Consider the following 58034-nt stretch of genomic DNA (forward strand, 5'->3'; position numbering starts at 1 on the left):
TTGTTCAGTTGTGTCTAGAAGTGGCACATTGCACTCACCTTTTTAGGATCCTCCTTTCCACTCCTCATCTGTGTGGAGTGATGAGTGTGGCTGCGGTCGCTGTCTGCTCCGTGTGTGTTTGCGTGCGCTGCGGGTGGTGCAGCTTTGTAGTTTACTGAAGTCGTGCTGGGACACCCGAGTGGATTCATGTATAGGGCGCTCTGGATTGCGGGGCGTGCAGTCGTTTTTTGATGGGGTTGGAGGCTTAAAAGTGCGCCCTTTAGTCTGGAAAATATGGTAAACGCATACGCGACGTGAGCAGATCTGACCAGAGTTTTGCGTCTTGGACAGTGTAGGCGGAAACGTTATGGCAGAGCATATTCAACTTTTCCACTCTCGAGGTATGGTTTCAGATTTTTGCATTTTTAAGCCCCCAAAACGCCGTCACCATTTAAACAAAAGGCACATCTGATAAGCAGTTATTTGGAATTTAGAGCTAAGTTCCATATTAGGAATAAAAATAAACACTGGGATCATGTAGAGCTGGCAATATTAACACTTTAAGACCAAAATGATGAGGCTCCCTGCAGCATTTACAAAAAGAGGAGTGACAATTTTTCTATACAAAGTGAACTGGAACCAGAGTCGATGGAGCTGGAAGCATCCCCATGCTCAGATTCCAGATCATGGCATTAAACTTATCTGACAAGCATGCAACGCCACCAGAGCAAGTTACGTGTCAGATCTGTGGAGAGGCGACTCTACACTCAGTCAAAATCTATGTCTTTCATTGTATTTTTATCTTTTGAAACACCTGTAATTGAATAAATGCAACACTGAGACATTAGGGAAAGAAACAGCATCTCCATGGAGATGAGTAGAAAAATTACTGCAGCTATGAATGGACATTGACAGGCAACCTCTCTGATTTGCTTTAAAGGAAAATATAATTAACATGGTTCATCAAAAATAACGTAGATAAACTCTCTTTGTTCTGAAATGTACCACTAACCATTAAATACCTCATACACTCAAGGCGCACGGTTCATAGAAATGGGTTTGTATAAGAGCAGCTAATTATGACCATTCAATAGACATTAAAGTACATTCAAATCAGTGCTGTGTTTTGTCCTAAATACTGCTGTTCCTTTATTGCTGTAATTGTAACTGCTCAAACACAAATGGCTGTAGCTGCGTTTTTATTCAATAGCAATCAACATATTCAAGGTTGCTGTTTGTGCCCTCTGACATTTCAGGGATCTGCTCAAAGTTTAATGAAAAAAATCATGATTCTTTACAAAGTCTTTATGAAAAAGAATGTACATTATGATAAAAATGTTCAGTATGATAAGGTTTAGTAGAAGAAAATATAGCTTCAATTAAACAACTTCCACATAATGCAATGTTTCCTGTGTTTAAGGTGTTTATATGATGAGGGTCTGAACAGAAGATGCAAAAGTGGCATCGCGTTTTTACTTTTTATTCCGTGTTTAAACAAGTGTTTTCGGGAGGAAATCTGTGTGCATACGGTGACACAAAAGTGTATGGAATTCGATCGGGTATACATGCTGGGCGGCTAGGTGGTGATGTATGTGACATAAACACGTACACAACGTGAGCAGATCTGACCAGAGTTTTATGTCTTGGGCAGTGTAGACGGAAATGCTACGGCGGAGTGTAATCAGCTTTTCCACTCTGAAGGGTGGTTTCAGATTTTAGCATTTTTAAGTCCCAAAAATGCCAACACCGTGTACACAAAAAGCACTTCCAATCAAACATTTTGTAGTTTTTACCCGCAAGCGTTCTCATGTAAACAGGCCCTAAAGCAACACTGTGTAACTTTCTGGAGATGGCATGGCATGTCACTTGCATGATTCCATGGAAACGTCATGGAAAAGTCAAAAACATACTTTGGAACATTCTCTGTGGAGACAGATGAATTGAGTTTTATGCCATAATGTTTGATGTTATTCCCAAATTAACATAAATTCCATGGAAACCAGCAGGAGCAGACCCTCCTCCAGGCCTCGCCAGGCCAAACACACTGCACGTGTTTTCTCACAAAACCACAGCTCTGCGTCAGTGGTCACACTGTGAGCTCCAGTAAGATGTATGCGGCAGCTCGGCCTCCGTAATTGTCAATGGGAAAGATGATCAGACTGAAGGCAGAGAGTTTAGCCCCTTCTAACAGGTCTGGAGTGAAAATAAGAGGGTTGTATTTACCCTGTGTACAGGCTGACCCCAGAAAATGCTGGATTTCCTGGTAAAACACCTTGTGCTGGTGGTAATTGCACATTATAAACATCATATACTTTCTATTCTGGTGCACATACATGTCCACACTCGCATCAAGCGTCAGAGGTAAGTTGCTCAGTGTGTGCAGTGCGGCGCTCCCCACTCACTTTAATGCATTCTAAGATACGCTGTGTTTTTACGCGTGCGTAGTGTGAAATACAGATGCAGTGTGCCCTAAGAAGAATCATATTTGTGGAAGTGGGAGCCCACTCAGACTAAGAGGACACATTAAACATTAAATGAATTCAATAAACATGCTTTATATTAGACTTTTTTTTTCTGTCAAAAAATTACATGGGCTGGTGGGGCTTTGAATATATGTACATTTTGTTCTTTTTAATGTTATATTGATTTTTCCTTTTGCCTGTTCTACTGTATGGCACCAAGGAGACAAGCAAGTGATGCCAGCCAAGTTACAGATCAGATCTGTAACAAAATGACACCCCTCACTGTACGTTTTGCAAGGTATTTTTTAGCAGTATAATTTTAGCAGTTTATTACCATATTGACATTTAATTCCTTGATGAACACAAGCTCACAACGGACTCTTCAGTTGCTACACAGTGAAGCATTAATCTTCTATTCTTTTCTTCTTGAGGTTGTTTATTATTATTCTCTGGGGCCCAAGACGATGGCACTATCAGAAATAAGACAATGCCACTTATGTCCACCGGAGACAGCAGACAGACAGCAGCGTGACTGAGAAGGTAAACAAAGGAATCACCCAAATCTCAAGTTTCTGCAGTGAATCAACAAGGGACACACACACACACAACAGGGACCCAAGACAGTTAACTTCAACTGTGGTGGCAATGAAGACCTTAAAAAGAGTAATTTCCTGCAAGAAACACAACCAGACCAAAGATGATAAAAGTGAGATTAAAAAATTATTGGATTTACTTAAAATTTATTTTAGTCTTATTAGACTCTTGTGAGATTTAATTCATGTTATAATGTTGTTACGTCTTCAAAAACGGACCTGGAGTTGTGTTTTGTCTCATTCACATATGTTTTGGTATCCCTTCTTTGTGATTCTGTCTAGATCTCCAAAGCCTAAACTGCCCTTTCCACCTTGTGATGTCATAAAGTGGAAGGTTTTTTGTTTATCACGCAGGCAACTTGGACTCAAATGCAACACAAAAAAACAGCCACATGCAAAGTCTAGTTCAGTACAAGAGAAAGTGTCCTTCAATAGGTAAAGCTGAATGACAAACCAGGCTGATAAACAACAAAGGAATATATGATTGTGTGAACTAAAATACCCTCCAAAACTGGGAAATATTCTAAGTAGAAAATGGGCTGGCAATAAACTCAGAAACAGGTACTACAAACAGGGAATAACGCAGAATTGCACAATATCCAAACAGCAGAATTCAGATTCAGAGTTTCAGATAAAGAGCTTGAGTGTCTCTCTTGACTGATCAACAATCTAGCAAAGTGGGAGTCTATGTACCCTGCGTTCAATTATGTTTCTGAATTGGTTTTCTAAGGAAGTTGCCTAGCGACACACGTAACACCTCCGTGGTGGAAAAAGTAGACTGAGCAAGGATTCTGAGTCAGAATCCAAGAGGGTTATATCCACTGTGACGTGGAAATATGAACGGTTTTCATTGTGTTTGGACACTTTGGTGGTTTAAATGACAATTTCAGTCACTTGTTTTACTGCAATACCTTACCTTGTCCGTATCACTATGGGTTTGGTAGTCAATGTTGTGGTGAGGCAAATATTGAACAAATACTTGATTTAATGGGTGTTAACATCTAACGGAAGAAAAATCATAACATAAAATGAAGTGCAATTTCCAAAAATGAAATGAAATTAAAGTGGCAGCGTTTTCATAAGATGAGGGAATAGTCATAATGATAATCCACATAGTTCGACACGCGAAACATAATAATACGCTTCAAGCTCGGATGTGACGTCAAATCCTAGGTCCAAGTGGGAGTTGGAAGCTAATTGAACTCAGGGTTAGACTACACTGGGATGATTAGGGAATGAGTGGCAGGTGTAGGAAAACAAGGGAGGTAGCAAAAGGAGGACCGGAACAGAAAATGGAGTTGGACTGAAGGCAAGGCAAGTATATTTGTAAAGCACAATTTGTACACAAAGTAATTCACAAAGTGCTTTACAGAATAAGAAATACATTAAAATTACAATAAAAACAAATCAAAACATAAATAGTCATTATAAAATTAAAGATTAAAATTTAAAAAGAGAGAGACATTAATTATATAAATTAGGGAGAAGAGTGCAGAATGAAAACCTTTCAGTCAGATGCAAAGTTAAACAGAAATGTTTTGAGCCTGGACTGTGGAAAACATGTGAATAAAAGGCAAAACTGTGACACACTGAGCAATTTTTGAATTTTTTTTGCTTTTTTGTGCTTGGTTTTTAACATCATATCGTAGGCTAAGGAGCTAGTTAAGGCACAAGCTATGGACCTGATGCTACTGGCTTTTTACACTAAATGTGGCACAGCAAATGTTTCAGAAAACCTTCCAGAAGAAATACTTTGAGGGAATGACCCATTTCATCACTGACCGAAACAACAGTGTGGAAGCCTTTTCTCTGGACACGGCACGATTAAAACACCATTTACAAAGTTTAGTAGCAAAAAAAGTCGGTGTTTACTTCCACTTAAGCACTGAAGCTGATTAATCAGGATATAAGTGTCAAATTCCTCTCTGGCTCAACACCCCTTCACTCTGATTGGTCTCTTTATCAGATTAAAGTAAAGTACAGTATAATAATTACAACTCATTAGGCTCTTTGAGTGTACAAATGCGTGTAACTGCTGCATACAGTCAGTTCAATTCACTTGATTTCTATAGCACATTTCATTACCAAAGATTGTTTAAACATGCAGCACATAGAGAAATAAAAATATCTACAATTTAAAGCAATAAAATCATAATAACAACAACAAGAGAATAAAAACAGATAAATAAAACAGTGAAATAATCCCATAAGAATAAACAAATAAGCAGTTCTTATGTAACTTATATAACAATTGTGAAGCACTTCGGTCAGCTGAAGTTATTTTAAATGTGCTATATAAATTAAATTAAATTGAACTGAATTGAACAATTAACATTAAACAGCTTTATCTTATATTAATACAGTTACAAGTGGTTTTACAAATACACAAAAAAAAAAAAAAAAAAATCTGATGTATAACTTGGCACAGTTTGGTCTCCATGAAGATAGATACTGCAAAACATTTCAGAAAAAGCAATAACACCTCCATGGAGAAAGGCATTTGATGGACTCTCTGTCAGAAAAGTTACACAATGCAACTTTAACAGTGATTTAGACCTGTTTTCTAGAGTTTAGATTCATGCTTGTTAGACCTGGTTGTTTGGTTCTGCATTTACATATGCACCTTATAATAACATAATACATATTGATTTAATATAAATTCAATTAGTTTTAAATGTAACTTTTCTGGTGGAGTGTATGTGTGTATGTCACCTGCTTGTCTTATGGAGCCTGTATTGCTTTGCCTTGAATGTTCATGTTCATGTGTTTTTATCTGGTCAGCGTTTAACTCATTACAGTCTGCAAACATTATATTCAGTCTCATGTCATAAATAAAACATATTCAGTATGTAGAACAGGGATGTCCAAACTTTTTTCATCAAGGGCCACATATCTAAACACAGATGAGGCAGAGGGCCAATCGAAGGCAGTAGACTGGTGCTCAGTACATTGAATAATTGAAATATGTGCATGTTTAACACGTTAGAATGAGCTATCAGTCTTTATTCATACTAAGATTCTTAAAACCACACACTAAATATTCAATATTAGCTTTATTAAGGTAGATTTTCAAAAAACAATGCAACAACAATGCAAGGTAATTTGGGCCAATTCACCTGGAAACCTGAGGGTCAAGAAAAATTTGTCTGAGGGCCGCATTTGGCTCACGGGCCATAGTTTGGACATGCCTGATGTAGAACAATCAAATCACATACTAGGTAAATCACAGACCAGGTGTAGGCAGAGGCTAAAGCTTATTGTGTCTACCCTTATTTCCAACCACAGCACATTAATGGACTTTGATTGACTGATTTGTTTTTATTTCGAGTTTGAGCCAAGAGAGAAATAATAATCATGTCTACTACATATTAGGGGTGTAACGATATCCAAGTCTCACGATACGATATTGTCATGTTATGAACCTCACGGTACGATATTTATTGCGATATCGTGGGAAAGCTCACAATATGGCATGGAGGCTCACAATTAGGGATGTAACGATATCCAAATCTCTCGGTACAATGTTTTCATGATATACATCTCACGGTACGGTATTTATTGCAATATTTTGTGGAAAATTGAATATGCTACCTTTTCCTCTTAAAATGCCTTGACAAGGCTTAATACAATGAACGAAGACTTAAAAGTGATTAGAACTGTGATTTCTTCTTATAGTCTACACTGAAATGGAGCAAAGGATCATGGTCTACGTAGTTCCCTCTCTCTATTACTGCAACATAACCCTTAATTTAAGCAAAGAGACTTGTAATTCGATATATTGTGATGGTCCACGATATTATTGTGAGAACTTTGACGATAAGATATCACAATATTTCGATATTTCACAAATACACACAGATACACACAAATACACACAGATACACACAAATACACACAGATACACACAGGGTTTTCCTGGTGGTTCTCACAGTTTTTGTTTTAAATGTACCCTTTCCCTCCCTTAATTCACAGTTTTTGGATATTTAAAGGCAATATATTTTTGTTTGCTTTATACAAAACCAAAGCAGTGTAGAATTTCACTAAATTTAAAAAAAAACATTGATTTTAGTATTTTGTAGTTTGTATGATCCAGCCCTGCAGTCTGAACACAGCCTAAGAGAAGTTACTCATTTAGGGATTACTAGTCTGTCGTGACCTTCATTATTTTAGTTTGCACAGAGTAAATGAGCACATTTCAAAGATCACCTAACCTTTCTGTGAAGTCCAGTCTGTGTCTTAACCTTTTCAAAATCTCCCATACATGTCTATTTTCGTGTGCCATGTTCAAGTATATATTCTTTTTTTTTTTTTTACGTTTACTTTACGTTTTGTTCACAACCAAGGCAAGAGATTTTTGATCTATTCATACTTGACAGTAGCATCAAGCTGGGAAAGTTCTTCATGCATCTCTATTGGTGGAATGTACACCAGTTACCATGGCGACACAATGCACACATTAGCAAACACAGCAAAAAACGTGTCTAAAATAGAGTGACCAGACAGCCCTATTTACCCGAGGCAGCTCCAGTTTTGAGCCCTGTGTCCCCTAATTTATCCAAAACCAGTGTTTGTGCCAGTTTTATACAAGAAATGTGCCAGGTGTCCATATTTTTGACCAATTTGATCTCTGTCAACAGTAAAGAGAGGCATAAACTGTCATTTATTTATATAAATACAGAAAAGCTGCTTAAAAACGACCAAAACACAAAGAAAATGTGACTATACTGACTCATATTAATGCCGAGTGCAGAACAATTTTCCTTAATTACGCACTTGTTTCACAATTTTATTATTGCCAACCAATCCAAACGAGGAATGTCCCAGGTTTTTGTTTTGAAAATCTGATCACCCTAGTCTAAAAACAACAACAACAAAAATACAAAATAGATTTAAACAGCGCATTTTCATGAGCCTGTGATCAATTCGAGCATTCATGGTCCTGTAAGGTGTTTCATTTTCAACAAAAAATGCTGAGAGTGACAAACTTTGGCAAATGAGCGCTAACTTGTGAGTGTAATTTTATGTGTGAAAGACGTGTTTAAGAGGAAAAGTCATCTGTTATAGTTACAACCAAGTCAGCTCTTATGGTCAGACTGTGTTAATCCACAGATATACTAGTTGTACTTTTTGCCTTTTTTTCCACTAGAGATTGGCAATTCCAGGGCTGAAATATCCAAATGATTCTCCTGAAGGTGAATGGAGTTTAAAAACATAGCAGAGCACTTCCTGTATCCTGTACTGAGAGAAAAACTAAGCCTAAATACGCAGGGTTTGTGTGTAAAACGTGTGTGAATGAAACAAAACACAACTCCGGGTATGTTTTTTGATGAGGAAACAACATTATAGATCAGAGAATAGAGTAATATGAGCCTTTTAAAAGACAAATTGTTCAGCACTGGCTTTTGACTGACACCACCTCATTAAGTAAAATCCAAAATAACCAACAGAAATGCAAGAAATGAAACATATAGATGAAAGCACCATTAAACCCCTTAAAAAAGTGCTCTTCAGTTTTATTCTTGTAACATACATTTTCCAGGACAGAACAGAAGCGCACTTGAGCCCAAACATCCTGTTTGACTATTGGATGCCGTATAATGAGCTGACACTTCTCCTAGTTAGGTCGTGGTTTAGTCCTGATGTAGATCTGGTCCTAGTCTTGGTTTAGTCCTGGTTTAGTCCTGGCTTAGTTCTGGTATATTAGTCATTTAGCCATAGTTATGTCATGACTCATATGTTGAAAGCTTTGGCACTTGTTCTAGTTTAATCCTGGCTTGATTCCAGTTTAGAGCTGATGTAGACTTGGTCCTCGCCCTGCTTTAGTCCTGGTCTAGTCCAGGTTTAGTTCTGGTATTAGTCATTTATGTAGTTATAATCTGTCTAGCTGCTGAACATGTTGTATGAATGAACTTGCACATGATTTCAGTTTGGTTTAGTCTTGGTCCTAGTTCTGGTTTAATCTGGTCCAGGTTTAGAACTTTGAACACACACACTCTTGATTTGGTCCTAGTCCTGGTTTAGTTCTGGTCTAGTCTGGGTTTAGCTGTGGTATTATTAGTCTGTTTTTACATAGTTATGCAGTGACTCATATGTGTTCTCTGACACTTGTTCCAGTTTGGTCCTAGTTTAGTCCTTATGTAGACTTAGTTTTAGTCCTGGTTTAGTCTAGTCTGATCTTATTTCCAGTATTACTCACTTTGTATGGAGTTATGCATGCAGTGACTCATATGTTGAATTGTTTGACACTTCTCTGACTGTTCTATTTTAGCCCTGACTTATAGGGCCTGATCCTGTCCAGGTCGGGCTTTACTTCACTGCTGGAGGCTTAAGTGGGACAGTATAAGTACAAAGGTGACGGCATCGGAACCAATCTGTGACTGCTGTGGCATTTAAAATCACTGTCAGTGTGAGTAATGTCTACAATCTTTGCCTCATTACAGGCAGCAAAGCGGAGTGTGGGGAAAAGTTATATATGTGACAAAAAAACAGCTCTGGAACCCCATTGTCATATAAATGTTTCTGATGTTACTGCTTTGTGCACAGACATGATTAAACCCTTAACGCATGGGGAGGTTACTGCATGACCTGCATTTGCCCCGCACAAGTGACTGATATGTGGCATGAGCACACATAGCAGTGCTCATGTGCATTATTTGTTTCTTGAGCTGCTGTACTGACCGCTGCTGCCAAGAGAGCAGCACATCTGAGACATGCGTCAGCTCCACTGTCACAGCCCCGAGCTCAATGAATGCACGCGCTGATCCCTGTCAGAGTCCAGCCACGAGAATGTGAGGAAATTGACATTGCAGCATTAGGACTGCAGACAGAGGGGGCAGTGCTCTGCTGCGGGGGGCCATCCGGACAGTGCACAAACTTCCTGCATGGCACATGATGTTAGGAATGTTACGCAATTATCTGTTAAGCATTTATCATCCTAATATACTTCCAAATAAAAGAAGCCCTGAGCATGTTACATGTTGTTTTTCAGTGCAGTAGTTTGATATTTATTTTTTATGATTCTGGCAGTTTATCGAACATGCCACACCACGCCCTCAGTCTGCTCCACCTGGTATTCAGGCACGGCACACCTCTTGTTTACAGCTCCATGCCCCCAAGCTTGCACACAGTTGGTCCTAGTACTGGTTTAGTCCTGGTCTAGTCTGGATTTAGTTCTGGTTAGTTTGTTTTCTACATGGTTATATCGTGACTTATACATACCGAAAGCTCTGATATGTGTTCTAAAATTTGGTCCTGGTTTCATCGTGGTTTAGTCTAGAGCCCGACCAATATGGATTTTGTTGTGGCCGATATGAAACCGATATAATGGGAGTTGGAGCTGCCGATAGCTGATATAATCGGCGATATATTTAGTGATGTAAAAATTCACTGTAAATCTTGAATTGTTTAAAAACTTAGGTTTGGCTCTAGTGGATTCTAAATTGGGTTTATTTAGGCAACATTTATTGTTATTCTGAGTCTTTACGTCATATTTACATACAGTAGATTGGCCTAATGGCATTTTTGCATCACATTCTAGCTACTAGTGATGGGTATTCCAGTTTTTTTTTTTTGAGAACCGGCTCTTTTGGCTCGGCTCACTAAAGCAGCTGGCTGTTTCGGCTCCCAAGCGACTCTTAAGATTGTTTTGTAGCAAGCAGGACTAAACCAGAACTGAACCAGGACTAAAACAGATTTAAACCATGTGTAAAACAGGACTAAACCAGAACCAGGATTGAGTGTCGGGACTCGGTCTCTCCCTCACTCGAGCCCAAGATTAGTCCTGGTAGGGGTGGGCGATATCTCGATATTTTTAATATATCGAGATTTTTTAAAAACTCGATATGAATTCTGACATATTGTATATATCGATATAATGCTTATATTCAATTTTGATTTCGCCGCTTTGCTTGTTTGTCTTCTCTGTCGCTGCCCGCGCGCCCTCGCCTCCCTGATTTTGTTCACTCGTGTCTCCTTCACTCGTCACTATCGCCGTGAACGCCGAAAGTTGCTGCCAGTGAAAAGCTTCTAGCGCCACGAAACCTTTCCACCATTTACAGACAAAACCATCAGCAGCACATCCTCATATTCCACCGAGTCGCGTCCTTTAATCCAAAAGAAGTTGAACCGCAAGAGCGGTGCGCTGTTTATGCAAATTAGCCATGCGCTTTTTAAGTTTCGTTTCTGTAAAACATAAACAAGTCTGCGCAAAGCTGCAAAATAAAAAAAATATAAAAAAAATAAATAAATAATAAAAAAAAAAAACATAAAATAAAATGATAACACTATAATCTCAAACGGGCTGATGTGGCTCTTGAGTCGTTATGCTATATATCTTGTAAAGTTTAGTAATGTAAATTCTATTTATGCAGAAGATTTTAATGAATAATCTGTTGCAGTGTCACTTGTACAAAAGTGTTTGGAAACGTTGGGTTTGATCTGCAGTGGATTGTGGGAAACGTCAGAGCTCCTTACTGCTGCATAGGAACATGAATCTGTTAAAATAAGGAACATCCTGAACTTCTTCTGTTAAAAGAGTTCACGGTTATGATTATGGTCTGGATAACAGAGTTAATGCAAAGATGAGCTTGAGTTGAGTTGTTTTATTTATGAATGAAACAAAGGAAATATGTTTTATTTCTTTTATTTGACAGTTAAATTATTATTTATGTAATTAGGGTTTTTTGTAATCTTAAATGTTCCTATATGAACTGCCGACCTCTTACACTTTAATTTTTTTTAAAAAGGACCTTGTGGAATTTGGCATATTTTTGTTTTTGCAGTTTTCCGTTTTAGGGGGTTATTTTTTCCTGTACAGATATCGAGATATATATCGTATATCGAGATATAGCAAAATATATCGAGATATATTTTTTGATCCATATCGCCCAGCCCTAAGTCCTGGTTTATTAATTTTATGCTGAACTGCAGCCAAATATGCACTTTTTTTTATCCTATGCACACGCAGATTTCTGAAAGTTTCGTTTTCAGCCGCTGCTGCTGTCAAACTACGGGTCTACATGCGGCTTGAAGAGAAAAAACGGCTCCCAATAAGAAGCATGCTCCCGTTGTGCGCTTCAAAGAGCCGCTTCGATCGCGACCGACCCATAACTCCTAGCTAGTAAAGAAACTATCGCTATTAGCCTTTAGCCGTAAAAACGTGCGCGCCGCGGTAATTAATTATATGCATAAATGTGGATCATTCACATGTCTATTCACAGCTCATTTACATATCAATGCTGGTCCAGTAGCAAATATACGGCCAATATAGTCACTTTACAATAGGCCAATAGAAAACAACCTGTTTATGTGCGGGAGCTACAGCAGCTAATCGCTAATAACAAATAGTCAAAACTAGCTTCAAAGTCGATGTATTTCCAACACTCACCGCTCACACAGGCTCCTCCTCACATCACAAGTCTGCACTAATAAAAGTCCTTTTAATCCAGACTCAAACTGATTGTCTGTAAAAAGAAAATAATCTCAGTGTTGCGCACGGCTGCGGGTGTAAACAAGAACACGTGAGTGAAGTGACGTCACTCTGGTGGTGTGTTCAGGGACAGTACAGACACAGACAAATTACAGCGCAGATAAATACTGATGTGGAGCCACATATTAGGACATTTATCTGTCTGTAAATTGGATTAAATGAACAAAATGTAGAGAGTCAAAGCTTTATAACGAGGTATAACATGCCCACGTGAAATATCGGCCCATATCAGCAAGCATATCGGCCGATAGCCGATATGTCTCCAGGTGCCCATATCGGCCAATAATATCGGCCAGCCGATATATCAGTCGGGCTCTAGTTTAGTCCTGATGTAGACTTGGTCCTAGTTCTGGTTAAGTCCTGGTTTAGTCCTGGTTCAATCCTGATTTATTTCCGCTCTTAGTGTATAGACAGTTATAAAGTGATTCATATGTTCAATTCTCCTAGAACATCCTGTTATTGTGATGGTACTCAACATCTGCAATTAGAATAAATGGGACTCATGAGCCGGTCCAGACACTCGAGTGTTCAGTCGATGACACAGACTCACTCTTCACAGGTGAAGATCACGCGGAGAAGAACACAAGAACACAGCTGTCATTTTATACCACTAACACAGAGGAAACGTGGATAGAGCATATACGAGGCGCTGAGAAATAACAGGTTTAGAAAGGCCTGAAAAAAGGAAAGAAAAGAGTGAGTACTTCTATAAATAGCAATAGATAGAAAATATATAGGTGCTCTGTGTAACTTTATTTCTTAGTGGAAATTAGTCACCTCCTTGGAGATATATTTGGGACATAGTAACAAACAGGATTTATTTTAGTATTGTATTATTATTAGTAGTATTATTGTTAGTTTTAATCTTTTTTAAAATTTTATCTTTGCTGAGATTTTTATACTAAAAAGAGTGAGTGCATATGTGTACGAAATATCCAGCTATCATTGTAGGCAACCAGATCTTGTTCCAGTCTGGTCCTGGTTTAATCCTGGTTTAGTCCTGATGTAGACTTGGTCTTATAGTCCTGGTTTAGTCCTGTTAAGTCTGGGTTAGTTCTGGTATTGGGCAGTTAGTACAGTCACTCATATGTTGAATTCTCTGACACTTATTCTTGTTTCATTCCTGACTCCTGACTTGGTCCTAGTCCTGGTCTAGTCCTGGTCTAGTCCTGATCTAGTCCTGGTTTAGTTCCAGTCATTAGCCACTTAATAGTCTAAAGAGAGAGAGTTTATGTGTGTATGAAATGTCCCGCTATCACTGTAGGCAACCAGATCTTATTCCAGTTTGTTCCTGGTTTGATCCTGGTTTAGTCCTGATGCAGACTTGGTCCTAGTCCTGGTTTGGTCCTGTTCTAGTCTGAATTTAGTTCCAGTATTGAGCATTTTGTACGCAGTTATGCATTCAGTCACTCATACGCTGAATGCTCTAACGACTTGTTCTGGTTTAGCTCTGACATATAGACTTGATTTGATCCTGGTTTGGTCCTGATGTAGATCTACTCCTAGGTCCTAGTCCTAGTCTAGTCCTGGTTTAGTCCTGGTTTAGTCCCGGTCATTAGTCAGTTAATAGTCTAAACACTGTATGCAACCAGATTTTGTTCCAGTTTGGTCCTGATTTGATCATGGTTCAGTCCTGATGTAGACTTGATCCTAGTCCTGCTTTAGTCCTGATCTAGTCCTGGTTTAGTCCTGGTCTAGTCCGGGTTTAGTTGAAGTATTAGTCCGTTAATAGTCTAAATAAAGAGTGCATCTGTATATGACAAGTCCAGCTATAGACAACCAGATCCTTTGTGATAAAAAAACATGTTATAAACTTAATTCCTAGTTGAAAATCATCACATTTAACACTTTAAGAATCGTTGATATCTGGTTCTAATCACAGTGAGTCCAGAGCTGAGCCAAGCCAGGTGGTGTGTCCATATGTCTCTCAGCATTTGTTTGTTTCAGAGTGCCATTTCAACACACGGCCCCAGACCAGATGCTCGTTTATTCAAAATGCCAACCAGGGACCTCAACATCATCATGCTGCGAATCAGTTTTGGCTCTTTTGAATGTGTTTATGATTCAGCGCTTCTATAACTCACCTAACAAGAGTATTTAGATTTGGAAGCAGAACAGTTTTGTCTTAACTGCGTAACATTTCTAGTGGATTGTCCGTTACCTGCTTGTTTCTATGGATATGTCATTGCTCTGTCTGGAATATTCCACAGTACGACATTAAACTGCTCCACCTTACATACCTTACACCTTAAGGGGTCGCCTCTGCACATATTTGACCTGTAATTGTTCTGGTTTGGTCTCCATGAAGATAGAAAGTTTGAATACCATATTGTGAAATGTTGCACAGAGTAGATTAAAACCAGTTCTTTTCTCTGAATTGGTTTAAAACTGGTAGTTAAAGTGACTGTTTTTGTTAGGAAAGACAATCCTTCCTTGAACAGAAATGGAGGACTCATACATCATCTGTCTCTCATCTACAACTCCATCCTCAAACCTAAAACAGAGAAAAATAGGGGTAGCCAGGTCAGGGCCAAAGGTGTGAAATCAGTCATTATGGGCCTGAATGCTTACGCTAATGTGTCCCCACACTCAGTACAGATGAACACGTTGAGGTCACAAACAGAAACCGTAAACAAGTACTGGTGTTAGTTTCAGAGTAGTTTCATTGTACTTAGCTCCTTTCTTCAGGCAGGCATAAGGAAGTGGCCACTGACCAGAACCGAAGAAGCAACTTGGATGAGCTGTGAAATGTTTTCAACCTAAATAAACATTTGTCCAGTTGACAAATTGAATTTCTTCTTTGCCATGGATTCTACTTGCCGACTGAGTGATTCTATACACATCTTGGGAAGAAATTATTGTATTTTGACCAATAGAAACACCAGTAAGTCAGACCTGTTCCCAGTGCATGTTGGACTCCGCCAGGGCTGCCCTTTGTCACCGGTTCTGTTCATTGTGTTTATGGACAGAATTTCTAGGCGCAGTCAGGGGTCGGAGGGGGTCCGGTTTGGGGACCACAGGATCTCATCTCTGCTGTTCGCAGATGATGTTGTCCTGATGGCTCCATCAAACCATGTGCACTGGGGCGGTTTGCAGCCGAGTGTGAAGCGGCAGACGCAACGCGACCTTGGATAAGCGGAAGAAAATGGATGGATGGATGGATAAACACCAATAAAGAATAAATATTATATGTTTAATGCAAAGCAATAAAATCTCTGTTGAGACAAGCAGATAGAGGATAGCCTGATTCATCAGCCAGTTTCACTTCGTAGAAACCGTCTGACAACACAACATTAGGATTTGTTCGCTCAATGGTAGGCGGGTACTTTTTTATATTTAACCCAGGGGTGTCAAACTCAAATTCACAGAGGGCCAAAATTAAAAACTGGGACTAAATCGTGGGCCACACTAAATATTTAATGGAAAATTTCAACCATATATGCATGTTTTCTCTTCTTTCAAGATATGTAATGTTAAACCTTTTCTTATTAAAATAAATGTTTAATAACAGTTTTGCTTAAATATTGAATCCAGAACAAGCATAATATAAAATAATAATACAATTTTAAATAATAATGTTTCTATAGCCTATCTGTAGCCAGTTTTAAGACATATGCCTGATTTAAACGGTTTGCAGTGGTCCGAAATTACTCCTCACTTACCTTATACCACTCTACCTTATCCTAATAATTTATTATTTACCACAATAAATTTATAGGGCCTCCTCCTTTCAGATGGCAGAGCTGCATGTTGCCACTAGCATGCTATCTGCCCACTTCCTGATTCTCAGACACCAAAATGCTTTATATTAGATGTAGACAGAAGGCGAGACAGCAGATTTGTTTTGACTTCTGGAGCTGTGTATACTGTTATACGTATGTCTGTGCTGGGGTAAAGTGGACAAATACACGGGGGGTACAGACTTTTTTTTTTTTTGCCGTGATGATTTTCTGTTGGACTAACATTTTTTGCATTGAACACAACAAAACAGAACACCACACAATAGCACTTTTCTATCTTCAAGGCATTTTAAGCTTTTTACAGGAAGAAACCACTTACCCGTTCACACACGCATTCATTCATGCACTATTGTGAGCAAGCACTGGAGGCAAGGTGGGTTAAGTGTCTTGCCCAAGGACACAACAACAGTATTCATGTGTGGAAGCTGGAATGGATTTTTCTTTTGTGTTTTTTTTTTTTTTTTTTTTTTAAGTTGAACGAGTATCTAGCATAGATTAGAATCTGATTTTCAGTACTTTTACCATTTTTTCCTGCCTGATGACCCTCAGAGCTCAAGGTTACATTACAACAATCACAATGTAGATTTATTGTTAGTGTAAATCTAGAAATCAAACAAAAACTATGTTCATGTTGAATTCTCTGACACTTGTTATTGTTTAGCTCCTGACTCCTGATTTGGTCCTAGTCCTGGTCTAGTCCTGGTCTAGTCCTTTATTTAAATCTAAATAGAAAGAGTGCATGTGTCTATGAAATGTCTGGACATCTCTGTAGGCCACCGGATTTTGTTCCAATTTGGTCCTAATTTGATCCTGGTTCAATCCTGATGTAGACTTGGTCCTAGTCCTGGTTTAGTCCTGGTCTTGTCCTAGTTTAGTCCAGGTTTATTTCCAGTCATTAATCAGTTAATAGTCTAAACACTGTAGGCAACCAGATTTTGTTTCAGTTTGGTCCTGATTTAATCCTGGTTAATTCCTGATGTACAGTAGACTTGATTCTATCCCCATGCTTTAGTCCTGGTCTACTCCTGGTTTGGTCCTGATCTAGTCCTGGTTTAGTTTCAGTAGTAGTCATTTAAGTCTAAATAGAAAGAATGCATGTGTCTATGAGATGTCTAGCCATCCCTGCAGGGAACCAGATCTTGTTCCAGTTTGGTCCTGGTTTGATCCTGGTTTAGTTCTGATGCAGACTTGGTCCTAGTCCTGTTTTAGTCCTGTTTTAGTTCTAGTTTAGTCCTGGTCTAGTCCTGGTTTAGTTCCGGTCATTAGTCAGTTAATAGTCTAAACCAGGGATGTCAAACTCATTTTGGTCCAAGGGCCGTATCCAATCTACTTTAATCCCTAAGGGGCCGGATCAGAAAAATGGCATATATAAAACAAAAATAGCAATAAGTTCAAATATTTGTGCAGAGAAACGCAAAACTATTACAGAAATCTTTTTTAATTGATTAACTCTTTCTTTTATAAAATATTATAATGAACAACCTGAAACTTTAAGAAAAATGCAATTTCAACACAATGTTTTAACATGAACTTGTTTGCAAATAGGAATAAGTCAATTTTTCCTGGAAAATCCTGCACTCGGGGGCCAATTTTCTCATTTTTGACATTTTGCTGATGAGGGTGTCATGGTCAACAGTCAAAATGATCATCCTTTAAGAGTGTTTGGAAAGAGCCAAGTCTTCATTTGTGCTGCTCTGGTGGGAGGGGCCATGTACAGAGACGCTGGAGACGTTGCTATGCTCAGCACCGCAGAAAATTACCAATATTTTAATAGAAAATATAATTAAAATATTTTAGTAGAAAATCAGCCGAGGGCCAGATTAAAGGTCTTGGAGGGCCAGATCTGGCCTCCGGGCCGTATGTTTGGAACCCCTGGTCTAAATACTGTAGGCAACCAGATTTTGTTCCAGTTTGGTCCTGATTTGGCCCTGGTTTAATCCTGATACAGACTTGATCCTATCCCTGCTTTAGTCCTGATCTATTCCTGGTTTAGTCCTGATCTATTCCTGGTTTAGTCCTGATCTAGTCCTGGTTTAGTTCAAGTATTAGTCCATTAATAGTCTAAATAGAGAGAGTGCATATGTATATGACAAGTCCAGCCATCGCTCATTCACATTCACAAGTTATAGGCAAGATAGGTAAAGTGTCTTGCCCATCAACGCGCTGTCAGTCACGGAAATTGAACTGTCAAAGTGCACCAAGTGAACTGCACATCTCTAATGAACAAAAGTTAAAAAGGTACCTCTTAAACCTTTGGAGATGTAGCCAAAGATTACTCAAACATGTGTGAATGAAAGAAAACACAACTCCAGGAATGTTTGTGAGGAGTTAACAATTTTCTAACATGGCTTAAAGTTCACAGGAGAAAAGTTTGTGTAACATAAGACCTTTAATTTTACATATGGAAACATTGCCGAGCTTCAGACATCCTTAAAGATTTGTGTGAACTTTTGCCAGCTGAAAATAGTTACTCATTTTTCCCATTGTTAACAGATGGCAGTGAACATGTCCTGCTGTCTTTCTGACTCACATTGTCAAACTGTATAATTGGAACTCAGCCATGTTCTGTCTTTATGGGGAAAAAAAAAAAAAAAAAAACCTACTGTACCTTTCTGCATGAGGAAAGTCAATACCAGTAGATCTTTGTAATTATCTGTTTGGCATTTCAGACTTGAATGCAAAATGACAATTCCGAGCACGCACCATGGATTTTCCAATTAGATTGATTTGCAGAAGAAAGACATATTTTTAGACCATGACAAATCTTCTGCAGTGCTCCTCACGTGGGTCAGATAACGGTGATGGTATATGATTCTTCGATTAATTATCTTTAAGATTATTCTGACTTTGTTTTGTTCTGAGTTAAGTTAAAGATGATTCATGTAACTTTTCTGTCATTTCTCTCCAGCGATTAGATCAGGAATCGGAATACACATGACGGTTTGCAAGAATCCTGGAATTTGGTAGACCGCACACCGGCCAGTCAGAGAAGAGCTGTGAAGCCATGACTCTGTCCCTTTTTGTGGTACAGTACAACAGTAAACGAAGCGGTCGAGATGGATGTAGACGAAGATGTACATTCTGTGTTCGCAACGATTCCTGAGTTTGAGGATTTAAACCCGAACATAAGAGAATTTTGGTGAATTTTATCAAGGGGAAAGACGTTATTGCCCTTCTTCCTATGGGATTTGGGAAAAGTTTACCAGTTAGCCCCATTAGTGGAGCATTACATACGTCACAACCAAATAGCAGCGATTGGTTAAATGAAAAAAGTAGTGGCCTACCGTCAAGCGAACGAATCCTAATGCTGCGAGGTCAGACGGTTTCCACAAAGTGAAACCAGCTGATGAATCAGGCTATCGACCACCTACTTGTCTCTGAGATGTTATTACTTTGCCTGGAATGTTCCACAATATGGCCACAATGTGTTTTCAGGTTTTTGTAATTATGACTTGGTTTTGTGGGATAGTATCTGTGATAAATATGTATTGTAGTCAGCTGGTTTATGAAAAAATGTTTACAAGATAAGTATTTACAAAAATAGAGGAAACAGCATAGCATAGCATTTCTGCATTGATCTCTGTCATCAATGTAGAAAATTACATCCAAAATGCAGAGACAACAAAACAACTGTGTCATAATTTATTTTCATTAGTCAAAACTATTGTGCAAGTTGACAAGTTGACCTTTGTTAATATTATGGCTGCAGGAAACAGTTATGGAATTATCACTAAATACGTCACATCTGCTGCCCGTGTCCAACAATCCGTCTTCTTCTGCTTATCGTAGGTTGCAAAGGCGGCAGTCTGAGCAGGGACTCCCAGACTTCCCTCACCCCAGACACTTCCTCCAGTTCCTCTATGGGGAACCCAAGGTGTTCCCAGGCCAGCTGAGAGACATCTCTGGGTCTTGTCTGGGGTCTCCTCCCTGTTGGGACATGAACACCTCCCCAGAGAGCCACCTCAGCTGCTCCGCTCAATGTGGAGGAGCAGCGGCTTTACTCTGAGCTCCTCCCATGTGAATGAGCAAATCTGTGGACAAAACAAATTTTGACTCTTGTTTGGCCTTAAAGAGGACCTGCTTCTTCCTGTTTCCATTAAATAATCTTCTTCTGGCTATAACATTATAACATAAAACAAGATGCTCCTAACTATGGTTTTAACTTTCTCTTTCCAGATGATGTACCACCTCCAGAAAGTTACATACAAAATACATTTACAAAATACATTGTTAATTGTTGTTGTCGTATATTTATTTTTCTTTGAACGCTTCATTCCTTGGATTAACTATTTCGTACTTTTTTTTAGCTTTTACAAGTAAACTACTCACTTCTTCCATCCTATTACTGCCCCATCTCGTGCACAAATTGGGTGACCACACTGCAACCAAAGCTGAATGTTTATAAAAAGAAAGATTGTATTTCTTATTAACAAAGTAAGTAAGCAATCCCGTTTTCGCTCTGATATTTATTGGGGATTTTAAATGGAAATTACTCCATTATGACAAAGGCACCAGACACCAAACACTTTGCATTATGAATGGTTCTGGCTCCCATATTTCCCCGTGACCGCCTCTGCTGCGCTCCTCTCTCTCCACATCTTCACAGAGACGCAGAGAAGCGCTCCTATAAAGAGGGATTTTCCATTTGCGCTTTTCTAAATCACGCAGAGCTTCTTGAATGGACGCATATTTTTACGCACAGCCCATCACCGCAGGAAAGCGCACCAAAAAAGAAAATCTACAGTTAGGATATTACTGGAATTCAGAATTTTAAATTTTGTTTGATTTGTTTAACTTGCTCGACTTTGCATATTTGTGTTTTATTTTGCAGTTCCACGTTAACAACAAATATAGTAAAGTAAAAATACGAATAAATAAGCTACAACTGAATCGCCCAATATTCAAATTTAATTCAAAACTGTCCAACCAAAGTAAAAGTTCTGAATTCAGGTGATTTTATCCTACGTAGATGGTGTTTTCTTTTGGGCAGTGAGCGCGCAGAGGAGATGGAGTCGGATTTGGATGAGAGCTCGTGCCAGAACGCCTCGTGCACAGCTGAGCAGTCCTTGGCGCGGAGCATGTGGCTCGCGGGGGTGGCCATCGCGTCGATCTACGCCGTTATCAGCGTTTTGGGACTCATCGGGAACGTGACCTTGATCCGGACCTTCTGCTCGGCCAAATCCATCCGCAACGTGCCGAACCTGTTCATGTCCAGCCTCGCGCTCGGAGACGTCCTGCTGCTGGTCACGTGCGCTCCCGTGGACGCCAGCCGGTACCTGTCCGAAGAGTGGCTGTTCGGACGCGTGGGGTGCAAGGTGATCCCGTTCATCCAGCTCACGTCCGTCGGGGTGTCGGTGTTCACGCTCACGGCTCTTTCCGCGGACAGGTACGGCAACGCGCGACTAATAATCAACAGGTTTAATCATCATCATCTACGGGTTTAATTGGATTTGTTCACGTGTAATAGTTAAAACCACGGAAAATGACTAATTAGCATATTAAAAAAAACATGTCATAACTTTTCATGACTTGGTTATGTTCGTTTAATTTAAAGTTGCACTACATAACTTTTTGGTTGGGGCTCCGTCACCTGCTGTTTTCTATGGATGTGTCATTGCTCTGCCTGGAATGTTCCGCAGTATAATATTAAGCTCTACTTTATATTTTTGAAATTACAGGTAGTTTTATAGCTCAAAAACACCTCGAAATATCAGTATATCGTATCGTTTAATGTGATGTTATACTATCGATATCGTGGCCTGCTGTATCGATATGTTTATTAATTTGCCTTTTGGATATTTCATAGCAAAGTACAATATTAAAGGTTCTAGGGCTGAGCAAAAATATTGAAATATCAATATATCTTATCCTTTAATGTGGTGATACAGTATCGATATCATGGGCTGCTGTATCGATATATCGCCAAGAGTATGTTTTGGTATATTTTACAAAATTATTTTGTTACAGTGCTATGGTTTTGTTGCTTGTTCGGAGGAAGGAAACTCATTTATGCGACACATTTGACATTTTCACTGTTTTGATGATTTAAATTAGTTTGTTTCATGTGAACTTTGCACAAGACGTGGTTTAACACAGACTTTTAGTATCACAGCCATCATTTAGACTTTGTTTTTTATTAATAAACTGCATCGAATCGATTTTAAATATATCATATAGAATCGAAAGTTCACAGTATCGAGATATGTATCATATCATGGTCCATGTATCAGCAACTTCTTAATGATACCCAGCCCTAATTCTGACTGTATGTGACCTCTCCACAGATCTGACCTGTAACTTGGTCTGGTTTGGTCTCCATGAAGATAGAAAAGTTTAATGCCATACTGTGAAACATTCCAGACAATGTAATTACATCTCCATGGAGAAAAGCATTTGATGGACCATCCACCAGAAAAGTTACACAATGCACCTTTAAAGCTACCCTACGTAACTTTTCTGGTAGACTTTGACTTGTTCATTTAATGTAAAGCTGCACCATGTAACTTTTTTGATGAAGGGTATGTGCTTGTTATTGCTTTACTTGGCATGTTCCACAGTACAGCTTTTCTGTTTCACAGAGACAACCAGACCAAGTTACAGGTCAGATCTTTGAAGATGCGACACCACAACTTTAAATTGTATTTTTGTGCAATAAAAACACCTGTAATAAAAAAAAATATATATATATATATATATATATATGTTTAAAATCATATTGCGGAACATTCTTGGCATTGCAATTATCTGTCTCCATAGAGATAAATAAAGATTATAATGCCATATTGTGGAAATTTCCAGGCAATATCTCCATAGAGAAACACCTGAGAAGTTACATAGTACATCTTTAATAATAATTTATGCTTTTTGTTAATTTTGTTTAATTATTAATATTTTACTTTTTACATGTATTTCTTGTTTATTTTCCATCACAGCAGAATTCAAACGAACTCCAAGATGCATTTAAATTTATTCAACCTTCCGTCACCAAATCAGTAGAGTCGGAAAATGCTTCAAGGATTTCAATTTTTAAGCATTTTTTCCACTTTTACAATAGACTATTCAGAATAACTATTGACTTATTGTTCAGTTTGTTTCCTTTATTTGCACTATTGTTGTTTTGGTTAAAAGCTCTCCTTCTAAAAAGCACAATTCTGCCTCATATTAACCTTTTTTTTCACTGCAAGTTTGATTCTTTTTATTATATCTTCCTTTTTCTCTTCTGTTTGTGATGAGTACATTTGGCAAAGGGTTTTCACTAGAAGCCGTATCAGTGTTATAAAACTTTATATTATTATTATTATTATTCTTTATCCCAGTATTTTCAGCAATGTTCCCAACTTCAATATTTTTCCAAAAGCCGTATTGGAGTTGTAATCCATTCGGTTCATTTCCATTGGGACCAAGATCCAGTTTTTGCTTTGATTATTTGCAAAAAACACCAAAACTTCAAACTCAATTTCAATACTGAGGAATACGAAGGATCTGATACTCAATACTGATTCTGGTACCACAATGATAATGACAAAACACTCTTTATTTTAGACCAGGGGTCCCCAAAACCCAGGGCCGGGGCCAGGACCGGTCCGTGGTTCGTTTGGTACCGGGCCGCGAAAGCACAAACCCCCCCTCCCATACACTGCAGGGACCGTCTCCCCTCCTGTACGTTGCACGGGTTGCGCACTAAACCAGAACTAAACCACTAAACCAGGTCTAAACTAGGACTAAAACAGGACTACATCAGGTCTAAACCAGGACTAAACCAGGTCTAAAACAGGACTAAACCAGGTCTAAAAACAGTTCTAAAACAGGTCTAAACCAGGACTAAACCAGGTCCAAACCAGGACTAAACCAGGCCTAAACCAGGACTAAACCAGGTCTAAACCAGGTCTAAAACAGAACTACATCAGGTCTAAACCAGGACTAAACCAGGTCTAAAACAGGACTAAACCAGGTCTAAAAAACAGTTCTAAAACAGTTCCAAACCAGGAATAAACCAGGCCTAAACCAGGCCTAAACCAGGTCTAAACCAGGACTAAACCAGGTCTAAAACAGGTCTACATCAGGACTAAACCAGGTCCAAACCAGGTCCAAACCAGGTGTAAAAACAGTTTTAAAACAGGTCTAAACCAGGACTTAACCAGGTCTAAAACAGGACTACATCAGGTCTAAACCAGGACTAAAACAGGTCTAAAACAGGTCTAAACCAGGACTAAACCAGGGCTAAAGTAGGACTAAACCAGGTCTAAAAACTGTTCTAAAACAGGGTCTAAAACAGGTCTAAACCAGGACTAAAACAGGTCTAAAACAGGTCTAAACCAGGTCTAAAACAGGTCTAAACCAGGACTAAAACAGGTCTAAAACAGGTCTAAACCAGGTCTAAAGCAGGTAAAAAAAAAACGATCTAAAGCAATTTCTAAAGCAGGTCTAAACCAGGTCTAAAACAGGTCTAAACAGGACTAAAACAGGTCTAAACCAGGACTAAACCAGGTCTAAACCAGGTCTAAACCAGGTCTAAACCAGGTCTAAACTAGGACTAAACCAGGTTTAAAACAGTTCTAAAACAGGGTCAAAAACAGGTCTAAAACCAGGAGTAAAACAGGATTCGGTTGGGGACCACTGATTTGGACAATGTGATTTTCAACATTAAATCATAGCACTTTCTTTTATATTTCCTTCTGGTCTGTATAATCCTTCAGTGGTCCAGGTAGGTTTTACAGTGGTCCATGGGCGTGTACTAGTTTATGTGCTCTTATATTGCTCTTATATATCTTATATATTTGTTCCGAAACAGCTCAAGATAATTCTAAAACTATCTTGTGTATGTGACTTTTTTAGTATCTATTCTTATTCAAATGAAGCGTCTAGTTTCGATACAAGTTTTAGCTTCGATTAATAGTTGATTTTACTTTTGACAGCCCTACATAAATTCGTTCTCTCTCGTTCTTCTCTCTTTCTGGTTTGGTTTTGGTCAATATCAGGCAAAGGTTGAGTGAAGCCCACAGACGCGAGCACAGCCTGTTCTCTGATCTGGTTCGATTTTTGTTTCTATGGCTACAACCATCAGACTGGATCTTCTATAGACACCAATTTACATATTATACAGGGGACTGAGCAGAGTAAGAGGAACGAAGTACTCTCACGGACATAATGTAATTATAGCCTGAAAATTACAATACAGCACAGAAAATCCAGGTTGCGTTTGTGTAATTTAATAACAAGATGAGTGGCCACATTGTAATTGTTTCTATGTGATGTTTATGCTGAAAGTGAATTATTCTTACAGTCTGAACATGCAGTTTTATCAAGGTTATGAATGTGAATGTTGAATTAATTTCAGTTTATATGAGAAAAAAAAGAAAGAAAAAAAAATCTTTGTGAGCTCTTTGAGTGGTCAGAACTTAGAAGATTTTTTTTTTTTGTGTGGAGAAATGGCAACCTGACAAGATCCATTAAATATTAGCAGGCATGGGCAGTAATATATTTGGTCAATTAAATTTACTTGAGTAAGTTTTTAAATAAATTGTACTTTTCAAGCAGCAAACTTTTACCCCGATTTGAATAACATTTTTATTGAAGTAACCAGGATTTGTAAGTCGTGACTTGGACTCGAGGCAGACTTGTGTCACTATTTTTACGACTTGAGACTTGACTTGATAAAATGGACTATGACTTTGGACTCGACTTGGACTTGCAGGTCAATGACTTGGGACTTGACTTAGACTTGAGCTCTGTGACTTGAGAAGACTTGATGCTTCTCCTAAAAACATATATATGGTGATTAATTTTATAGGAACAAACTGGATTTCTGTGTGGAGTTTGCATGTTTCTCCCCGTGTCTGGGTGGGTTTCCTCTGGGCGCTCCGGTTTCTCCCATCAACCCAAAACATATTACAGAGGTCTCCAGGAAGAACAGTTATAGGTCAATTAAAGTCAATTAAATACAATCAATCAATGAACCTGCCCAGGGACGACAGGTGGAAATTAGCCCTGGTGCTACAACCTGGTACAACCTGGTACAATGCATCTCCCCTCTTTGTGTGCAGTCCCTGTCTCATTAAATAAATAAATAAATAAATAAATAAATAAATAAAAACATAAATAAATAAATACATGAGCATGTCCCTCCCACTTCTCTGTTTGGTTCTTTTGATGGAACTGAAGTACTGTGATGTGGTATCCTCAAATATAGTGCAGTAATATACAGTAAAATTCAGTAATATATAGTACAATACAGCAATATATAGTGCAATACAGTACAATTGAGTAGAATACAGTACAGTAGAGTAATATATAGGACAATACAGTACAATACAGTAATATACAGCGCAATACAGTACAATAGAGTACAATACAGTGCAATAGAGTAATACATAGTACAATACGGTACAATAGAGTACAATACAGTGCAAAAGAATAATACATAGTACAATACGGTACAATAGAGTAATATATATAGTACAATACAGTAATATACAGTACAATACAATACAATACAGTAATATACAGTACAATACAGTAATATACAGTACAATACAGTAATATACAGTTCAACACAGTAAAACAGAGGGAACTACCTAGAACTACATGACAGAATAACTGTTATTAAGCACTTTTAAATCTTACTTCTTTCTGTTCTGACCGTAATGATTCACATTAAGATCTTGTCAAGACATTTAAAAAGGAAAAAATAGCATTTCTACAACTATATAAATACTCATATATAAATATACCATGACTTTTTAAGTGCAATTTAGCTTAAAATGCATATAAATTGCAAAAATCTAATCTATATCTGGTGCTTTGCTTTAAAGACTTGAAATGACTTGAAGCTCAAAGGAGATGACTTGGACTTGACTTGGACTTAAGGGTCAGAGACTCAAGACTCGACTTGGACTTGCCTGTCTATGACTTGGGACTTGACTCAGACTTGAGGTCAAAGACTTGAGACTTACTTCAGCCTTGCAAAACAATGACTTGGTCCCACCTCTGGAAGTAACAGTTACTCCTACTTAAAGCTACACTGTGTAATTTTGCAGGTGGAGGGTCTGTCACTTGCTTCTCTACATGGAGATATTGCCTGGAAATTTCCACAGTAGGGCATTATTACCCTTATTTATCTCTCTGGAGATAGCAGGTGACACCACAGGGCCAAGTTACATGTCAGATCTGTGGAGAGGTGAGCCCACTCACAGTAAGAATGCATGTATTTAGGTCAATAAAAACCCATGTTATTAAGTAAATGCAACATGGAAACGTTTAATGCCATACTGGGACATTCCAGACAAAACAGTAACTTCTCCATGGAGACAAAAAAGTTACACAGTGCACCTTTAAGTAAAAGTCAACATAAAGTAAAAGCTTCTTGTTGACAATATTAAATAATTTGAACATTTGTGTTTGGGAAATTTGGGGAATACTTTACATCTCAGGCATTCAAACTTATTTTACCATTTTCTTGGTAAGAATCCCTGAAAATATAATAAAAAAAATAAATAAGTGAGAAAACCAAGGATAATTTCTGTCCATGTTCTGACACTGTACAAAAGAGGCAAGGTCTTGTTAGGTTAACTTGTGCTTTTTTTTGCGCTGAAAAGATTCAAAGACTGTCTTTGTAGAGTTTAATTTATTATTCAGTATATAAAAGATTATATCAATAAGTATGCTTCAGATAGAGAACCTGCAGTCACGTAACGGCGATGACGATGGTAGCATTCTAGTAACATGTCTTGTCTGTGATCGGGTCATAAATTCCCCAATTTAAGGCAGACAGTGTGCGATTAACCCATCACATCTTCTAAAAAGCTTTAAAAAAAAAATAAAAAAAATAGTCCAGACGCCATCCCATACAGACTCGGACAGGGTCAGCCCAATGTTCCTGATGTTCCTCCAATTGCGAAAGGTATCTGTGTTCCTCGTTAAAACCGTCCTCATCTCAAGTTATCACCATGAACTCATAAAACAGCAGCATGTAGAACTTTGTACAAACTCACCGCACATCAGCTCGGAGCAGAAGCACTGGGTTCAGGTAACAGCAGCAGAATCTGGTTTGGATCTAGTCCGATTGTAGCATTCCGTTCTGTTTCTCACTCCCCGTCTGTCCGCTCCGTTACCCGCTATATTTTCCGTCCGCTCACAACAGCAGTAGTCTTTTGTGCACACAAGTCCGCTGCCAATCATCCATATCCATAACTTTGTCTTCCAACTACCTTCCACCAGTATCCATCTCCTGTTCGCACGCCCCACTGTCAAACAGAACCCCCGTCAGTCACTTCCTATTTCCGTTTCGTGCCGGGACACTGTCATCTGACGTTATCACAAAAAAATCCCACTACTGACAATAAAATATTAATTTGACTTTCCCTGCTTCTGCTACAGGCACAGAGACATGGTCATATGATTCAGTGTATTTTTCTGTATTTTTTCAATTTTTATTGTCATGTTTAACTTGAGTTTTAGGAGTGAAAACCCATATTTTGTGCTAATTGGCTTGAGGAAGGAGTTTTGGGAGATAAAAGAGGGCCACTCTCCCTCTCTCAGTCAGTTTAGACCTGGACCTGTACGTGGAAGGTAACATCCTACAGATTATGAAGCATATTTCTGCTGTTGTATGTATACCATATTTCCGGGCTGTTTGGCTCGTTCTTAAGCCTCCAACCCCATCAAAAAACGACTGCGCGCCCCACAATCCAGAGCGCCCTATACATGAATCCACTCGGGTGTCACAGCACGACTTCAGTAAACTACAAAGCCGCACCACCCGCAGCGCACGCAAACACACACGGAGCAGACAGTGACCATGCAGCGAAAAACACCCACAGCCACACTCATCACTCTGCGTGGACGAGGAACGGAATGGAGGAACGAACCGAAAAAGCGAGTGCAATGTGCCACTTCTAGACACAACTGAACAACTGAGTCACTGCGAACACGCCGACAATCCAGCGGTCCCAGACAGCACCCTCCCTACACGCCACAACTGAACAAAGTTGAGAGTCACAGTGAACGCCACAAACAAACATTTATAGTTCAGTGCATTTATTTATTTAAAAAATTTTTTTTTAAATAAAGTTATAGAGCATTCTATGACAGTGTGCCTAATCCAGAGCGCCTAATAGTGCGTAAAATCTGGTATATTGTAAATACCTTTTCTTCATTGTTTCACTGTTTTGTATATAGCACTCTTTAAACTTTATTATTTTGGAAACATTGTCATTAATTAAATCATCAAAACATCCTTCTGACAACGCCATCATCATTACCCTAGAACAGAACCCCGTCACACTCGGCTAAATGCAGTTCATTTTATAAGTTGAATCAGTTGAATAGGGCCTATTCAGTTTAGGCTGTCTGTGGTGTCTTTTTCTTTTTTCACAATTGAGTTTTTATTGTTCAACAGTTCGGAAATGGGAATCCCCTGAATATTGACGGGTATTTTGCAAACTGATGGCAGCTCCACTTGTCTCGTCTGTCAGCTTCAACCGGGATCTGATACAACTGAACCCCTGTGTCTTTATCTCTCTGCTGATTACAGCTTTGTGCACAACACTTTTCCGGTGTGGTATAGGATTTTGACCCCGCGGTGAGGTGACCCCGGGGTCAACATACCATACAGTATTTTGACCAGAATCCTATTATGATATGTTGACCCCCCTATGAAAATCTATATTTTATTAATAAAGAACTTGAATTCTATAGAAAAACTTTGAATATTAATACTACATCTGCAAATTAAAACATATTGACCTATTTAAGTGTTTTTGAAGAACTCAGATGCATTTTTTATGTTGATTATAACTTTTGAATGTCAAAAATGACTTGTTTAAATGAGTTGTTTAAACACATATTTTACTGAAAATGAGATAAGTAGTTATTAATTAGTTATGTAATCAAAGTGATAATGATTTGAAATCTTGTTAAAATAGACAAGGGTGATCAATTGGGTAGTTAAATAGAGGATAGGAGAAGATTTGTTAAATGGTTTCTGTAATCAATAACTTCACTTAAAGTTTCATGTGGATTACCTGAACACAGCAAACTAAAAACCATAACAATGTAAAATACAATATAAAAAGTGACAAGATTGCTATGTATATGTAATTTTAACAATATGTTACATTTACACAAAATACCAAGTCGCTATCCATCAAAACATTCCTTAAAATGTGGTCAGCAGTAGCTCAGTTGGTAGAGCATTTGCCCACTGATCTGAAGGTTGGCGGTTTGATTCTCGACATAAACATCACAGGTTGAGCGGTCAGATCCACTGACCCACAGGTTGGCTGGTGTGATTCCAGCTCCCACAGATGGATGCTGTCGTTGTGTCCTTGGGCAAGACACTTAACCCACCTTGCCCACAGTGTCTGCGTACACTGGTGTGTGAATGTGTGTGTGAATGAGTGAGTAGTTCCTTATTGTAAAGTGCTTTGTGTGCCTTGAAGGTGGAAAAGCGCTATAGAAAAATGTGACCATTGACCAAAATACCTAGAGAGAGGGAATATGTAGAAGTATATAATAAAAGTAAATTACATGAGAAATAATGATCTTATGAACTACTAAAGAAAAAAGTAAGGGGAGTCAAAATCCAATGGGGGGGTCACTTTACTATAGTGGTATGTTGACCCCGGGGTCAAAATACTATTTCACACCGGCATGTGTCTTAATGCGAAAATTATAGGAACGACTTGAAAATGTGCTCACTTTACAATGATGGTCTATTGGCGGTCTGGCTCGCCGGAAGTGGGTCAGGGCAAGGCCGTGACGTCACATGCAGGTTCTCTCAACTGGGTTATTTTGTTTAAAGTGTCCATATTACTCTGTTTTCTGATCTATGCGATATGTTTCCTCCTCAAAAACATACCTGGAGCTGTGTTTTGTTTCATTCACACAAAACCCTGCAACTTTAACTTCTCCTCACGCACCTTACGCTGGGTAGAATCCTCCTGACACAAAGGAATCAATTTGTTAGAGTACAGAATTTTATATCACCAACTTGTGTCAACCAGCAAGGACTAACACACGGCCCGGCTTCGTCGCCATTATTATTCTGTCTTTGTATAAAGGATCTCCCCATCCAATGTTCAGTACCAGATATATGCAGATCATCCATGTCCATGCAAAAAACAAATATCAAGAACCACAAGAACTGACATACAGTAATGAAAACGATAATGAATGCAGATTCAGAGTGGCTGCAGAGGTCCCAGCAGGTTCCTAATGTATTCAAATCAGAAAGATAACCCACCCTGTACTGACAAAAGGAGTGAATTTAAATATCTAGGAGTCACGGTTGATTCCAAACTCAGCTTCAAACAGTAAGTAAAAAAAGATAGTAAACAAAATTAAGTTCAGTTTGCCAAATTTCAAACACATATTTCTAACGTTAAGCTGTATTTTAAAGCTATGATTAGGGATGCAACAATAACTGAAATATCGTGATATCATATTGTCAAAGTTCTTACAATAATATCGTGGACCATCACAATATATCGAATTACAAGTCTCTTAAATTAAGAGTTATGGTGCAGCAATATCTAAAAAAAAAAGACAGAAGAACTACATAGACCATGATCCTTTGCTCCATTTCAGTGTAGACTACAGGAAGAAATAACATTTCTAAACACTTTTAAGTCTTAATCTACGTTCAGACTGCAGCCTGAAGTGACCCAAATCTGATTTTTCGGCCCCTATGTGACCTGTATCTGATCTTTTAATGACAGTTTGAACAACACAGATCTGATTTTTCCAAATGCGACCCAGGACACTTCGATATGTGCTCTTAAAACCGATACATATCTGATCTTTTGACATGCGACTTCAGTCTGAACGGTCAAAACACATTCATTCGACCTACACATTATCAACAAGCCACAAATGTCACTATTCTGGGCTGAAGTAGGCGAAAATTGTTAATGAACTCCACTCACCACTCTTGGCTACATCTCCGCATCCACATGTTCCTTTCAATGGATGTCACTGCCACTGCCCCACAAAATGCCACGGCCAAAAACCTCATCCTTCTCCTTCTTAATCTCCTCCTTAAAACAAGTAAGTTGTTCATGTTCTGGCTCTAGTATGAGAGGAACTTGAAAATTGCCATGTGCTCAATGCTCAGGTCCATGTTTTGACAACTTCTGTAAACACAGAGCAGGTTGACGTCATTGTGTCTCCAGTGCGCATGCGGGACACTTTTGGGCCGTTTAATGTTCACAAAAGTCGCATTTAATTGGAAATGTGAACGACCTCGTAAAAACATTGGATTTCACAAAAAAATACGAATTGAACATTAAGCTCTGCAGTCTGAACATAGCCTTAGTTCCTTGGATTAAGTCTTCTCAAGGCATTTTAAGAGGAAAATAGCACATTAAAAGTTTTGTTGGCCTCCATAAAATATCGCGATAAATATACTGTGAGATATATATCGTAAAAATATTGTACAGAGAGATTTGGATACTGTTACATCCCTAATCATGAGCCTCCCCACTATATCGTGAGCTTTCCCATGATATCGCAATAAATATCGTACCGTGAGGTTCATACCGTGACAATAGCTTATCGTGAGACTTGAATATTGTTACACCCCTAGCGATGATTGTTTCTCACATGACATTTTAAGATTTTTATTGTTTGTTTTTAAAGCTTTGAATGCACTGACCCCACAATACGTCTCAGACCTCATCCAGATTTACACGCGCTCTGAGGTCCCAGGGCCTGCTCCAGCTCGTGGTACCTAAAACAAGACTTAAAACGAGGGGGGTCTGGGCCTTCTCTGTGGTCAACTTTCATTGTCTGGCTTTTAATACACTGTAATACTAATGTTTAAGGATGCAACAGTATCCAAATCTCACGGTATTATATTTATTGCGATATTTTGGAGAGGCTGATATAATTGTAGATGGGACACTTTTTTGCTTTTAAAATACCTTCACAAGATTTTGGTGCAAATTATTTCCATCATAACCCCAAGAATTCAAGTACAAAACATCTCTTCATGTTGTCTGCACTGAAATGAATCATGGGATATGTAGTTCCCAATGTTTATAAGATGTTGCTACTATAAAAAATGCATGCAAGCAAAGGAACTTGTGATTCGATATATTGTGACAGGCCACGATATTATTGTAAGACTGCTGAAGAGACAACATCACAGTATTTTGGTTATTGTTACATCCCTACTCATGTTGCATAAGTGTGTTTTACAGTGTATGAGTCAGAGATGGATTTGAGAGTGAGTGTAGGCGTTTGTTGTTTTATGAATTGTGCAGGTGATGTGGTTGGCCTTGATCCAGCAGGGGACTAAGGTTGGAAATGAGCTTTGGCTGCAGTCCTGCATATTTACAAGTACATGTTTGTCTCTTGCACCATCTTGTCTTTTAATATGCACTGTCTCTTCTATCAAACTGAAAATACTCTGTTCCACATTTTGAGCTTTGGAAATAGTTAACAATAATAATCATAAAGAATTACTCAAACATGTGTGAATGAAACAAAACACAACTCTGGTTTTGGTAGCCAAGCTGGTGCCACCTAGAGCTTCACTCAATTCATTCATTTCTCTCTAGAGACTAGGTCAGGAATTGGTATACACTAGACAGTTCACAAAATCCCCGGAAGTGTGAGTTCGGGCATTCAGCAAAGGGCCATGCATTCCGTGTTAACAACGATTCCCGAGATTGAGGATTTAAAGCTGGAACAAAGAGAATATTTGGTGATTTTTATAAAGGGGAAAGATGTTATTGCCCTTTTTCCTACTTGATTTGGGAAAAGCTTAATATACCAGTTAGCCCCGTTAGTAGCACATTACATACATCATGACCAAATAACAGCAATTAGTTAAATTTAAAAGTACCCGCCTACCGTCAAGTAAACGAATCCTATTGCTGTGAGGTCAGATGGTTTCTGCAAAGTGAAACCAGCTGATGAATCTGGCTAATGATTTGGAGGAGGTAACAACATTTTGGTTTCAAGCTTACAAGTCAATTTTGTGTAATATGGGACCTTTAAATTTTTTTGAGGTAATTTCAGTTGAAAATTAGGAGTGCACCGCCAACAATGAGAGGAAACACGCTATGCGGTAATCACTGTTATTGGCAAATCAAAACAAAAGTCCTTTGACACTATATATTTTAGTTCCCACTTTGCATAATGGCAGAGCTGCAGCCAGATCAGAGATGGTTCTAAAAAGTCTCTGCTCAAATGTGCGTGCTCTTGTGTGTGCTTTTGTTTACTCTTGTGAGCTTTTAGTCATGTTATAACTAGGGCCGGGCACGTTAACGCGTTAATTTTGCGTTGAACAAATTAAGTCATTATCGCTGACAATTATTTAACGCCATTAACGCAGTTTTTATTATTTACTTATTTATTTTATTGTAAATGTCTGTTTCTCACTGGCTTTTATTTTGAAAAAGTCCATCGCGAGTGTTTTTTTAAGTTTTATGTCTTTTCTTTACACTTTTTAAACTTTTTTCTGACCACGTGAGATGCAACGTGTCCGAGCCTACGCGAACCGCGGGCCCGGCCATGGGTTCAGCAGCAGGCTCTGGCTCTGGCCGGACCAGCTGTGCGCTTTGAGCTGAGCTTATTTCTTTAGTTCAGTGCTGCAATGGGAGTCACTGATTTACTCAGATACCATTGGAAGAAAAAATGTGATTGGTCCATTTCCATTCCATTATATTAACCCTTTGTTTTCCAAGAAATATCAGTCCAAGTTTATAAGAGTGATCTAGAAATTATTACTATTGTCGTGTTTATTACTCACTGAATATAAAATATTGAAAAAATGTATTAGTAGTACAAAAGTCCATTCAATATTTTTTCTTGAGCCTTCACTGAATACCTTGAAGGCTCTGAGGGTTTCCCTGTGAAAGAAATGCTGTTTGCACAATAAATGTTTGGCTCTTTCATTTACATTTCCAATAAAAGTGCGCTATACTCTACTTTTTAATACATTAATTGGTTTTGCATATAATCACGATTAATCGCTCGAAGTCATACGATTAATGTGATAAATTTTTTAAATTTTTTGCCCAGCCTTAGTTATAATGTTGTTTCCTCATCAAAGACGTACCTGGAGTTATGTTTTGTTTCATTCACGGTTTAACCCTAAGATGAGTTCTTCTCTCAAATTGTAAACACTCAAAATTGTGATGTTATTAGATAATACAGGAAGAGCTCCACTGTGTTTTTAAACTCCATACACCTTCACTAGAATCATTAGGATCATTTCAGCCCTGGAACTGCCAATCTCTACAATTCAAGGTTAAAGGTGCTTGTAGCTATTAACCTGAAAACGACTGCTTCATGACATCACAAGGTGGAACAGAGCTTTTTCAGCCCAATAATAAAGGGTTATTCAAACATGTGTGAATGAAACAAAACACAACTCCAGGTATGTTTGATGAGAACATTATAAGAATCATTAAGATCAAGTAATGATTTGAGGATTTTTGGTTTTAGACTGCAGTGCAACCTCGCTCCCTGTGTGTTATTTGAAATTCTCGCATCAATTAATTCTATTAGCTGAAGGACTTCTTCTTCTAACCTTATTCAAACTGAAGGTTGAAGCTCAAACATCTCCAGAACAATATGAAAGGCTTTGAAAATGACTGACAACTGTGAAGTGGTTCTATGAGCATATAACTGCATGTACTTGAAAACATGATGTACTTCACACTCATGTTTGTGCTCTGGCTCTTGTTTAATTGATGCTCTGGTGCTCTCAGCTCTTTGTATGTTGCATCAGTCTGTCAGTCATTACTTTTTAAACTGTTTTCAGATTCAACCTTGACCAAAAACAGACCCATTTTAACTGAATATTGTCTTATTCACTAAACTAAAGTCCGTAGCTGACAACCAGGGCGTTCTGTGATGTGTGCGTTTTTCTCCTTGTGTCTGAGATGCTTTCCTTCAAACACCATCAACCCAAAACATGCACAATTGATATTTTGCAGTGACATCAGGCTGGAGGTTGTTACGTTTTCTTTGCTAGGGGAGAAGGGAAGCAACAATACATGAAGAAATGTAGTGGTAAAATAAAGGGGTTTAACCAAAAAGGAATTACCAAACTATAGAGCCATAAATAAGTACAACAACAACAACAACAACAAAAAACTTAACTAAAGTTGTACGAATAACCAAATTGTCTCACCTCTACTTCTTGTAGTCTACACTGAAATGGAGCAAAGGATCTTTTTTTTAAAAAAAAACTACTGCTGCACCATAACTCTTAATTTAAGCAAAGAGACTTGTAATTTAATATACTGTGATGGTCCATGATATTATTGTGAGAACTTTGACGATACGATATCACAATATTTCGGTTATTGTTACATCCCTAGTCCGCAATATGCCACAACTTAGATAGTAGTATGGCAATGGTACGCCAAGGGAAGATCATGGTGTAAATATAGCATTTGTGAGTCATTGTTAAACTGAGATGTACGAGGAGGATAAATTACTTACATTTTCTTACAAATAGTAAACATCACAACATCCTCATACAAACTTATATTTCCATCTTTCCTTTATTTCCTCTTTATTCAGAGCTGGGTTGCAGAGGGAGCACTCTAAGCTGTCTGAGAATTTCTTGATAATGTTATTTGTCTTTTATGGTTTCTCTGGCACAAGCATTTCCTTTGGGATTTTGTCTTATCTTAAAATCCTACAGGTAAGATCCAGATGAGTCAGATAGTTTTGTTTTCTGGGGGGCCATAGTGACAAGTGCCATACGAGCAAATCCTTCTTCAGTGTGGTCAGTATTGGACTAGTGAAGTGTGGATATGTGTACAGAACCCTACATGTGGGAAGATATGGAGGTGTGGAGTTTTTATTTATTTGTTATTTATTCAAATGTCTCAAGCCTCACAGTGTAACTTTAAAAAAAAATTTTATTTTGCTTTTAAATTGTTTAATTTTATTGTATTTTTTCCCCCTTTTTTCTTCTTTTTTTCTACCATTTGCTTTCATCACGTTGATTCCTCATCAAAAACATGCCTGAGGAGTAGAATATATTTCATTCATACATCTTTCAATCATTTAGTGATCTCTCCCAGGCCCTATTTGAAATGTAAGTTTGCTCAGCCCATGAGCTTATGTCATCCCTGCTAAACAAAACTACACACAACAATTTGTCAGCAGGAAGAGTAGTCTGTGCGATTGCAGAGACTAATGGGAATCCTTAAATAAACAAATAAACAAACCGGATGTGATGTGCAGTAGTTTCATTAGCGGGAGGTACGCTGATTGTGTTGTGATAGTGCTCTGAAGGGGGAGTGACATAGTAACATGATGAATTCACTGTATTACAACAAAACTCTGCATTTAAACTATATTAATTTTAGCTGCCCCCCAATATGCCTCAGTTAGAGAAACAGTTTCAAGTACAGAAACGATGCAAATTCACAAACTCAAGCACAATTTAAATGAGGTACAAAGAACATAATGTAAGAAACAAAGACAAATGTATCACCATCAAATGTGTTGCAAGTGCAAGAAGCAATATAAAGCACAAAATGATGAAAACCAAGAAAGCACCTGCAAATTCAAAAAACACTGCCTAAAGTGTCACCACAACAGAAGTACTCCAAACTTGCAGGGGGCACTCTAAGTGTAACAACTCTATGTTTGTTACGGTAATGTGGCTTTTATTTGATTATATTCATATACTGTTTATAAATAATAAAAAAATATCACTGTACAGCGTGGTACATCATATGCCATTTATTTTATTGTATTTCACACCAGACTTTACAAGGCAACACGTTTGCATGTCAATTAGTCAGAACAATAATTTATTCCTGCAGGTCTGGAGCACGTCCGCTGTAGTGACTCTTTATGCAGCGTTTTTTGTTTGCAGGTGTTTTCTTGGTTTTCATTGTTTCGTGCGTTGCATCGTTTCTGTATTTGCAGAGCATTTGTTGATGATACATTTGTCTTTGTTTCTTGCAGCACGTTTTTTTTTTTTTTTTCATTTGCGCCACGTTCTTTGTTTGTACCTCATTTTAAACTTGTGTTTACGTTTGTGAATTTGCATCATTTCTGTACTTGAAGCTGTTTTCTCTAACTGAGAACTATTGGAGTGTGTTTGGCCCCCCGTCGGCCACCGTACAAATCTGCCAATAGAATGTTGTGACGTCATCTGAAGTCCGGCATTACCTCACAGAAGTAAAATACCCCCTTTTCAAATGATAAAAAAAACAATACATGTTCTAACATAGTCACACAGTAACTCAGCAGTAGTGGATTGCATTGTGTCCAGAGTCCATCAAAAGTCCGTGTTCTTTCCTCTGGTCTCTGTGGAAATCAGTGTTTATCTGTGGATTAGTTGTACAAGAGTGAAGCGTGCCTCCTCCTTCTATGACTCACATCTCCTCCAATCTCCAATCTATAACAGCAGGAGCAGCAGGACCTAACGCACACAATGAAAAAGAAAGACACCTAAATGGATTATTGATTGTATTTTCAACAATAGTGAAAGAGTCATAATCTCCACTGTAACAAATACATCCTGTTGTTTTCTTAGTATGTATTTACTAAGAATTGACCACAGAGACAGCTGTGTGTAAAAGATACTCTCACAATACCTCATCCATTAACAGCTGGACACATAGGTTACGTGCTGGTGCCCCTTTGCACATCCTATTGCCTGTATTTTTATACCTCTGTATATTTTGTTGTGGCTGATCGTGGTATAAATAGGCTGCCTACCAGTGGGGCACTCTCTCTTGCTGCGCAGCGCCTCGCCCTCCGCCCACCTGGACATGCGCTCGTCACCTTACATGCTCCCCTGCCTTGGCTGCTGCTCGGTGGAGGCTGCACCTGCCTGTTAGTTGTTCGTGTTTTGTGTTTGACCTGGTAGGAGCGTCTGTCCGGTTTTCATCTTTTGGTTTGGTGAAGTTAGTTTGGGGACATTTTTCTTTAGGTTAGCGATGTCAGCACCAGCACTGTTTCGCCGGCTCACCAGGTCTACCTTTAAAGCCCTATTCGCGCGGGATAAGTATAACCTGGGGACGTGTGGCAATTTGTAAATTATCGCCCCACGTCTGTGTTACTTCGGATAAGCAAAGTCCATAAATTACTTAGTTTTACTGATATTAAGACGGATATATCGTAACATCGTAACATCCTCTCTCCCGTAGTGTTCTTCCAGGGTACCATACATCACCTATAAAAATAGAAAGGGCAGTTAGTATAAAGGCGACTGGACCAGGACTGGTACAGGACTGGACCGGGACTAATCCAGGACTGGTATAAAACTGAATGAAGACTAAACCAGGACTTAACCAGGACTATGCCAGTGTCGTTTTAGCGGCCGAGTTGCACGGATCGCGACTCGGGCACTAGATATGGAGGATATAGCCTAACTAGTTATTAGGGACTAGTCTTATCGCCGGACGTCTGTGTTTGGCGAAATATTGTAGATCATTTTATAGGAGTAATTTTGACTTTTCGAATTACAGTCATGGCGCATTCGCACAGGATTAAGATCTCAGGAATCCTCCGCAATTATTACAATTCACCAAAGGTCCACAGGTTATACTAATCTAAAATTTTTATTTCTGTAAATCAACATATGAACATAAACGGTGGAGAAATCAGGTGCCTGCTTCACCAGGGTCACTCCCGCGATAGTTAGCAATAGATTTGATTGATAGTCTTGATAGGGATAGGCTAAGCGTTCGATCCCTGCTGTGATGGGAAGCGGCGTTACCTTCAACAGCCCTGCTCTGGATTGGCTCTTTGGTTGTTGTGATACTTAGGTCAGAATTCCGAATATTATGCCTCCAAATCCGACTAGCCTTGACGAGCTTCCTTATATTGCTAAAAAAAAAAAAAAAAAACTTGAAAACGCTTTGTTATTGTGAGGACTTGAGTCAGTCAACTTAAAATGTTCAGTGTTTTTTCAGCATGATAATTATTGTATAATCTTATCCAATCATGTTTACATGTATTTGATTATATCCGTCTTTACTTCCAGTTGCTATAGTTTCACCTGCACCACTATTTTTTTCATCTAAAATGTAATAAAATGTGGTGCAGTGGTCCCTCGTTTATCGCGGGTGTTACGTTCTAAAAATAACCCGCGAGAGGTGAAATCCACAAAGTAGTCAACTTTATGTTTTACAATGATTATATCTGTGTTAAAGCTGTAAAAGTCCTTCAGTACACACTTTATACACTTTTCTCAGACAGGATAGTTACAACCCTTTTTGCATCCTTATTGCTGCTGTCATCCTTACGTTATTTTCCTCCTTCTTTATGTAACAAATCGAATATTAATTTATTCTATAATGGAGCACCGCACCCACCTGTTAACCTGAGATTATATCAAACTTTTGCCCTGCATATGCTATGGACTGAACCAAGACTAAACCAGAACTAACCCAGGACTAACCTAGGACTGATTCCAGGACTGAAGAGGAGGACTAAACAAGGACTCAACTAGGACTAAAACAGGACTGAACCAGGACTCACGATCGGGACAGGTTCGGAGGTGACCACAGTAGAAAAGACCTACGGAGAGCTCTGCACCTCACGGTAAGCGATCGAACATTTATGTAAATTTGTCAAGCTGAACACGTTTTGTACTGTACAGGAGACACGACAAGGAGGAGATTGATTGACAACGGTCTACAGTCCCTTTGCCAATCAGGACACAGGGGTAGGAACACAATACGTGACCATAAAAAAAAAAAAAGCATGAAAAATTGCACTAAAAGAATCTGCGAAACAGTGAAAAGTGAACTGCGATATAGCGAGGGGCGACTGTATCTTTTTTCTATAAGGTCTTTTTTAAACATGCTATCCTATTAATTTTAACTGTCTTTATTTGCCCTGAACCATGTACTGGATTAAATTGCGTTGAGCTGCTGTGGTTCATTATTAAAGCCCTTATCTGAACTGGCTGCGTGCAGAGAGCAGCTGCTTTCCACTGAAATAATGAGAGGGACAATGACCTGAGCTCCAATGTGCTTTTTGTGAACATCTCTGAGAGTTTTGTGTTGGTGGTTATTAAGTACAAAGTGCTTCGGCAAATCTCCACTTGTCCAGAAGAGGGGAAAATGCATCCGATGGATGCAGTTGTTTGTTGCTGAAACGTTATTTTCAAATTCTGTTTTGTGATGATATCATAGATGAACCCGCTCGAGGAGTTGGGTTCCAAAGCCACCACTGGAAAAAAAACAAAACAATGTCTAAGTAAGTGAAAATGACTTGAAATAAGAACATTTTTGTTTATTTTAGTAGATTCAACTTGACAAGTAAAATTGGTAACACTTTAGATCAGGGACCACATATTAATAGTTAGTTAATAGTAATATGCATAATAAGTGCTTAATTACATCTTTGATAGTATTTATAAAGTACTTTCAACGCATTTTTGTCTAGGCCGTATTTTGCGAGTACTAACCCAGTAACTATTTTCTTCTCATTAAAGTAGTGGAGATCACAATAGATGTTTTTGTCCATACACTGAAATCTTAATAAGCATTAATAAGTGTTTGATTAATTCCAACTAATAGCTAAGTAACAGCTAATTAACAAACCAATTACCACTTAGTTAGTTATTAATATGTGGTCCCTAAACTAAAGTGTTACCTTAAAATGATCTACCAATGGAATAAGTGTGTTTTTCTTAATTCAAGCAACATTCGATTTTTTGTTTTTCTTATTTTTCGTGTAGCAAGATGTATTTTCATATTTTAAGTACAAAAGTCAAAAGTGAAATATACTCAAATCATGAAACAACTTTCTTAATTCAAGTCATCTTAACATGACTAGATTTTGTTTTTGGCAGTGCAGGTCATGTGTGGAGGTGAGACCGACCATCTTTAGTTGATAACGCTCAACTTCCAGCACGGGCTCAGGCTCCTCCCCCCAGCGAGGTCACATGTCAACAGAGCCAGTCTCTGTACCTGCCCCTCCCAAATCTCGCTACACCTGCCACTTCCAGATCTCTCGTTGCACCTGCTCCTCCCAGATCTCGCTGCACCTGCCCTCACATATCTCGCTGCACCTGCTCCTCCCAGATCTCGCTGCACCTGCCACTCCCAGATCTCACTGCTCCTGCCTCTGCCACTCCCAGATCTCTCTGCACCTGCCCCTGCCACTCCCAGATCTCGCTACACCTGCCCCTCACTCCCAGATCTCGCTACACCTGCCCCTCACTCCCAGATCTCGCTGCTCGCTGCACCTGCCCTTCCCTGATCTCTCCTCGCTCACAGATCTTGCTGCACCTTCCCCTTATATATCTCACTGCAGTTGCCCCTCCCAGAGCTCTCTGCACCTGCCTCTCCTCCTGCAGGTTGGTCCAGAGGAGGACGGCCCCATGTCACTTCTTCGGGCTGTACTCCCAGACACTCCCGTCAATCATCCACATCCAAGTGAATGTGAATGTACGTTTATTTTATTAAGGAAAAGCCCCTTGAGGTGAGTCACCTCGTTTTCGAGGGGGATCCTTATCATCCAAAGAAACAAGCAAAACAAAACAATACAAAAACAAAACAACATATCTAATAAACAGAAACACAGAACGATAAGACAAAATACACAGACACAGACATTAAACATAAACATAGAGAAACGTTAAAGGTTGTATGGAGGATTTTTTTGTTTTTGTTTCAAATTGTCAATGATAGCATTATAGAGATGCAGTAGCCTTGTAATTATGATGACCAAAAAAAAAGAGAATAAAAATTCATCAACTCTGGACGTGGTGGGGCTAAACATTTGCCAATAGATAACGACACTGCCTCGTTATCTGTTAGTTGATAGGCTGTCAATCAAACTCCCTACGTTTCTAGCGTAACTGACTTGCCTGTACGCTGCCATTACGTGGTTTACGTACGCCTGTCACCAGTGTTGGGGAGTAACGGATTACATGTACCGCCGTTAGTAGTACAAATTATGAGTAACTGTATTCCGTTACAGTTACTGTTTCAATGAGTGGTAATTGGATTACAGTTACGTTGCTGAAATAAGTGGATTACAAGGCGGTATTTTCCTGTTTTCACATTTTGTGCTACATCCCATTTATTTATTTTTTTATTTCGGTAATTCCACTCATTGCCAGAAACCCAAACAGAACGCGACAGTAAGAGCGATGTAAACGTCATCAAACGCCGATGTGAGATATATATTAAAAAAAACAAACAAATATAAAATCGCCTACAACTTAAATGTGAAACAGGAGCTACTGGCATTGGTGAAAACAACCTGCATAGACTCATAATATCTGCACTACTGTCATATAATGACCTGCCACATGAGGGGACACACACACACACAAACACACACAAACAAACACAAAACACACACAAACACAAATACACACAAAACACACAAACACAAACACACACAAACACCTTCATCATCGTCATCAACCTGAGAACCCGCGGACCACGTCTCCTTCCGTAGTTACAGCGCAGACACCGCCGTCTCGTGCACCGCGTGTGGAACGTGTTTTCTTGCATAAACTGCGCTTCCTCCTGTGCGCCTCTAAACCAGGACTAACACCAGGACTAAACCAGGACTAACACCAGGACTAAAACCAGGACTAAACTAGGACTAAAGCAGGACTGAACCAGGTTTAAACTAGGACTAAACCACGACTAAACCAGAACTAAAGACCTGGTCTAGACCTGGTCTAGACCAGGTCTAGACCAGGTCTAAAAATCTGGACTAAACCAGGTCTAAACCAGGTCTAAACAACATGACACCTTTACAGTAGGTTGACATAATTTAAGGTGATCTCATATAAAAAATAATTTCTCTATCAATAATATTTTTTTTAATCTGGTGAAGGAAAGGCTGATCTTGTTATCTGTCTTTTAACAGACAAAACCTCTTATATTAAGATATCATGGTCTTTGTTTCTCTACAGCAAACAGTTGCTTATTCATGGAGACTTGGGCTCAGACAATTTGAAGACAACAAACAAGAATTTTCAGGATGTGGTTGCTACATTCATGTCGTTTAAAAAAACATGACAATATCAAGTAATCCAAAGTAATCAGATTACATTACTCACTTTAAGTAATTTAATGGATTACGTTACAAACTACATTTTGGGGTGTGTAATCTGTAATCTGTAGGGGATTACATTTTAAAAGTAACCTTCCCAACACTGCCTGTCACGCAGTCCACAGACGCAAGACGCTGTTTACTCCACCAATGCAACAGTTCTTAGCGGCTTTTTTTGACCTATATCTTCCTCGCAGTTAGCACAAAGTTTGTTGCAATGGCAGACAAGAATCTACGAGCAGTTAGCCGCAAAAGAAAGTCCGTTTTTGAGGTCGCTGAAAGAAGAAGATAAGGGGAAAAGCAGTGAAGCCAAACTAAGGTGATTCTTATAGATTCATTCCAGCGATGGCGCAACTGAAGCAGACGCAAGGTCTAAAGACTGACGCATTGGTCGCCAAATTACTCCTGGACACGTCACTTCTGCTTATTATGAAAACGTACTTTATTTCCAAGAGCTAGACAAATGTTTTTCAGGACACGAATTCGATATCCTATGCCTGAAAATGTAATTTTCAATGCAAAGAAAGAGTCCGCTTGCCGCTGCGTGTTGTAGCTAGTTCATTCGCACGGAATCTCCGCGCACCCTTCTCTGCACTGCTTCCCCTCTCCTCTCCCCTGCTCCCCATTTCGCTCTTCTCCCTGCTCCTCACTTCTCCACGCACAGAATCTCCGCACACCGCTCCCTCTCCTCTCTCTGCTCTCCGCTCCGCTCTTCCCCCTGCTCCTCACTTCTTTTCCGTGCACGAAATGTCCGCACACCCCCTCCCCCCGCTCCTCACTTCTCCACCTTGCCTAACCAACACTGTAGTTAGTTGTTTACAAGTCATATGCAGCGATGAGTACTTGTTTTCTAGAAACAAACCTGTTTCTGGCGTAAGGAGGCGTTTCTGCGTAGGGAGCTGTGGGCGAGGGGGGGTGGTTTCACGCATGCGCAACATTTGAAAAACGACAGTCGCTGGATTTCTCATTCCTTGGAAAATCCTCTATACAACCTTTAATATAACAACCATACAGATCCCTCACTAAAAGCAGTCACATTGTGTTTTAAGATGAGCAAATAAGTCTTTCTTAAAGATATGTAATGATGATGTGGAGCGCAGAGAGTTTGGCAAATTGTTCCAGTCTGATGGTGCTTTGATGCTAAACGCTCTTCATCCAATCCAACTGGCCTTGCGCTTATGCTCATCATCAAGGGTCTAACTCAGGACCTGTTGCCTGATAGACCTGATAATTCCTTTTAGTGACTAGACCCAATAACTCACTGTTTTACCCCCATCTGTAGTTAATATTAAAGAGTTTTACCTTTGTACCTAAAATTGTAAGTATGTCAAATTTGGGGAGAAAATTAGGTGCTCAGTTTTTACAGTTCTTTCACTTTCACTGAAAAAAATTAGACTCCTGGTGATTCACTAATATTCACAACTGCTGACTGTTCAAATCTGATGAATTAAACACCTCAGAAAAAAAATGTTCTGCTTGATTTAGTGAAATGTTGTTATGAAGAAACAAGGTCAGGGACTGAATTGGTCATGCAGCTTTAAACAGGAATCCCATAGGGCATTTCTTTGATTAAGTCGTGACAACATTAGTGAGCCGTGGGTGATCTCTGTTAGTATCTCTGTTTAGTGTTGTTGTTTACTTAAAGCTTAAGTCTTTGATCACGATTTCAATGGGCCATTATAAACTGTGCACTACAGTAACAGCTGAAAGATGAAATACTGTATTTGAGGTGAAGAGGAACTAAAGAAGGTGTGTGGGCTTTGCTTTTTCAGTAGAATTTTATTTGAGGTTTTTGAAAATGAAAGCGACCTTTATGTCTTCATGTTTATGGATCACCCACTCTACAGGCTTTCACACCGATTCTGTTTATCATTTACAAGTAATACACATATTATGAGGGTGAACAAAGAGGGAAATTAGGATTCATCTTTTAAGGTTCTTTATCTGGCATTCAAAGATATAAAAAGAATATAACAGTAAAACACTTCCATCCATCCATCTATCCATACATCCATCTATTTTCTTCCCCCTGATCTAGCAGCTTAAGCAGGGACTCCCAGACTTCTTTCACCCCAGACATTTCCTCCAGCTCCTCTGAAGGAACTGTCTGGGGTGAAAAAATCTCATAAATAATTTTAAAATACAGCTTAACCCTCTCCAGGCAGGCGTTGCAGATTTGCAACAGCTAAATGCCAATTACCTACTTACTCCACATCCATATTTTATGAGCTTTTTTAACTCAGGAGCCTTTTCTTCCATCCGTGCTGATAAACGTGGGCGATGCAGACTGTGCAAGAATGGCTACACGCAAACGACCTGCCAGAAGTGCAAAATACTTTTTTTTTTTTTTTTTAACAAAGGATAAAAATGTCAGGATTGTATATTACTACCCAATATTAGAATTTTCCCCAAATATCAGATTTTTCCTGACACAAAAAATTTATTTGAGCCTGAGAGGGTTAACTTGCAACACTGTGTAACTTTTTTTGTGGTGACACATCAACTGCATGATTCCATGGAACTAGAAAGTTAAAACCAGACTTTGGAACATTCTTCACAGACATGTTTTATGCCGTATTACAGCTAAAGGCACCTCATCTCCATGGAAACAAGCAGGAGCAGGCCCTCATTCAGTTTAAGAAAAGTGAGATTTGCGGAAATGCAAGCCCACTCATAGTAAGGACGCATGTTTTTCTGTTTTTTCAGTGCAATAAAAACCTATTATCAAAACAAACAAACTTTCATTTAAATTGTTATTTTTGGCTGAAAAGTCACACAGTGTAGCTTTATATAACTGATATAACTCTTACATGGATATAGGATATTTAAAATTAATACAAGAGACATGAAAAGCAAAGAAAGGCTCTGCCCATTTTACCATCTTCTTCTATTGTGTTAAATTATGGACAATGATGTTCCAAAATACATGTACCTTTGAACTATCCAAGATGGTCCCTGTAATCTTATACAGGGACAGTGTGGGATGACAAAGAGACATTATGTTACAATGGAACATGAAATGAGCTTCTCTATATTCTTTAAGGTGACTATATTCCTTATAGTATCTGAAGATGACTGCAATTAACAGTTATTCAAGTAATCAACTGGTAAAAATATCTTTTGTACTTTGAGACTTTGAAAACAGATTTTTAACATTTTCTAATCTATGTTCTAATTTTGTTTCCTCATCACAAACATATCTGGAGTTATGTTTTATTTCATTTACACATATTTGACACACAAACCCTGCAAATTTAGTTCTTCTCTCAAACAGAAAACACTCTGTTCCACCTTGTGATGTCATGTGGTGATATAACAAGAGCAAGAAACTTTAATTAAAGATCCAGTATTACGCAAAATTGACTCTTGAGAGGTTTAAGACATGTTATAATGTTGTTACCTCCTCAAAAACAGACCTGGATTTGTGTTTTTTCCTCATTCACAAATGTATAAGTAATCCTGCATTATTAGTTTGTTTACATCTCCAGAGCTCAAAAGACTCTGTTCCACCTTGTGATGTCATGAAGCGGTAGTTTCCAAGTTCACAGCCCCTTTTACCTTTGTTAAGTAAAGACTGGCAATTCCAGGCCTGAAATTATCCCGGTGGTTCTAGTGAAGGTGTCTGGAGTTTAAAAACACAGGGAAGCACTTCCTGTATTACCACGAGTCTTTTCAGTTTGAGCCAACTCTCCTAAATAAGCAGGATTTGTGTGTTAAACATGGGTGAATGAAACAAAAACGCAACTCTAGTTATGTTTTTGATGAGGAAACATATAACATAGATCAGAAAATAGCGTAATATGGGCCCTTTAACTGCCATACTGTGAAACAATCCAATCAAAGCGACAACACTGTAAAAGCTTCGCAGTCCAGCTTTAATAAACTCCAGTCCGTGTTTAGACCATGCTAATAGAACACAAACATGGATGCCCTCTGAGTCATGCCTGCTGATCTTTTCTCAAACACTTGTCCTGCTCTTATCCAGTAATTACACCACCACCACAACAACAAGCAGAACACGTTATCATTACGCTCCAATATTTTGATGATAGAAAAGGTTAACTGGAAAAACAAATTTCACCAAATGTCAGTCAACACGTTGCTTGAATTTAATTATCATCTATCATCACAAAATTACAGAAAAATCGATCATAGTAAAATATTGATCTTTTCTTGTTTTCTTGCTTTTCTTTTAAAGGGTCTACTCCAATAAGGTTGTCATAAGTATTAAAACTCAGATACTAATTGATAGTAAGTATTGAAAATAGATACAATTTAATGTATTAGGTTTGGAGACCTTGGGTTAAATGGGCTAATTAATGGGAATGATGCGAGTGAAACTGTAAAATTGCTTTAGAAAATCATTACATATGAGAAGAAGTTGTCAAAAAGGGGCATTATTATTTGTATAAATGTGTTTGTTTAAAATTGATTTGTAAAAGAGATTATATTTATAATTATGTTAGTCTCTCTGGTAATTAGTAGGCTAATTAATGTAAAACAATAAATTAATACTTACTTTATACTAACGTGCAGAATTGACCTGCCACTCTCAAGACTACTCGCTGCACCTGCCCTTCTCAGATCTCACTGCACCTGCCCCTGACTCCCAGATCACGCTACACCTGCCCCTCCAAGATTTTGCAACACCTGCCCCTCCCAGATCTTGCTGCATCTGCCCCTCACTCCCTCATCTCTTTGCATCTGCCCTTACATATCTCACTGCCCCTGCCCTTCCCAGATCTCACTACACCTGCCACACCCCAGATCTCGCTACAAATGCCCCTGCCACTCCGAGATCTCGCTGCACCTGCCCCTCACTCCGAGATCTCGCTGCACCTGCCCCTCACTCCGAAATCTCGCTGCACCTGCCCCTCACTCTGAGATCTCACTGCACCTGCCCCTCACTGATTTTGCCGCACCTTCCCCTTATAAATCTTGCTGCACCTGCCACTTACAGATTTCTCTGCACCTGCCTCTCATATATCTCCCTGCACCAGCCCCTCCCAGATCTCACTGCACTTGCCCCTCACTAACCAGATCTCGCTGCACCTGCTCTTACAAATCTCTCTACACCTGCCCTTCCCAGATCTTGCTGCACCTTCCCTTAATACATCTCGCTAATTAATGTAAAACAATAAATTAATACTCGCTTTATACTAAGGTGCAGAATTGACCTGCCACTCTCTGTTACTGTAAGACTACAAATTAAACTAATCTGTGGGATTATCATGTCTCCAAATGTGTACCATTTCTGTCTTTCTTTCTTCATTTTTATTTAATGAGACAGGGACAGAGCACAATTTTTACATTAACCTTAACAGGAGATATGTATTGTACATCAGGTTGTAGCACCAGAGCTAATTTCCACCTGTCGTCCCTGGGCAGGTTCATTGATTAATTGTATTTAACTGACCCTGGCTATCAACTCTTCTTCCTGGAGACCTATGTAGCATGTTTTGGGTTAAATGCAGTGTAACTTTTTGAGCAGGTGTTGATACTAAAAAAAAGTCACATTCACAGAACAGAAATAAACCTTTCCTGAATGTCTTTAGAATGATCTTGAGCTGTAGAAGCTGTAAAAAGCTGTAAAAAGTGTTTAAATTATCATTGTGGTATCGGAATCAGTTTTGAGTTAACGTTTTTGTATTGTAAGACTATTGTATTTCTGTAAATTGTAATAATATTATTGTAAATTAATAGTTATGGTCGAGCAATAGCTAAAAAAACAGAGGGAACTACATAGACCACGATCCCTTGCTTTGATTCAGTGCTGACTACATGAATAAATAACAGTTCTATGCACTTTTAAAACTTAGTTCATTGGATCTTGTCAAAGCATTTTAAGAGGAAAAATTAAAGCATTCACAAAATATCACAATAAATGTAGGACCGTGAGCTGAATATCATGAAAATATTGTATCGAGAGATTTGGATATTGTTTTACATCCCTACTTTTTTGTATGAATTTACAATAAAATTCTGTCGTCCTTGGGCAAGACACTTCCCTGGGTTAGTATAAATCCAAGGTATTATTATAAAAAGATGATATTGTACTAAGTGTTTTCAAATTTCAAACTTGATTTCGATGCTAAAGAATAGACTTGATACTCGATACCAATTTCGAAACTCAAATGATCATTTTAAATGCTCTTTTTACACAATTACACTATTTCTCATAAAACTCAACTTTATGTGATTGTTGTTTGTGTTAATACTGGATTTCGATAATTTCGAGAATCCAAATTTCAGGTGAGAATTCAAGATTTCATGGTATGTTTTTCTCAGGTATCGAGCCATTGTGAAACCACTGGACGTCCAGACCCCGAGCAGCACTTCCAGTATTATCCTGCGGGCGGCGCTCATCTGGCTCTTCTCGCTGGTCCTGGCCATTCCTGAAGCCGTCTTCTCTGACCTCCACACCTTTAACATCCCCTCCACCAATGAAAGCTTCGTCACCTGCGCCCCCTACCCTCACGCTGGGGAACTGCACCCAAAGATTCACTCCATGGCCTCTTTTCTCATCTTCTACGTCATCCCCCTGCTGGTCATTTCTGTGTACTACACCTACATCGCCCGCAGCCTGATGAAGAGTGCGTCAAATCTACCAGTGGAGAACAATGTGCACGCAAGAAGACAGGTTTGTAGCAGTGTGAAATCAATAATAAAAGCCAAACAGCGAAAGTTACATCGGCCAGAATGTAATGTCATGATCTGAACAAGCATTCTTTGAGCAGTACAGCAAAGGTGCGTTAATATTAAAGTGGGACTTAGGCTACGTTTATATGATGACAATTTGAACAGAAAACGCAAAAGTGGCGTCGCATCACTTTTTATTCTGTTTAGATGAACGTTTTCGGGAGGAAATCTGCGTGTATACGGTGACGCAAAAGTGTGTGGAGTTCGATTGGGTATGCATGCCAGGCAGCTAGGTGGTGCTGTGTCACACTACGCATGGAAATGAGGCATGTTTGTTTCTGTGTACTGTATGTATTTGACGTAAACGTGTACGCGACGTGAGAAGATCTGACCAGAGTTTTGCGTCTTGGGCAGTGTAGACAGAAATGCTATGGCGGAGCAAATTAAATTTTTCCACTCTGGAGGGTGATTTCAGATTTTTGCGTTTTTAAGCCCCAAAAACAGCATCACCGTCTAAACGAAAGGCAATTCCGATAAAATATTGTGTCCTTTTTACCCGTAAGCGTTCTCATGTAAACAGGCCCTAAACACCTAAACTCTGCCCACAACCATAGTTCAGATAGAGCTGCTAAACTAGGTAGTACCTGAAGGTATCAACATTCCAAACCCTGCCCATGCAGCCAGAGGTTTGTGATCAGAAATGCCTGGCTGTAATCAGAGCAGTCATGTGTGATGTCACCAACTACTGGAAACTGCAGAGGCCACTGAAGGCAGCACACTCTTAGTTAATTTATTTTAAAGGGTCCATATTATGGCCTATACTATTTTCTGATCTGTTATAACATTTTCTCATCAAAAACATAACCAGAGTTGTGTGTTGTTTCATTCACACATGTTTAACACACTTAAATATGCAGGGTTTGTGAGTTAAAGGGACAGTTTGGAATTTTGGACATAGGACCTCATTTCCTATTGAGCCAGAGTGTTGGAGACGTGTGGAGACACTTTTTAAAATATTCCATCCAGTCCTTGTATTTGCAGAGGTCGCTGGTGCTAGGCTAGTGCATGTCAATGGCCATAGTTATCCTGCTACTAAAAACAGTCTTACCCACTCCACAAAACACCCGAAGCAACAGTTATTATGCCAGACTATGGATGTGAATATCTGTGTTGATAGAATCATTTTAGAAGTAAAACCTTGCATTTGAAGGATTTATGTCTGAGCAGCAGCAGCTGTACTTCCTGATAGAAAGGTTGGCAGCAGCGGACTGATACATGAGAAAATAGTCCCTCAACATGCAATAATTCATGAGATGCAAGGTGGCAGGCTAACAAACAAAACACAACTCCAGGTCATCAGAAAATAGTGTAATTTGGGTTAGTGTTCAGTGGGTTAGGGTTCATGTTCTGAGGGGGCTGATGGGGCCCTTGTACTTAGAAAATATTTCAGATTGTCCATTTATTGATAAAAAGGAACTATCATTCACATAGAAATCTGTAATACACTTATTTACAGTCAAATCAACCATTCTGAAAAATAAAAATCAGGACCTGTTTGTACTCCAAACTGACAAAATAATTTAATATAAATTGTACCTGGACTTGTTTGCCTCATTACAAGTTCCTAAATCATAATTTCAATCATGTTTAGTGAGATTTGCATCAGCTTTGACACAGAAATTATCAAGACCCAACAAATGCTCCCTCTGCTGTCTTTTATACCATGCCCAGGGACACTAGCTGTACCTATTCTAAAATGTTGAAATCTGACTTTCCTCTGTGCAGAGCTTGTTCCCAATTCAAATCAGAGTGCAGACACAGTTAGAGTAAGCAGAGGTCAAAACTTCAGAGCTTCAGCTTCAAAGAGTCCATCCAGATTCAGTTTGAATTGAGAATCATCTTTGTCAAGCATTTTAGAAAAACAGGCAGATGGATTTCTTTATTACTGTATCCATGTGCTGGGTCACTAAGAACACAGGCAGAAGAGACCTGAAGACATTATGGTCAAGTATTCCTCTTCATGTAATTGAAATGTACCAAAGTCTCTTCAGTCTCCATTCACCCTGTTGTTGCTGGTTGATGTGTCATCGTCCCACTTGTATGAGACCAGTTAATGACCTTTGATCCCACTCGACCTGTTTACCAAACATAGAGCATGATGTTCCTCTGATTCACCGCTGCGTTAAAGTCCACTCTCTGACAGGTTTCTACGGCTCAGTGTGGGCCTGTAGCTGTCTATTTTATAGTCTATTCAGAACACACAGTGGGGCAAATAATGATGTTTTTTAAAGAAAACTTGCAGTGAGATTTAAATTATGTTAATGGAATTGGTGCTGTAAGTGATGACAGAAATGTTTTACTGAAAAATATCAAATCAGTAAGAGATGATCTGTTATTTTTTACTACTTGGTCAAAGATTTCTTATTTCCAGTCCTGACAACATTCAGAGTTTAGGTGGAAAAAGAGCATTCACCAATTCACACCAATTTGTAGCTGTTTCTAAAAAAGGTTTGTGTAGACAGACCTTTCTCAAACTGTGGTTCGGTGACACTTGGGGGGGGAGTCACTACTGGGGGACAGTAGCTCCATTGGCAGTTCGAATCCTGCTCTTGACAGAAACATCACTGGCTGAGCGGTCACTTACTCACAGATTGGTGGTGCAATTCCAGCTCTCTCAAATAAATGTGTCCTTGGGCGATACAATGAACCCACCTCGCGCTCAGTGTCTGTGTTCACTGGTGAGTGGAGTGGTTCCTTAAAGCGCTATGAGTGTCTTGAAGGTGGAAAAACGCTATATAAAAATGTGCCCATTGACCATACTTTTTAAGTCTAAATGAGGGCAAAACTGAGGACATTGTGTCTGGTAATATTGACCCCCTCACTGACCCGCGCCCACTGGAAAAGCATGTGAAACAGTCTGTCACCAATCTTGGCGTCACTATTGAGAGTGATTTTAAATTTGACAAATGAGTAAATGGGGTTGTAAAATCTGGCTTTTATCATTTGCAGCTTTTATCTAAAATTACTGTGACTACTATAATGAACTTTTTCTGGCATCAGCCACCATTAGGGTTTGTGAAAATCAGGACACTGGACCGTACGGTACAGGGGGGTACGGGGTCTCGTCATCGATATTGAGCTACTCTGACCTCGCAAAGCTGGACACCGAAACATATGTGCCTGCTTTGTACACTGTGCACATGGCCTCCCTCTTGTCCCATCATTAAATGCACATTTGCGCTTCGGCATGTTGCAGGCTGACCGACTGTTTGTGTCTGCTTGCCCCTTCTGAGTGCACAGAGAGCTACGAGAGCCGGTTAATTTAATGGCCCAATGAAAGGTAATGAAAACCTGAAAATTTCCATCACAAAACCCGGACAGCCAGGACAGGACGTGAAAAATGGACATGTCTGGGGAATAACAAACGTTTGGTCACCCTAGCCACCATACACTTTCTCGCTTGCATTTATTCAAAAATTCTTCTGCGCGCCTTTTAACTGGAACCAAAAAACGTGAGCACATTACCCTGATTTTAGCATCGTGGCACTGGCTTCCTTTGTTTTTGAGTTAAGATTTTATTGTTTGTTTTTAAAGCTTTGAACGAACTGGCCAACCAGTACAACTCAGACCTCAAACTTACACCCCCTTGTGCGCTTTGAGGTCCGAGGGCCAGTTCCAGCTCGTGGTGCCTAAAACCTGGCCTTCAGGAAGGGGGAAATTCTGGTCTTATTTATGTAATTTTTTAGACTTGTATATTGTCAGACTTGTATAACTACTAAATATCCAGTTTTGCTTGTGTAAAGTCCATTCTGATGTTGCAGGTTGAATCGAGGAAGCGTTTGGCTAAAACTGTGCTGGTGTTCGTGGCTCTGTTCGCTGTGTGCTGGCTGCCCAGTCACGTCATCTACCTGTACCGCTCCTACCACTACTCACAGGTATTACACACTGAAGAGTACTTTGAAAATATATTTACTTAAAATGTTGCCTTATATTATTAGCTATATGTTCCACCGTTATGCATTTTATTTATTTTTCCCATTAAAAAATGAATAGAAAATATTTACTTCCAGATCTTTTTGATTCAAAGAGTTCAGACAGAAAACAGACACTCAAAATATTTATTTACTTCCCAAAACTGCAGCAAAACCCAAAATAAAATATATCGATATCGGCCAATGTATGCATGTAGCAACCAGCAGCTGTGCTTTTGACATTTCTGAAAACTAAAAGACGAGACTCGCCCTTGCATTCTTCCACAGAACAAAAGCACCCACCTGTGCTACACCATGTGGATAAATCCCCTCTAATTAAGTAGCAATTACCCAGAATGCTGCTCACCTGATGCTCGGACAAGGATCAGAATGAAACTCAAGTGAAAAAAAGACCAGATGATGAATCGGCCGCTTGTAGAACAGGTTCACACTGGCCAAAATGACATGTAAATCATTATCATTCTTCATTACAACAGCCAATTACTGAGAAAGTGACTATGAAAAAGAAGAAGAAAGCAAACTTTTGACGTTTTTTTTGTAATTTAAGCATGTGTCCAAAATTCAGTGTGTTTCTAACTGTCAAACTAACTTTTGTTTTCCATTTGTGTGCACTGGATTTGGGATCAGCACAGGTCTGGTGTATGGACTTAAGACTGTAGCTGTAAGGTCTTTTGCCCTCACAAATCAATCTGTTGAGAAGATTAAATTATTTGCACGTTTGTTTTTCTTGCACCACATCTTCAGTTGTGATATTAGTTTTTCTCATTTTTGTATTTTATCCTATGAAAATACTCGATTTTGTGGATTATTCAATTCCTGGTACTTCCATTAATTTGAAATTATAAATCAGATGCTACGTCCCAACAGTCAAGTAAGTTACTCTTACTTAAGTAATTTCTTGGACCAATACTTGAGTAATTGGTCATTGGCTTTTGCTCTGTACTCGGTGGTGGAGAGCTACGATTGTAACGCTGCCCCGGGACAGACGCAGGGATGACAATGACAATCTGTGCCATCGGCCCCTCTGACCTTCATCACTCACGCACACCCCACTGTGGCACCTGGTATTCTGAGCTCCCATCCAAGTACTGACCAGGCCTGGCTCTTCTTGTCTTCTGAGATCTGATGAGATCAGGCTAAGGCAAGCTGGTAAAGCCACATGTAACTTTGAAGTAGCATGCCTACTCCACTAGTGTCGTCACTAGGGGTGTAACAATATTGAAGTTTCACGATACAATATCATCACGGTATGAACCTGACGGTACGATATTTATTGCGATATTATGGGAAAACTCACGATATGGTAGGGAGGCTCACAATTAGGAATGTAACGATATCCAAATCTCTCTATATGATATTTTTACAATATACATCTCACAGTATAATATTTATTGTGATATTTTGTGGAGGTTAACAAAACTGTTAATGCTTTTTCCTCTTAAAATGCCTTGACAAGACTTAATCCAAAGAACTAAGACTTAAAAGTGCTTAGAACTGTTATTTCTTCTTGTAGTCTACACTGAAATGGAGCAAAGGATCATGGTCTATGTAGTTCCATATGTCTTGCTGCTCCATAACTCTTAATTTAAGCAAAGAGACTTGTGATGGTCCACGATATTATTGTGAGAACTTTGACGATATGATATCACGATATTTTGGATATTGTTACATCCCTAGTCGTCACGATACAAAAATTTCAAACTTGATTCCATCAATACTCGATACCGAATACGATATCACACTGAAGATATATATATATATATATATAGTCTATATGTTTCCATGAGATCTTTTCGAGTTCCGATAAAGCTCAAATGCATACCAAAAATGTTCAGGACAGCTCAAATTTTGTCCAGTTAATCAATATGCCGTGAGTATCTAACTGTGATATTAGTTTTAGCATGGATTAGTATCTAACATTTGATCATTTTGACAACCCTACACCCCCTTCCTCCTCCTCTTCCCTCTCTTCAGGTGGACACTTCTCTGGCCCATTTTGTGTGCAGTGTGGTGGCTCGGATCTTGGCCTTCACAAACTCCTGTCTGAACCCCTTCGCCCTGTACCTGCTCAGTGACAGTTTCCAGAAGCAGTTTAATCAGCAGCTCTGCTGTTTATGTCGACTCATCGCGCAGAAGTCCCCGCAGAGCCCTCTTCATTTTAACACACGGGTCACCTCAGTCCGCAGCACCCATCACTCCATGGCCAGTGTCAGTGTGGCCAACGGGAGGCGCTGTCAGGAGGACTGTGTGTGACGAAGCCTTTAGCAGTTTGCATCAGCCACTAGCATGTGTCAGTGCTAAAGGGGCCTGACTTTGTTTGTTCGTAGTTCATCACCTGCTTGTTTCTATGGACATGTCATTGCTCTGCCTGGAATATTCCACAGTGTGACATAAAATTATAGGTGGTTTTATCACTCAAAAATACCCAGAAAAACAGGCATTCTGGCTGTGAGTAGGGTCGTCTCTCCACAGATCTGACCTGTGACTTTGTCTGATTTGGTCTCCATGAAGATAGAAAGGTTTCAAACTATGCCATGGCTGCAGAAAGTGGCGGTGGGGGTGCATGCTTTCTCAATCCAGGCAATGTTTTCAAAAAGCCAACCGATTACGTTACAACATGTTTATTCAAATATTAGGCTAAATGACATTTTTTTCTTTGATAAATGAAAATACTGTTTTACATTTAACATGTTTTCTCAATACTGGCAATGTTTTTAAAAGCCCAACGATCGATTATATATGTCAAATGTGAGAAAAGTCCTTGCTTACTCTGGGTTATTTTGTTTGCTGTGATTTTATTTTTGATGTGTTATAGTGGAGTGAAGGACTGAGTGAACTGAACTAATTCAACATTCCCTCCCGCTCAATATTACTGGCTGTGGCTGGACCAGTATTTTCTTTAAAAGACAGACAGAGGGCATGAGTAGGGAGGAAGACCACAGCAAACAGAATAACCCAGAGTAAGCAAGGACTTTTCTCACATTTGACACATACGTTTATTCAAAGATTAAATGTTTTCTGTGACAAAACGTTGTTGGGCATTTTTTGAACATGTTTTGGGGGAAATCACTAAACCAAATCTGGCAACATTGGCTTCACAACACCCCCTGTTAAAAATGACTTCAAGC

General features: G+C 39.0%; 1 protein-coding gene across 1 annotated transcript; it reads left to right on the plus strand.

Moving 5' to 3' along the window:
- The first annotated feature begins 21339 nt into the window (after positions 1-21339).
- grpr (gastrin-releasing peptide receptor) lies at positions 21340-57159 on the plus strand. The gene is made up of 4 exons (XM_020939059.1): positions 21340-21647; positions 50564-50915; positions 54736-54849; positions 56881-57159. The coding sequence occupies exons 1-4, from the start codon at positions 21340-21342 to the stop codon at positions 57157-57159; spliced, it is 1053 nt and encodes a 350-aa protein (XP_020794718.1).
- The last annotated feature ends 875 nt before the right edge of the window (positions 57160-58034 follow it).

This window comes from Boleophthalmus pectinirostris, unplaced genomic scaffold (genome assembly GCF_026225935.1).
Source record: "Boleophthalmus pectinirostris isolate CB_2022bp ecotype Guang Dong unplaced genomic scaffold, ASM2622593v1 HiC_scaffold_19, whole genome shotgun sequence".
Lineage (NCBI taxonomy): Eukaryota > Metazoa > Chordata > Actinopteri > Gobiiformes > Gobiidae > Boleophthalmus > Boleophthalmus pectinirostris.

What these genes read in the sequence shown, in the direction of transcription:
- grpr (XM_020939059.1), top strand. Translation starts at nt 21,340, where the DNA reads ATGTGGCTCGCGGGGGTGGCCATCGCGTCGATCTACGCCGTTATCAGC. An exon ending in ACGGCTCTTTCCGCGGACAG is followed by an intron (nt 21,648 to 50,563) that starts GTACGGCAACGC and finishes TGTTTTTCTCAG; the next exon opens with GTATCGAGCCATTGTGAAAC. An exon ending in GCTCCTACCACTACTCACAG is followed by an intron (nt 54,850 to 56,880) that starts GTATTACACACT and finishes CCCTCTCTTCAG; the next exon opens with GTGGACACTTCTCTGGCCCA.